The sequence below is a fragment of the Hippocampus zosterae genome, chromosome 9 (assembly GCF_025434085.1).
Source record: "Hippocampus zosterae strain Florida chromosome 9, ASM2543408v3, whole genome shotgun sequence".
NCBI lineage: Eukaryota > Metazoa > Chordata > Actinopteri > Syngnathiformes > Syngnathidae > Hippocampus > Hippocampus zosterae.
In genome coordinates this window covers 7,346,877-7,418,965 of record NC_067459.1, presented here as the reverse complement: position 1 = coordinate 7,418,965, position 72,089 = coordinate 7,346,877, and the positions used below count along the sequence as shown (strand labels likewise).

Genomic DNA, 72,089 nt, shown 5'->3' with positions numbered 1-72,089 from the left:
TATTTGTATATATATTTTGATTTGAAATCGGGGGGCATATCGTACCTGGGAGGGAGGGAGGGACTCACAGGAGTTTGAGAAAATGGGGGAGGTGGAGGAAGGACCTCATTAAAAAGAGCGATGTTTTGCCATTTCTGGGTCTGGTGGGGGCTCCGTGGCCAGTGTTCTCACTCGGCACTGCTCTTACCGTCTCGGCGCACGCAGTGACGCTAAGTGCGCACCATGCACACACGTTACATTTCTGTACTCATTCCTTCATTTCCACACTTTAATTCTATTGTATTCTGTTTGTTGTTTAACCGACAAACAGAATACCAAACGATTCCCACTTTCCTGACAGTTTCAATTGTTACAGTTTTAAAACATATACAGAAATGACACACATACACTTACAATCACCACTGACGCAGACGACTCTCACTGTGCTCCAAGGGATGCTCAGGGAGTTTGGGTGAATGCTCACACGCATGGAAAATTAGAGGGAACCATTGCCTGTGTCGATGTAGAAGTTTTACTGACACTCCTGAAAACAAAAAGTGGGTATTCTCGCAACTTCAGCTCTAAACTGGACATAAATTCGCCCCCGGCTCCACTCACTCCCCGTCCTGAAAAATGAAATCATATTTCACCATTTTTACAGGTGTGATAGGGCCTCCTGGTGTGGTTGTGAAAGGTTTCCCAGCAATCCTTGACCTGGAAGTCTTTTTTGTTGTTGTTTTAAAATGTCCTATTACCTGTTAAAATGGCCGAAAGCTGACCTCTGCCGTTGGATTCACCAAGACGCAGAAGCTGCAGTCCTCTCCAGGATCAAAATGATGCAGTTTGTCCATTTGTGATAACTTTTTCTCCACTGATAAATGTGCTTATTACTCATTGAGAAAACAAATCCATGTGAGCTGACGTACAACACCGCCACTTAAAGGTCACAGATTATCAACCTGTTTGTGCACAACTGAGTATTTAAAAACCTGGATAAAGGGATCATCCAGTCGAGATGACCTAGTTTTCACTCCAAAGTGCTATCTATGTATTTTATTCAGGACTTTGATCAAATTTAAAACACAACTAATTTAATAATTTTTTTTGAGCGAAATCACTAAATAACATTCACTTCCTCATCCGCAAAATCATTTACATATATCAAATTTATCTTTGTTCATTCGACATTGACAGTTACTTACAGAGGCAGACAGAACAAATGACTGAGCTTCTTATAGATGGCACAAAGTATATAATTGACACGTGCATCCACTTTTTGTTTAATTTTTATTTGGTTGAGTGCCATGTGATTTTGTTTAAATTAAAATTTTCTTGACTCAGTAAAGGTTAGGAATCACTAAGATGGATGGATGGATACATAGATATCTCATGAGATAAAGTTCAGGACAACATTGTTGATACAACATATCAAATGGGGAAAAAGAACACCAATTAAGTTTGGAAAGGTATCCTCACTCATATGACGCGCGTGCGCGCATACGCACACCATAATCGGAATATTAACGCTGATGACCATATGTGATGTTGCCATAAAATAGCACTTTTATTTGCCGTGACAAGTGTAGCTGTTTTTATTGATTTTAAATCGAAAATCTGTGGGTGATTTGTGAGACAAGGTGAGACTTACTTTGGTACAGTGGCCTAGCATTTTAGCTCCATCATAGCAGGACACTGCGGGATTGTGACAGCTCAACCTTTCCTTTTGAAATATTATTTAAGATAAATTGCAGTTCTTCGGTGAGTAAACAGTGAATACCAGTCACGCTTCCTTGTTTGCCGCGTGTGTGAAGGACACGACATGGACAGTTCCCCCCACCTTGCTGACTGAAAATATACATCCTTTTGCTTTCAGCAACTTTCCAAAAATAAAACTACTGTGTCACACTGTCCGTGTGGAAGATGTAATTCTGTAAATTCAGTTTTAATAAATATATCTGTGATCTGATTTCGTGTTTTTTTTCTGCAACAGTAATGGAATACAGTTCAATTATTATAATTTTTTTTTTGTATTCTGAATACATACATAATGGCGTACATGTATGCCGTTCCTCCCGAAGTCTGCTCCTAATACTCATATTTTACACCTGGCATCACGAGAGCAACATGTGTAATATCCAGAAAACACTAATCTGAACTAAAAGCATTATCAATGATAACCAAACTCCGGTAAGTGTAAACTCTGTGTGCGGGTTATCGAGTCGATCGTGGCAGCTTTTAACGGTCCGCAGCACAGACCCGAGTCAAGAGGCCTGTGTGAGTGAGATACAGAACGGTCCGACTAAACGCCACCACCTGCTCGTGGCGAGATTAAAAGACACACTGACCCACGATAGCATCTGATTCAATTTATTGCATGTCCGTGGGTGCGGTTCACACTCTACGAAAAGTCCAAAGTTGCGAAGAACACCTAGGGGTTGTATGGGCCGACCCCTCAACTTAAAAGGCAACATGTATTAGGGTTTCTGCATTTGCTTATCTAGAAATGCAGATGGGGAAATTCACAGGCAGCAAACTGCGCATGGGGTTCCGGCACACTGCAGGCAATTTTATTTGCTGTGTGACTGGGTGATAAAAAGAAATAAGAATATGCAGTGGCACCTTGACGTACAAGTTTCTAGGGTCTCCATTTCTCATGTTGCGAGTAAAAATAGGAGTCATGAGCGATCGATGGTGACACCAAACAACAAGTAGTCGTCGTAGAAGTACCAAAAGAGACCTCCGGCTGTTGTGTTTTTTGTTCTCCCAGCATTTTTTGGCGCAAACCAAAATCAGTATCGCAAATAATTAATGCATGAAATTAGGATGCACAAACTGTTTAATCCTTTTCATTCTGTTGATTTATGTTATAACTGTAGGTAGGTTTCTAAAGAATCATTCTGTTGAGTGCTATATTTTTATGAACATGTAAACACCAGTGAGCAGAAGAAAGTGTCTGCAGATACACATTCATGGAGGAAATGAATCGTTAAAATCTGAAAAATTAACATGTTAACGAGATTAGGCAGGGCAACTTATCAACTAATCTCCTGATAGGGCGTCCGAGAGGCGTGATTGATGGTGCGCCGCTTCTATGCGCCAGGAAAAATTCCTGATTGCTCGTTGCAATTATGTCTCGCCACAAAATAATACATATTAGTAGGTGTTCCATCTCCTCAAAGATGTGCTCATTTGCATCTGTTCACTGTAGAATAGAAGCATATCCTCACATCAAATATACTCCCCAATTACATCCGTTATTGCTAACCAGTGATTTGGCCAAACGGAATTTGATTGATTGACTGGCCCACACGTTCACCGCCATAGATTTTTGCATCAGACATATTAACGATCCATGCGTATAGATATAGTAAATATTTAAACGGGAGTCTGTGGAGCCAGCGCGTCCAACCGCTCAATGGAATGCAAAATATTACTGTCATGATTTGGTTTTGACCAACAGGTGGCACTGTTGCCACCCCCCCCCCCCCCCCCTGCAGCTTTAAAAGGACTCCCAGCCCGAACACTCGGTGTCAGGTCAATGTTGCTTTTGCTACTGTCATGTTTGTTTGTTGCTTCTTGCTACTGTCATGTGTGTTGCTGTTTGCTCTTGGCTTCTGTCATGTTTAGTTCATTGTTGTGTTTTAGCTTTAGTCATGGTTTTTGTTTGATACTTTGGACTTTGTTTTGGATTTAGTTTTCTTTGTTTTAAATACAATTCTTCAAATACACCCAGCTCCTCCCTCCTGCCTGCTTTTTGGGGTCCACCACCACCATGCAACGTGACAATTACATCTTGAAATGGGTTCCTATGTCCCCATAGCAAGTACTTAAACACCCAAAACTATCATTCATTCATTTCTTCCGAACCGCTTCATCCTCATTAGGGTCGCGGGGGGTGCTGGAGTTATCCCAGGTTTTCTTCGGGGAGTAGGCGGGGGACACCCCGAATTGGCTGCCAGCCAATCGCACGGCACACAGAGACAAACAACCAAGCACACCCGCACTCACACCTCGGGACAATTTAGAGTGTTCAATAAGCCTACCGTGCATGTTTTGAATGTGGGAGGAAACCGGAGCACCCGGAGAAAACCCACGCAGGCCCAGGGAGAACATGCAAACTCCACACAGGGAAGCCGTAGCTGGAATCGAACCCGGTACCTCTGCACTGTGAAGTCGACGTGCTAGCCATTGGACTACCGGGCCGCCTCAAAACTATCATAAAATAAAAAACTCACTTCATGAAAAGGAGCAATGAGTTATAAAGGATAGTTACATTATGGTATGTATCCAATGTAAGGAATACATTTTTTTTACTCGATTGCTCTTTCGTCTAGGCTTGTAACCAACCACCCTGTGTAACCGATGAAAACTCCCGCAGCCACCAAAGAGGCGTGACCTAATGAATTCTGAGGAATGCCTACAAGACCCGGGTGGTTTTGTAGGACATGAATTTCACAGAGATCCATCTGAAATTTATGTCAAAATTTTAAATGTGAAGCTGACTTAGTTATGGATCTGGGCTGGGTCTAGGCAGGAACAAAAGGGGCCTGAGCCCCCTCAAATAAATGTTGTGTGTCACCCCCAAACTAAATCCCCCAAAATATATTATATTTCACATAATTTTACTATCTCTTGCCTCTTTCCTGCGCTTCACTTCTTACTGTCTTTATGTCGGTATAAAATGTATCAAATATATCAAGTTGTTTCTCGTGTCATGTTTCTCGACTCCGCTCCATCTCCCCTTTTTACTCTGCTCAAAGTATTGGCCCACTGCCGGCTCACTGTGAGGGAAAGCTGTCTGCAGCGCGCGGAGACCCAACTTCCAATCACCCTTCGTTATGCAAATGAGCTAGTATCAGCTTTCTAATAGCCGTTTGCGGCAGTAAATTGTAAATGCGAAGTAAATGAGCTTTGTTCGTCACGGTTTGTGTAGGGACATTGTAGTTGTAAGCAAGCAATCTCATGTTTGGATATTCATTTTGTGTGAGACTTACTTTTAATTTGTTTTAAGTTTGTATGTAACATTTGTGTATTTAATTTATCTGCTTAATTGCAGTATGGCACACTCTCGTGTCTAATCCTGAAATTATCATTCTAATTTGAAAGTCTAACACTACTGTGGTTCTCTCTAATTCTCTCTAGTGATTAAAGCTAAAATTACTATTCTGATGCACTGGCGGGTTCCCAAAATATATGACAACAGTTTAAACTGTTGTCATATATTTTGAATAGGTCTAAATCAAGTAAGTATGGCTCTCCGTAGAAGTTAAACCTAAGTCAAAAAGGCCTAAATCAAGGTTCGTGAACTCTGGTGGTTGAATGTTTAGAATTACAAATATCCATGCCAATTATTAAGGCATTTATCAAGCCATTTGTCATGGAGTTCAATTCATTTAACCGTATACCTTTCATTACTTCATTAGACATGGCGGTTCTTTACTCTTGCCTCATGTCAGCGCTCCACTTGTCAATAGCTAATAACATAAATATAAGAGTGAACATTTTTTTCTGGAAAATCTTGATTTGTTCAGTAAACAACAACCAGAACCAAACAACAAAATGATTCTAATAGCCCAAAGCTGGAGCCTATTCTCCTAGAACAGGGTACGAGTGAAATTGACAGTTAGACATGGTCAAAGGCGCTGGAGCACAATGCCACTCAAGATTTGTGGCTGCCCACTCATACATGCCTGTCTACACCAGGCCTTGCTCAGGATAAGGAAGTTATACCCCGATCGTCCCCAGTGATGTGCGCGGCTTATCTAACTTGCTACTTCGTATGACAATGTCCATCCATCCATATTCTGATCCGCTTTATCCTCACAAGGGTCGCTGGGCTTGCTGGAGCCTATCCCAGCTATCTTCGGGCAGTAGGTGGGGGACAATTTTTCATGTTCAATTTGCCTGACATGCATGCTTTTGGAATGTGGGAGGAAACTGATAGATGCGCAAACCACTCGACCACCTGGCCGCCCTTATGAGTACGTGTATGTGCATATTGTATTTAATAAATACAACAAAAGGAATTTAATCAGGACTGTGCTCATGACAGATCGTACAGTATATTTAGATCTGTTCCATTAGTTGAAAAGCGAGTGATTTAAGCGTTGCCCTCGAAATGCTTGTCGCCGCAGCCAGGAGCGCGTCGCTTCAATGAATTTCACGACCGGCATATGTCAAATTAAAACAAATTAATCAAAATCTCACTCACCATCGCAACCATTATAATGGCTGCAGTTGTTGTAAGCAGCGCTTTCAGACCAATGCCCACCAGCTCGGGCGAGGAAAGGATGCAGTTCATTCAATCAAGACGTGCAATATGATGTCTCCCCTCCAAGAGGCGCTAGTTATTAGTACAGCCTCCTGAGCGAGTAAGAGTAAAGCTGCTTACATTTCTGGGAGAATACGCGTGAGGCTAGATTGAAAGGGACTATACTGTAAATACAGTGTAGCTCCAACCAGAGGGCGTACATTTGATGAAACACAATTAGGTTGATGGGAGAATCTGCACAGCTAAAAAAGAAAAGTGTGCAGCAGTGCACCTTTTCTGACCAAAGCACAAGAGAGAATATGACCCTTGATTATTAGATGCTGTAAGTATGGCAATGCAGCAGTCAAAGTCCAGGGTGGCTAGAAGGAAAATTGGAGGGAAAAAAGAAGAAAAGAGTGCATTTAAGGTGAAGGTATATTAATGAGATTTCATTAAAATTGATTTTGTCTTTTGTTGAAATCCATGTTTTATGTTAAATGGAAAACTTTAAAATGTGTGGTCCAGAGACAAATCAAAGCGTGTTCTTGCACATTTTTTTTTTCTTCTAACAGATTGGATCTTTCTTTTGAAGAGAAATGAAATCTCAGCTACAGTAGAAGCGGACTGAGAAAAGATCAAGATTGTCCCCAAGGGTGTGTGCGAAATAAAAAATAATCGGTATAGAGAAACCCAGCATGTGTATGTGGATGTGTGTGTATGCGTGTGTTAGAAGACTATTCATGCAAGTGTGGCCAACACTGGTACTTAAACGCCACGTTTGCTGTATTAATTTAATGTGACTCCTGCTTCCTGAGAATGCATTCACCCCGCCACTAAGTGAATTAGCATGGCTGATTGTGGGTGTAATTGCTCATTAGCATGACCCGGCAGTGCTGCAGTCCCTCGGGTGCATGGTGCGCAACCCTCACTAGGGGTTTGAAAGTCAGTCCGAGGATTGTAATGCCTCCTTTGCACCACAGTGATGTAACGCCAAATGTGGCAAAGGTAGTCACACACAGCTCTGTCTTTAACTTGAAGTTCAGATACATGTATACAAAAAATGCATTTTCTAATCCGCTTATCCTCACAAGGGTCACGGGGTGCGCTGGGGCCTATCCCAGCTGTCTTCGGCAGTAGGCGAAGTACACCCCGAACTGGTTGCCCGCCAATCGCAGGACACACACAGACAAACAATCATCCACACACACACTCACACGAGGGACAATTTAGAGTGTTCCATTAATCTGCCATGCATGTTTTTGAAATGTGGGAGGAAACCGGAGTACCCGGAGAAAACCCACCCAGGCAAAGGGATAACATGCAAACTCCACACGCCGACGCGAGGCTGACGCGCTAACGAGTCGACCACTGGGCTGCCCCTACATGATCCGAGTTGTGTATTTTTACTTTGCCTCCTCAAATAATAGATTTTAACAGGTTGTGGGTTACATTAATGGAAGAAGAAATTTTTGAAATGATTTATCTTGGTCTCATGTTTTTACATCGCAAAGCTCTGGTATTTCAACAGGGGTGTGCAGACTTCTTATATGTGTGCCCTGCGATTGGCAGGCAACCAGTTTAGGGTATACCCAGCCTTCTGCCCAAAGGCAGCTAAGATAGGCTCCAGCATGCCCGCAACCCTTGTGACTATAAGATCATTAGAAAATGAATGGCTGGATGAATGGATGGAACAAAGTACTGTATTTGTATTTGTTTACTTCCCACCATTGAGTAACACACTAAGAAATCAGCTCTCCACCACACACACATGGCGAGAAAAAGAAAAATATTTAATTTTCTGGCTCACAAGGTTAACGGTGTCGTTTGTCTTTTGATGATGTGGCCGGAAAATCAATTTTTCTTCGTGTTTGGCATCTCACACCATTTCTTCCCGCCATGCCTCAGAGACAACAACATAACGAGAGACACACAAACAACCCTCACGCACCTTGACCCCATGAACTGGGGGGGAAAAAAAAGGAAAAAAAGGCTCCATTGCCCTTAGCTATAAGCAGTGGAGCACATTTGTTTGTTTTTTTTAAATCAAAATCCAATACACTCACTTGGCAGGTTCTCCCAACATCTTGCCTCCTTTTTTCCCCCTCACTTCCAGCTGTGGATTTCACTTGAGGTTATTAACCTTTTGGCCTAGCGAGCTGAATCAGAGGTCCCTGAAGGCAACACTGGCCAGGAGAGGAAAAACAGGTGGATGGGCAAAGAGTGAAACAGCAACAGATTTTGAAAAAAACAAAGAAAACCAAACAAAAAACACAACCAGTGAATGCGTATAACAGAAAGGGATCAAACATTTTTTTTTTAAATCATACTCTCACACATGAGTGGCTGGATATGGATCTTGTAAGCCGGAGGATTCGACTCCATTTTTAATGCAGCAAAGTGGTTGTTACCAGAAGAAGTTGCCAAATAGAAATGACATCCAACACCGCAGTGCGCGCGTCTGTATGTGTGTGAGTGTGTGTGTGTCCTCAGGATGATAAAACATCGTTTTCATTTGAAGCTGCAGTCCGGTGATTGCAGCACAGTGAGGAAGGTGCGGCATCTCCATCTTTTCCTCCTCTTGCCATGATGTGAAGGACAAAAATCATAAACATTTCCTGACTGGTTGTTGTTCCTTGTCTAAGCATGAAATTTGTTGATCTGGACTGACGCACCCAAGGTTGTTGAAGTAGCAAAGTACTATATTGCCAATATAAAAGATCTTAAATTCACCATCTTCAAACTTTTGAGAATACTGTCTCATGCACCAGGTTATGATGCTTCACGCTGGGTATGGGGCTCTATTTCCGTAGACAGCGCACATGCACTCGGTGTAAAAATTGGCGCATCTTGATTCTCGTGTGGCCGTAAGCGTAGTTTACTATGTTTGGGAATTTGGCAGACAACGCTGTGCCATGCTAGGTGTTCCAGCGGGCGGCGGGTGTTTTCGTTTACATGCCCCCGGTGCACCTGACAATTTGGTGACTGAAATTAGACCAGAATTTCCACTAGCTTGGAACAGATCTAAGTTTTTGATCAGGAGGTGTAATGCGATTTTGGTGACAGATGGATTCCGCACGCCGCAGATATGAGTGGTGGGTGTCATCATGTTTCAGTCATAAATACAATGATCCCTCACTATTTCGCGGTTCGTTTACCACGGCTTCTATGCATCGCGGATTTTTTCAAACATAATCCTAAAAAAAAAAAAAGAATAATAATATATAGTTTTTTCCATATACAAGGAGTACAGTACTGCATATGTTGCTCTATGTGACTCACTGTTGTTTTGCAGCTTCTCGCGGACTGTTTGTGAACTTTTTGCAGACTTAAAAACATGTATATGTTTATTGGTTGCTACTTCACGTCTCAGGAGGGGGAAGCAGTGCACCACTAACAGTGTGTACAGTGGGGATGGGGCGCTGCTGACTTCGACTCGGGACGTTGTGAACCGGTGGGCAGAGTACTTCGAAGACCTCCTCAACTCCACCAACACGCCTTCCTTGGAGGAAGCAGAGCCCGAGGACTCTGAGGTGAGCTCTCCTATCTCTGTGGTTGAAGTCACCGATGTGGTTAAAAAGCTCCTCGGTGGCAAGGCCCCAGGGGTGGATGAGATCCGCCCGGAGTTCCTCAAGGCTCTGGATGTTGTGGGGCTGTCCTGGTTGACACGCCTCTGCAACATCGCGTGGTCAACAGGGAGAGTGCCTCTGGATTGGCAGACCGGGGTGGTAGTCCCTCTTTTTAAAAAGGGGGACTGGAGGGTGTGTTCCAACTACAGAGGGATCACACTCCTCAGCCTCCCTGGTAAGGTCTATTCAGGGGTGCTGGAGAGGAGGGTCCGTCAGGAAGTCGAGCCTCAGATTGAGGAGGAGCAGTGTGGTTTTCGTCCCGGCCGTGGAACAGTGGACCAGCTCTACACCCTTAGCAGGGTCCTTGAGGGTATGTGGGAATTCGCCCAACCAGTCTACATGTGTTTTGTGGACTTGGAGAAGGCGTTTGACCGTGTCCCTCGGGGAGTTCTGTGGGGGGTGCTTCGTGGGTATGGAGTACCGAACCCCCTGATACGGGCTGTTCGGTCACTATACCACCGATGTCAGAGTTTGGTTCGCATTGCCGGCAGTAAGTCGGAATCGTTTCCAGTGGGCGTAGGACTCCGCCAAGGCTGCCCTTTGTCGCCGATTCTGTTCATAACCTTTATGGACAGAATTTCTAGGCGCAGCCGAAGCGTTGAGGGAGTCCGTTTTGGGGGCCTCAGTATTACATCCCTGCTTTTTGCAGATGATGTGGTGCTGTTGGCTCCTTCAAACGGGGCTCTACAACTCTCACTGGAGCGTTTCGCAGCCGAGTGTGAAGCGGTTGGGATGAAAATCAGCACCTCCAAATCTGAAACCATGGTCCTCAGTCGGAAAAGGGTGGAGTGCCCCCTCCGGGTCGGGGGGGAGATCTTGCCCCAAGTGGAGGAGTTTAAGTATCTTGGGGTCTTGTTCACGAGTGAGGGCAGGAGGGAGCGAGAGATCGACAGGCGGATCGGTGCAGCGTCTGCTGTGATGCGGACGTTGTATCGGTCTGTCGTGGTGAAGAAGGAGCTGAGCCAAAGGGCGAAGCTCTCAATTTACCGGTCGATCTACGTCCCAACCCTCATCTATGGCCACGAGCTATGGGTCGTGACCGAAAGAACGAGATCCCGGATACAAGCGGCCGAAATGAGTTTTCTCCGCAGGGTGTCTGGGCTCTCCCTTAGAGATAAGGTGAGGAGCTCGGTCATCCGGGAGGGGCTCAGAGTCGAGCCGCTTCTCCTCCACATCGAGAGGAGCCAGATGAGGTGGCTCGGGCATCTGATTCGGATGCCTCCTGAGCGCCTCCCTGGTGAGGTGTTCCGGGCATGTCCCACCGGGAGGAGACCCCGAGGAAGACCCAGGACACGCTGGAGAGACTACGTCACCCAGCTGGCCTGGGAACGCCTCGGGATCCCCCGGGGAGAGCTGGAAGAAGTAGCTAGGGAGAGGGAAGTCTGGGCTTCCCTGCTAAAGCTGTTGCCCCCGCGACCCGGCCCCGGATAAGCGGTAGATGATGGATGGATGGATGGATGGACTTCGCGGATTTTCATTTATCGCGGGTGGTTTTGGTCCCCATTAACCGCGATAAACGAGTGATTACTGTATAACAAAAGCACGCAAATGCTCTGAATAACTGTTGAAATCAACTCCATCCATCCATTTTCTGATCCGCTTTATCCTCACAAAGGTTGCTGGGCGTGCTGCAGCCTTTCCCAGCTGTCTTCGGGCAGTAGGCGGTTGACACCCTGAACCAGTTGTCAGCCAATCGCAGGGCACCCAGAGCGGACCAATCCATCCGCGGTCACACTCACACCAAGGGACAATTTAGAGTGTTGAATCAGCCTGCCATGCATAATTTTGGAATGTGGGAGGAAAGTACCAGAGTACCCGGAGAATTCTGTACTCAAAACCCCTCTGCCTACTTGCTCGGATTCTTCACCCGGGATGTGCAACAGATTCCTTCAATTTTTCATTGATAAGGTCTCTACAGCTAGGACTCCGGTATCAAATACCGCATCTGACCCCTCTGTCCATGTTCAGCTGTACTTAATTCTTTTGATACTGTGTCGTTGGCGCTTTTGGAGGATGTAGTTCGCCAGACGAAGCCATCTGGCTTCCCTTCCCCCACGCTTCTTTCAGGAGGTTCTCCCGAGTGTTGGTGCATCGGTCTTTGATATCATCAACAGCAGCCTTTCTTCTGGTGTAGTTCCCCAACAGTTTAAACATGCTGCGGTCCAACCCTTGATCAAGAAACCTGGTCTTGATCCAGATGTGCTGTCAAGTTCCAGGCCCATTTCAAAACTGCCTTTCATTTCCAAAATTCTGGAAAAAGTGGTGCACATGCAGTTGAAACTTTTCTTGGATGAACATAACATCTTGGAGGTCTTCCAGTCAGGTTTCAAGACGATGCATAGCACGGAGTCAGCCCTGTTACGCGTTTCTAATGACATCCGCCTGGCAAATAACTCTGGAGACCACGTGTGTCTGTTCTTATTGGACTTAACTGCAGCATTTGATACAGTGGATCACAATATTCTGCTGACTCGTTTGCAGCACTTTGTGGGCATTGGCGGCAGTGCTCTTGAGTGGTTTAGGTCCTATCTAGCTGACAGGACCTTTTGTGTCAGCCTTGGCTGCTCTGAGTCACGCACTGCTCCCCTGTCATGTGGTGTTCCACAGGGCTCAGTTCTGGGGCCTCTGCTATTCTCGCTGTATCTTCTCCCATTGGGTTCCATCTTAAGGAAACATGGTATTCCCTTCCACTGCTATGCAGATGACTGCCAGATCTATGTCCCACTGAGCAAGAAAGACGCCGTCTCATTAAGGCCACACCTATCCTGTCTGGAAGAAATCAAAACCTGGATGGCACAAAATTTCTTGAAATTCAACGAAAAGAAGACAGAGGTGATATTGTTTGGTCCCAGTGGCCCTTGTACATTCCATCCTGTAGACTTGGGCCCCCTGTCTCCTTATCTGAAATCAACGGTCTCAAACTTGGGCCTTAAACTGGACAGTGATTTCAAACTCGATCGGCAAATTGGTGCCGTTGTTAAATCCAGCTTCTTTCACCTTAGACAGCTGGCCAAAATAAAACCTTTCCTCTCACATGAACACTTTGAGACAGCAATCCATGCCTTTGTCACATCCCGGCTCGATTACTGTAATGCCCTGTACTTTGGAGTCAGCCAGTCCTCCATTAAGCGCCTTCAGCTGGTCCAGAATGCCGCTGCTCGCCTCTTGACTGGTACTCGTAAGAGGGAGCATATAACTCCTACTCTGGCATCCCTTCATTGGCTCCCCATTCATTTTAGAGTTATTTTCAAGATCCTCCTCTTTGTTTTCAAATCTCTAAATAATCTCGCGCCACCTTACCTCTCTGAGCTCATCCGCCCCTACACACCTGCCCGGCGCCTCAGGTCTGTCGACCAGTCTTTGTTAGAAGTACCAAGAACTAAACTGAGGCTCAGAGGGGATCGAGCCTTTTCTGTTGCTGGTCCCTCTCTCTGGAATGACCTCCCACTGAACATTCGGCAAGCCTCCTCGCTGCCCATCTTTAAAGCCCTCCTCAAAATGCACTTGTATTCTTTGGCGTTCGACTCAGCAGGATTTTACTGCTTGGTGCTTTCTACCGCCTTTATTACCATTTTGTCTTACTGTTTATTGTGTATGTTAAATCGCTCCATGTACAGCACTTTGTATGCAGCAATGGCTGTTTGAAAGTGCTCTATAAATACTGTTGACTTGATTTGACTTGACTTGCATCACCGCTCATGCGCAAACAACAGCGCTAAGCGCTAAGCTAGTCAAATAATTAATTTTAAAGCAGGGGTGCCCAATATGTCGATCAGAATCCACCAAGAGCCAGCGAAGTGGTCCCACGTCGACCACAAGGGGTGGGAGGAGGAAATGGGTGGGGGAAAAAAAGATTTGTTTGTTTGTATCTTTAGCTTTCATTCATTTTCGGCCTGTTGCGACTGTTGCTCAACGTGGTGTGCGTGCATATGTGCGCTAGTGCACTGGTGGGCACCCCCTCTTCGTCTCTACTGGTTGGCCACCCCTGCTGTGCAGCTTTTTTTTTTCAAAGTGTAATTTGATGCAAGTTGAAGTCACCTCAACTGAAAAACCACCAATTCAACTCTGTGTGTGCGTGTGCGTGTGTGTGTGTGTGTTTATTTGAATTGGAACCCACCGGAGTCTCATTCTAAAATGCTGGCTTTGCACATTTAGCATGCCTCGGAATAAAAGCCAGCCATGATCCATCACTCCACAACAAAAGGCTCTTCATCGCCATTTAACCTTCACACTCAATTTCATGCATTTGTAAAAAGACAACTCGACTGTTTTCTTTTGACTCCCGTGAGCGCTTCTTGGGGAACAACAAAGGAGAGTTCCACATTAAATAAAAAATGAGCAAAGCAGGGAAGTTTCATTATTCATCTGGAGCTGGCAACTCACCCAGCTTCCCATAGGGAGCGCTATGAAATTTCAACTGGCGTGCTATGGTATGTGTTTCCTTTTAATGTCAACAATGTAGATTCCAACTTCCCTCAGGGGCGACAATGAAGAAACTTCGAAGCCCAATCGAATCCTACGATCGTGCATACAAAAACGCTCACCTTGGGGACAAGTTAACAAGCCTGGCGTCAATGTTAATGTTGCTGATTAGTTGAACAAGTGAGAAGAGAGTTACGTCGCTGGTGGTACTGCTCATTTTTGCTTCAGACGGTGAAAAATTAACAGCTTTGTTTCATATTTTAGAAAAGCAAGTGTCCATCTCAACTAAGGTTGCCATCCCTTTGGAATTCAATGTTACGTCCCGTAATGAACCAATACGGGACGTGGTTTGTCCCGTATTTTCCTAATTGTCCCATGCGTCACTCACACACAAACGTGAACACTAAATTGAACAATCATGAACAAAATAAAAGAGAGGAAATATGATGAAAATAAATATGGTATTTGGCGGGAGGTACGCAAGATGACGTGAGCATGCAGCCTACATTTGGTGTGTTCTCTTCTGCTCTGTGCATAATCATCTGTCTGTCTGCCTGCACACAGGCAGTCCAGCCCCTGTTTTGCACTTTTTCCCCATTCTTTTCATCTGAGTTCACACAAGTGTTTCATTTTATGATAGTTATATTTATCGTTGTAAAAGTGTCCATTGACAGGCTTTGTTGCAGCTGTTACAGCACTCTACGGTATATGCGCCTCTATACGTTATGCTCAAGTTCATCTGAGTTCAGTCTCTTCAGTTTTGAACATGTATACAAGTGTTTCATTTTTTTTCTTCCTCTTAAAGTAAAACTCTCCCCAGTTGTTACATTTAAAGCCCTTTATAGGCTATTTAATTGAACTATTGTCTTATTTCATTAAAAGTGTCCCCAGACAGGCTTTGTTTCATTTACTTCACTTTATACGTATACACTACTACTACAGTAGGCCAGGTCTATGAGCTCAAGTTAAGCCTATTCGTGTTTCATAATAGTTCAAAGTGTTAACGTACAAATCTTTGCTTAATTTACACCCTTTTTCATAGCCTGTAGGATAACTGAGGTTCAGACTACTTCAAGCAATGAAAAAAACCTCAACAAAAGTTTATTGCTCAAAAAGCACTTTCACTCGTTCATGTACCCTGTAACCTGATGACATGATAAGCTGTCCACTGAAGTAACCCGTGCCCCTGAAAGGGTTAAACTTGAAGCACGTCTAAATGCTTTCTTGATTTCTCCTTCCTTCCTGACAACCAAGTGACTCCAAGGCCCAGAGGCTTATATGAGATGTTAAATAATGTCAATTAAATCAAAGCATTTTGTTTTTTCAAAAAATAAAATACAATTTGTGAAGGAATTAGGATATTTTGTTTTTTCGAAGATCACTGTATTTGTGGGGAGGAGCTAAAGTAAGCGCACTGTTGTGTGAAAATGAATGAGAATGGCGGCGTGGGCACCCGCTCCTCTCATTGTCTTGTCTGTTTGAGAGGCAAGACATTTCATCTGTGCTGTATGTTGCACATACTGCACATTTGACAATAAAGTTGTACCTGACTTGACTTGATGTCATGGCTGGATCTGTATTTTCTTGCTTTGCCAAGTGTTTGCTTAAAAATTTAAGATAACCAGCAATGGGGGTCTTGTTAATGATCATCGATTACGAGTTGCAATGTTCTCTCCTTTTTTCAGGTCAAATGAATTGACATTACAGGTACATGCATATATAAAAAAACTGTGAAATGGATGTAGTTAAAAGTTAAATGTAACTGAACTGTACTTGAAAATGAATTTGAAATGTAAATCATGTACTGTTCTGGTTCTTAACCTTGTTAAAGATGCCAAACACATCCAGTTCATATGCACATTCACCAAACCCTTCATGAGTGAAAAATAAAAATGTGTTTTTATTTTTACAAATTCAGAACATTAAAAAAATCACATTTATTAAAAACAGAAAAAGTGAATACAATTACATGGCCTAAGCATATTTTTTTATAATTGTATGACTCCGTCGAACTCCTGAGACTGATTCATCGAACACCTGGGGTTCAATCGAACCCAGGTTAAGAACCAGTGCACTGGAGGGAGCCCACCTTGCTACTTTGAGAACCTATTTTACAGTTTTACATTGAAACTTGTTACCACCGCTATCTCAACCTGAGCACAATATTGTGTGGCCTCACTTAGCCTCAGGTGTGGAACGCTAATGGCTGGGAGTGAGGACTCAACCAGCACATGGGCTCAAGAAAAGAAAAAGCTTCGAGAGCTTGAGGAGGCGTCACGAGGAGAAACACTGGCGGGTGCTCTTGTTTTGTTTGACATGCTGCATAGCAAATGACGAGCTCTCCTCCAGCGGCAACGACATGACGAGAAGCCAAAGCCCAGCAGACGGTTAAGAAACATTGTGAGAAAACCCGCAGGGTGATTATCTGCTGACTCTCTTTGTGCAGCCTAGAGATGAAGATATATATATGTATATATATATTGCGCGTCGTCCCGCACGCGGTCTGTCCTTCCGTCTGTCCCTTTTCAAAACGTACCTACTTCACCGCGCCGCTGCGCGCCGCTCAGGCAGTGGCTCACTACGATCGTGCGGGCATCTTAGCGAAAAAATGTTGTCTACCCACAAGCATTGCAATGAAATTGTTAGTTATTTAGTAGAGCTAAACATCTCTTTATTTTCGCGATAAGCAATGAAGATGAACAAAAAGTTGAACCAAGCAACAACACTTTTGTGGGCCGAAGGCCCACTTTACCAGCCTTCCGCAGGAACTAGCTGATGAGCCGCCCGGAGGGCTGCGAACCACCACCTTACCAGCCTTCCGAAGGAACTAGCTGATGAGTCGCCCGGAGGGCGGCGAACCAGCTAGTATATATATATATATATATATATATATATATATATATTGTAAATTTCCCCATTGTGGGACAAATAAAGGATATCTTATCTTATATATATATATATTTATATATATATATATATACACACACATATATATATATACATACACACACACACACACACACACAGAGAAAAAAAATGTGATCATTTGCAAACAGAGGCAGTCGCCGCTGAGGTGCCTTTACAGCGACTTGTGGTAAGTGTGATGCCTTCAGCGGTTTTAAAATCCATAACACTGCTAACATCATGAATAATGCATGAGTTTAGAGGAAATCATTTCTGTTCCTAAGTCAATTACTCCCAACAATAACAACAGATGAAAGAGCTCGCATTGTGGAAGCATTGTCAGAATTAAGAGTACAGGGGATAATCACATTGCAATTATTGATCCAATCTGTATATACTGTATATTCTTATATAATCATAATCATGTTTCCACTTTGCATTTTTTATTAAAAAAAAAAAATCAAATAGATGGAAAATACCAAACGTTGCCTTACTTGCAAGGAACAACCTGTCTGGTTGTTTAGAGCAGACTCACGGAATGCTGCACATTCAAAGCCTGCTCACTAACATTGTAAACCTAATAACATAAATGCCGAAGTTATTTTTTATTTCTTTGGTAGAACAAGAAAAAAACCCAACAAATTCAACATCGAGAAGAGTCCAGTTGCTTTGATTCAGCCTTATTCTTGTTTGTTATTCTTGGGACTTGAAAGGCATTTAGAATTTTTTTTAGCTTTGGTAATGTTTTTATTGATATGGTGATAGTAATTATGCTGTAAGTCTGATGACCCATAATTGTTACTTGAAAGGGTGTACCAAGCCACAATTTGCTTTACCAAGTTGAAATGCAAGGAAAATACTCACAACTACTGCGTGTGTGTCTTCAAGACATTTTCAAAGAGTACATGAGTGATTCCTCAATTCTGGCTATTCCATTGAACAGGGGTGCCCAAACTTTTTGGACCGAAGATCGACTTTTTCAGAATCAGAATCAGAATCATCTTTATTGGCCAAGTATGTAGAACACACAAGGAATTTGTCTCCGGTATAACACGCTGCACTAGTATCATCGTAAACAACAAAATCATTGAACCATTTTAGAGTAACCACTAGTTTTGAAGTACCATTTTGTGGTGCAAGAAGAGTGACTTTCAGTGACTGTTTAAGGAGTTAATGGCTAGAGGGACGAAGCTGTTTAAGTGTCTACTGGATTTGGTGCGCATGGATCTGTAGCGTCTGCCTGAGGGGAGTGGCTGAAAAAGGTGGTGGGCAGGGTGCGGGGGATCCAGGAGGATTTTCCGTGCCCTTGTCTTGATTCTTGCAGTGTGCAAGTCCTCAAGAGTGGGTAGGGCGGTGCCAACGATTTTTTCTGCCGTCCTAACTGTCCGTTGAAGTCGGATTTTGTCCTTTTTTCTGGCGGCCCTAAACCAAACCGTGATGGAAGAACACAGGATTGATTCGATGACTGCAGTGTAGAACTGTCGTAGCACCTCCTGTGGCAGGCCATGCTTCCTCAGCAGCCTCAGGAAGTACATCCGCTGCCGGGCCCTTTTCAGGATGGAGATGGTGTTGACTTCCCACTTCATGTCCTGGGAGACTGTGATTCCCAGGAACTTGAAGGTCTCGACGGTTGACACAGGGCAGTTGGATAGTGTGAGGGGCAACTGAGGAGAAGAATGTTTCCTGAAGTCCACGATCATCTCTACAGTTTTGAGCGTGTTCAGCCCGAGGTTGTGGCGGCCGCACCAAAGCACCAAAGCTCCAGCTGCTCCACATGTTGGCGGTACGCAGACTCGTCGCCGTCTTTGATGAGACCGATGACCGTGGTGTCGTCTGCGAACTTGATGAGTTTGACAGCTGGATCTGTTGAGGTGCAATCGTTTGTGTAGAGAGAGAAGAGCAGTGGCGAGAGGACACATCCCTGTGGGGCACCAGTGCTGGTAGTGCGTATTGATGATGTTGTTGCTCCCAGTCTCACCTGTTGTGTCCGTCCCGTCAGGAAGCTGAGGATCCACTGGCAGATCGTAGGGGACACACCGAGGTGGAGTAGTTTGGGGGTGAGGAGTTCCGGGATGATGGTGTTGAACGCAGAGCTGAAATCCACAAACAGAATCCTTGCGTAGGTCCCTGTGCTGTCGAGGTGCTCGAGGATGTAGTGCAGACCTATGTTGACTGCGTCTTCCACAGACCTGTTTGCCCGGTAGGCAAACTGGAGAGGGTCCAGCAGGGGTCCAGTGACGTTCTTTAGGTGATTCAGCACAAGGCGTTCAAAGGACTTCATGACCACAGACGTCAGGGCGACAGGCCTGTAGTCGTTCAGTTCCGATGTTGCCGATTTCTTGGGAACTGGGATGATGGTAGACTGTTTGAAGCAGGATGGGACCTCACACAGCTCCAGGGATCTGTTGAAGATTTGTGTGAAGACCGGAGCCAGCTGGTCAGCGCAGACTTTCAGGCAGGAGGGGGACACTTTGTCGGGCCCCGGAGCTTTCTTGATCTTTTGCTGCTTGAAGAGCCGTCTCACGTCCTGTTCGTGGATCTGTAGTGGAGAAAAAGAGGGTGGGGGGCTAGGTAGAGTGGTTTCTGGTAGAGGTGGGTGTGTGTGGGAAATGGGGGTGTCCTTTTCAAATCGGCAGAAAAACATGTTTAGTTCATTAGCAAGACCCTTATTGTTCACTGTTTGGGGGGATGGCATTCTATAGTTAGTGATTGCTTTCAGGCCATTCCATACAGATGCAGAGTCGTTAGCAGAGAACTGGTTTTTCAGCCTCTCTGCATAGCTTCTCTTTGCGATGTTAATTTCCTTTGTCAATTGGTTTCGGGCATGTTTGTACAGTGCCCGATCTCCACTTCTAAATGCGGCCTCTTTCTCTTTCCTGAGTTGCCTGAGTTTGGGAGTAAACCATGGCTTGTTATTGTTGAAGGAGCAGAACGACTTCGTTGGTACACACATGTCCTCACAGAAACTGATGTATGATGTTACAGTGTCTGTGTATTCATCCAGTGTGCCCGTTGAAGTTTCAAAGACGCCCCAATCAGTGCAGTCTAAGCATTCTTGTAGAGCTAGCTTTGCTTCATCTGTCCATTTTTTCACAGTCTTAAAAACCGGTTTAACACATTTGAGTTTCTGTCTGTATGTAGGTATTAAGTGGATTAAATTGTGGTCAGAAAGACCCAATGCTGCGCGGGCGACCGATCGGTATGCATTTTTGATTGTTGTATAGCAGTGATCTAGAATGTTGCCTTCTCTGGTGAAACAGTCTATGTGCTGCTTATATCTGGGAAGTTCACGGTTAAGATGTGCTCTATTAAAATCGCCCAAAATGATCAGGGGTGACTCTGGGTATTTTAGTTCGATTTTGTTTACTTGTTCGGCAAGCGTTTGTATCGCCGTGTTAGCGTTAGCTTGTGGCGCAATGTAAACACCGACTAGTAAAAAGGAGGTGAACTCACGTGGCGAGTAGAATGGCTTTCAGTTTAAAGGCAGCGACTCCAGGTCTGGGCTGCAGTGTGCGTCGAGCTTCGTGACATCAGTGCACCATTCTGCGTTGATATAGAAGCAAATCCCACCACCTTTCGATTTCCCCGATAGCTCCTTGTCGCGGTCGGCTCGGAGAAGGCGGAAGCCGGGTAGATGTAGCGCGGGATCTGGATGGCGGTCACTGAGCCAGGTTTCAGTGAAGCAGAGCGCAGCAGAACGTGCAAATGTTTTGTTGGTCTTTGTGAGGAGAAGAAGTTAATCCATCTTGTTTGGCAGAGATCGTAGATTAGCAAGATGGATCGATGGGAGCGGGGTTCGAAATCCGCGCTGCCTGAGCTTGACGAGCACGCCGGCTCGCTTCCACCTCCTCCGGCGGCGTCTCCATGCTCCGTACAGCGCAGCCGCTCCGCTCGCGATTAGCTCCGAAAAACCTTGTGGATTTTCGTGTGCTGGTGAAAAAAGACCGAGCGTAGACTCCCCAATGCGCAGCAACTTTTCCCTCGTGTAAGTAAGCCGCTCAGGGTCGCCAAAAACAAACGAAAATGACAAAAACAGGGATAATACTAGGGAGCGTGTGACCGAGGCTGCCATACCTGTCGGCGCCTGATGACAGGTATGTTGATCAACCACCCTCCCGTGATTGACCCGTTGCCGCGCACATGGAGTAACAGCCTGACACAGAGGCATGCGACGCGCTTTTGCAGCCTGTTAACTATCGTAGATCACACTTAACATTTTAAAGTGCTTCCCTTGACCCTCCAGATTCCTATTCTTTGCCCGTGCCCTGGGTGAATTGTATACGAAACAAACTCTGAATGATAATAATGATAACAATAAACGATATAGTGCAACAGCTCTGATCACAGGCTGCAGTTGCAGACTGCTGAGTGCTCACAACTTCTAGTGACGCAGGACACACGCCACCATAGGTTCAAGATTTACCTGCTTTATTTAATTTTTTTAATATTTGTTGTGCAAATGAGACTGATAGGATGATTAGGGTGCAGTGCACATTAACACAAAAATATATATGTTACTAACATGCACAAAGACACAGAAATGGTAGGTTGGTTTTTGTCTCCTCCACTCCTCGCGATTGACTTGGGTCCACTCTGCGATCTACCAGTTGATCACAATCGACGTAATGGGCACCCCTGCCATAGAATCTCCTCGTCACTCAATCCTGTTGCTGCGATCCACGTTGAAATGCTCCTTAATATGGAAATGCAAGAATAGTGGCCAGATTGCGGTCAGAGTGTTGCAGAACAACAACCTAAGAACAATCAAGAGAAATGAGCTCCACCCAATGTGTCGAGCTCCGATAAACACAACCTCCCCCAATCAGTTATCCGATTTCTTATATTTCCGAGCAGGCATTTTCCAATCAGTTTTCTATTTGGGCTTTTTTCACAGAGATCTTTCAAACAAGCCCTCTAATACTGTAAAAAAAAGGTTAAGAGTAAAAGCAATGTGGCGAAGTAGTCAGGGCAAGCAGGTTATTCTTTTATGCTCTGTTCAAAGCACCTGCCAACGTTGAGATGTTGCGATCATGAGGTGCATTTTGTGTCTAAGAATTTTCAAAAGGAGCTACTACAGTGGACAGCTTATCATGTCATCAGGTGACAGGGTGCATGAAAGGGTTAAAGGTTGTTGTCACTTCTGATAAACCTGCTGCAATGGCAACAGTTTTTTCTTGTACAATCCCTCATTTCAAAAAACATTATTGAAATAAATATGCTTTTTGTAGAGGAGTAAAAATAAATCATCATTTAATTTTCTTTTCATGGCTGCTCACAGCTTTTGAGACACTGCTCAGTGCTCACTTTGCTATTAATGGTTGTGAGCTGAGCCTGCTTGGTGAAGAATAACCTCCTCTGGTGGCGCGACATAAATCTGATTCGATGGGAGTGTGGAAAAGTATCATTGGATAAAGTTTGAATGGATTCACTCTGTGTTCAATAAGCACTTTATAATGGAGGAGCGGAGGAAGGCAGACGCTGTAGAGTGTAGACGAATGAGTTTACCGCCATGTGCAAAGCCTCTGCACCAGATTAAGAACAAATGCAGCAGACTGGAAGTGCATTGCCAGATGCATCCTTCACCAAACTCCTGATCATAAACAATCCAAGATTCTATAGAGCAGGGGTAGGAAAACTTTTGTGCTGAAGTGCCGTTCATTTTTAACAGCAACAGACAGGCCAGCTCATTTGTAGATGAGGTGGGGGACAAAAGGCAATCGAAAAATAATTGTGGTTATTTTATGTTAATATATTAATGCATTCTCCTTTTCAATATAGATGTTGCATTCTTCTTAAATTTATCATATGTTAGCATTCTAGTTTTGATCATTACTTTCTTTTATATAATGAATTCAAATTAATTCAATGAGTATTTCATAAGTTTTACCAATATTGTATTGTGGTATTATTTTTAAAAAATGTCAAGATAAAACAGATAAATCAATTCAACGAACATTGGAGTACCCTTGATGACATAAACACCCTGTGGGTACATGCTGTCCATTCCGAGAACATTTTATTAATGAATGTTAGAGAAGAATGTGCCTCAAATATAAACAATTGACCTAAGTGGAAAATAGCACAATTCAATTGCATTGCTTGCATTCTCTGACTTTTCTGCTCGATTGTCTTGAGAATGCATTATCGTGTCCGGATTTGATCAACAATGACATGGAAGAAGATGAAGGAAAAACCCTCACACAAAAACAAGTCAAATGGTAACAGGTTAACAAGGGAAACACAAGTTTTGAAATTGGCACAATTATATATTGGAAAAAAATAATCATTCACCACAAAACTTTCTAAATGGGCTATAGTTTTGTCACATACTTTCTTGGGACATACTGCAGTCCTAAAACATAAATAAGTAAACTTGCCAAGAGAGGACTTTCGGTTCTTTTTTTTAAACTATGGCACAGTCTGCTGAAGCTATCTATGACAGCCACCATCCATTCGTAATGTCATACTGCAAGAGCCAGAATTTACCCCGTCGTTGACAGTTTGACCTCTGTGAACGTAATCGAGAATGGCTAAATCACAATGGACTAGAAGTCATTAACCTATGCCAATGCAGTATTAATTAAAGTAGTTACAAAACACAACAAAACACTTCACTGGTAAATTCTTAAATAAATAAATAAATAAATTGAATGAAAAACTTTAAACACTGAGTATGGCTTCTTGTGCCACATGACCATTCATAAACTGCTCTATGTAAGAACTGTAAATGGGTATGACACTTGTTACTGTTGGTGGAGAGTCGGCCTTTCTCTTCCTCCGTGTGTTCGTTAATTTCGGATGATGAGGATGTTGGTGATCCAAATACAGGCTGGAGACGATGAACAGTACATTTGAAGGTTTTATTTTTCTTTTCAGCAGTTTACGAATCGATTCGGGCTCCTGAGAGTTTCAGATTTCGTCAGGAAGCCCAGAAAAGATACACTCATGAGAATATATAGAGACAATATAATAATGAGAAGCGGGGAGTTACGCTTGGCATGTTGGGAAAGTGCAGACCTCTCCCAGTGTGCGTAAATCTTGAGATAAGAGTCCCTCCCCGGGGGAACTTGACGGCCTTCAGGGACTCTCCCCACCGAGGTTGGGGTCAAGGGGGACTAAAGATGATTGTAATCACAGTAAGCAGGAAATACCTTCAACAGCATTCTACATTCTTTGTGTCAAGTGTTTGAACAAAATCAACAAGACAGAGGGGTTAAAAAAACACAGTAAGGAATGAAGTATTTAATATTACCAAAGCTGGGAAATTTTGTCAGTCCGTCATTCCTCAATTGTCAGGGGTCTGGGGACCCATAGGTCATCTGATATTATTTCAAGACGAACCGAACTCTAATCGTCAGGCCCATCGTGCTGAGACGGGCCGAGGGTACACAGAGGAGGATGAAGACGGTCTTTGCGGATATCCTGGACAAGGCAACCCCTCCCAACAAGTGAACGAATGTTGAATAGTCCAAAGCCGACGCCAGCTACATCTCTGCCGCGAGGAGCATTAGCCAGGCCGGCTAACACGCTGTGGTCCGTGGAATGGCCGCAGCCCTGCCGCTGACCATGCGCTGCTGGCGGGAGGACGACCAAAAGGAGGCGATGCCCCCGGAGCCACCAGGGAGAAAGCCCCGACGAGATCTGCGGTGGATGCACCTCCGGGAAGGACGAGGAGCGATGCCCAGAAAGTGGTGGAGCGCAGGTGGGGAGCCCGACCACCGGAAGCGGAGCCCAATCAGCCCCGCCACCGAGCACTGCAGCAGCCCCTCCACGGGCAGACGGAGGAGCCACAGGACGGTCCACAGCAGCACGGCCCGGATGCAGGCCCCGCTGACCCCCACCACAGGGCGCAGAGGAGTGGAGAACACACGGGGCCCGGTCCGACATCCGAACAGGCAGGACGCCATGAAAGCACGACCGAGAACAACCGTGCGACGACCGATGGCCCAAAACCACAATGAATTGTGACAGGAGTGTAGGGTATTCTTATGATGAAAAATAAATTGCGGGTGAGCAGCGGCAGCCAGACGCGCCAGCGTTCACTCAACCCGGAAGTCTCACTCCAGCCAATACTCCAAACAGCGTGTGTCAACGTGATCTCTTTTACTGAGCTGTTTTTCCCATCACAGGTACATTCATGTTCACATTGTGAGCCCACAGAACAGTGAAATTTAAATAGGCTAATATTACTTCTGGTGGTAAGTGTGAAGGCCACCTAAGTCGTCATCGGGGAAGTAGGCCATATGGAGAATGGAGATCTGTAACTAACCGCTGACTGGATAATGGTAAATATGAGTCGGTCGGATCTGTAATGAGAGATATGAAGGAGGGAAACGGCAGATATTTTTAAAGGACAGGAACTAGGAGTGATTGGCTTGGAGAACAATGATTTGACACAAGCGGTAATTTTAGAAGTGCAAATGAAAGGGATATTGACAGCTCGGGACGGCCCATGTGACAGGAATTCCCAGCAGGAAAGAAACGAGGGGAAGATTGCCCCTGTCATGAGTAGAACAATTGGCTTTGACAAGCTGATTTATGAAGTGGGAGTTGGTTACCAAAATTGGTGCATGGAGTAGACCCAGAGAGTAAATGCCCACTCAGAGATTCTATTACAGTATGCCATAGAAGACATTTTTAGTCCCCCTTTACGAAATTTGTAATGAAAGATTAGGGGGGGGTTGTTCTCGGATTGAACATTTGGTTCTCACCATCTTATATTTTGTTCAAGGCCCTTTTCAAAGCCACGGGCCACTAGAGTTTCATCCTCATTTTTGTTTTTAGGTTTACTGCATCCCAGCTTCTCTCCTTTGAGCTACCGGAGTCTTTCACACGTGTTGAGGAAAGTTGTGCGAGGCTTGCATGATCTATTTCAGTCAGCCATCTTTTTTTTTCTGGAGATTGAAAACAAATATTTGGAATTACTTAATTTGAACATGTACATTGGTTGCACATGATTAAAACGTAATTACCCTTTTAAGATGTCATTTACCCGTGTTTTCCTCAAAAATAAACAATTGTGTTAAATACATTTTCATCATCATAAACTGAAAATCAAGTCCCAGTACTTTTTTAGGGCAGTGCTTTCCCTTGTAAAGGTCAATGGATGAGTTTCTGGCGTCTATCCCAGCTGACTTTAAGATAGATGAAAGGTACAGTATTTTCTGCACTATCAGGCACTTCGGATTACAAAGTGCACCTTCGATGAATGGCCTTTTTCAAAACTGTTCTCACATACGGGGCACACTGCATTATAAGGCGCAAAGAATAGAAGCTGCAATAGTAGCTGCGGTTGTGCTATGCATCCAATAGACGCAGCGAAGATAAAGGGAATACAATAAAATACAATACGATACAGCTTTATTTACCGTATTGGCCCGAATATAAGACAGTGAGTTTTGCATTGAAATGAGATAAAAAGTGGGGGTTGTCTTATATTCGGGGTCTAGACATTATACCCATTCATGACGGTAGATGGCGCCAGATATCATTGAACCGAATGCCTAATTTGACTCCCCAGGTCATAGTGAAGCCCTGTCAAGAAAAATAAAAATAAAAATAGCGGTAAGAAAGAAAAGAGAAGAAAATAATAGAAGAGATAACAGAAAATGGAGAAATGTAGCGAAAATCTGGAGAAAAGTGGGTCAAAGATCGGCCAGGTTAACCGGCAGATGAGGAGAAGTTGTAATGTAATTTACATTTCAAAAACCAGAAGCCATTCATTTACGCACTTTAGTTTACATATTTAAATGTTCAGATATTAAGATTTGAATGAGGCAAAATAACATGATTTTATCTCAAATATATTGTTATAATCAGATGTACTGTACTTATTTTCTGTATGAAAATGAATTTGGTGTTCAAAAATTCTTTTTTCAAACTTGAGTCTTGAAAAAGAGGGGGTCGTCTTATATCAGGACTGTCTTATATTCAGGCCAATACGGTATATCGAGCATTCACAACGGCTGCAGCTGGAACAAACCCATGAGAACTGACATGCAATAAAAAACACAGACATGAAATAATATAAATAATACAAATGACATTAAAAAACTATACATTAAAGACAAAGGTTATGAAGACAATTGATTCAACAAAAAGGCACACAAACCTCGTGGGCTCACATGCAGAAGTTCGCTAAATATCCTGACAAGTCTTGCTTGTCTCGTTCTTCCTTCATTTAGTCAGTAGTTAACTATGCTTTTTGTGTCATCTTCGTTTCATAAGGGCTGCACAGAGCTCACAGAGTAGCTGTATGTTTGAGTGTGTGTTGGCAAATGCACATGATAATTAGTGTCGAGCAGAACCCTTTTAGGTTACAAATGGTTCCTGCTTATAATCACCACTAGATCACATAGGAACACTAACAGGAAAACAACTCAGTGGGTCATATAAAGAGGCTGTGACACCATATGTAAGGTGCACTGGAATATAGGGTGCACTATCGACTTTTGGGAAAATAGAATACTTTTAGGTGTGCCTTACAGTATGGAAAATGCTTTACATCCAAAGCCATATCTAATGTAAAATGAATGCTTTGTTGCCATTTTCGGGCCAAGTAACTATGTTGAAGAGAGGGAGGAGCTTCATTTCATCAAGGTCTTGCCTTGTGTGAAAAAAATGCAAATGTTTTACTCTCATATGCAGTTTCGGGTTTGCCTTGTCAGTGCTGAGGAAGCAGACAACTGTGTCTCTGACAAATCTTTACAAACTGCTGCTACTGTATACAAAAAATAAGTTTGGGCAAAGTCCATTAAGTCAAGAAAATAAAAAAGGAAATGAGTGTAATAAATGAGTTTGTTACAGTCTCTGTTTTTCGTACTTTCAAACATGAGCAGACTTGTGGAAAGTTCTCTGGCCATTGTTGTCTCACGGAGGGGAAGGACCAGCTAATTTCTCTCATCTGGAACATCCTTTGTGAGCAGTGAGCACTGGCCTTTCATCACATGCAGGTGCACATGTCACCTGTGGTGTTGCATTCACGGACGCTGTTTATATTCAAGGTTGATTAACAGCGGGGTGTCATTTGCATTATTAGAGACTCAACACTAATGAGACTTCAGCTTTTGGGCCTTAATTGGATTGCTTCACCACAGTCCCTTATTGATATTTGCATGCCACAGTTCATCATGATAAGTAACGAGAAAATTATTAACTCGAGGTCTCTAATTTCAAGCTCCATCTGGGCTGCATGTATGTGTGGGGGTACTGTCCACCATAGGGGGGACGACAGTGCACAATGACAAAGGGGACGGGAATGAAATGTTTTTTTTTTTTTTTTTTTTTTTTGCCCAAAGCTACTCCCATTTTGCTGTTTTTAATGGTGATGGAGAATGCTGACTTGTATAGAATTAGCCAAAATCTAATCTCAATGAGGAGATTGTATCTTATATTTAAGCAAGAATGCTATTAACAGATGACGTACTCAGGGAATGTCTCAGACAATTGGGAACAGAGGATGAGGTGCTGGAAGAGGGACCATCATCACCTACACGGGATGTACCACCGGACCATAACTGAAGTGGCCGATCCCAAGAAGTCCTATGAGTGGCTAGAGAGGGCTGGCCTGAAGGACAGCACAGAGGCACTCATCCTGGCTGCTCAGGAGCAGGCCCTGAGCACCAGAGCCATTGAGACCCAGATATACCACACCAGACAAGATCCAAGGTTTAGGTTGTGCAAAGAGGCACCTGAGACGATCCAATACATAACTGCAGGGTGTAAGATGCTGGCAGGGTAAAGCTTACATGGAACGCCATAACCAGGTGGCTGGCATAGTCTACCGAAACATCTGTGCAGAGTATAGATTGGAAACCCAAAGGTAAAAACGGGAAACACCCCAAAGGTGGTGGAAAATGGGGGACAGACACCACCCGAGGGGTGAGACGAGGATTTTTTTTTTCTTTTTCACTTGCTCCCAAAAACATTCACACAATTGTTGAGAATTCTTTATGGATTGCCCACCCGTGGTTGTTTCACAGTTTAGGCTGATGATGATTACATTTTATGAGAGCACACACATTTGGAAAAAAAAAAGGTCTATGAAATAGCACGAGACATTTTTGCTTTATAATCAGATGTTGGTGACCAACCAGCTGTGAGAAAAGGTAATCAATGGGGGAGCCATTCTGGGTTATCACCAGCTTTCAAAAAATATTTAGATGCAATCTACCAGAACAAACAAAAAACCCTGAGGAGCCTTTTGCTGTCATGTTTAATGAAACTCCGGATGCTGATCGGACATGTGCACTCAATATCTTTTTTTCAATAAAGAATATACGGTAGACATTTGGAAATATTTATTGTTTATTCAAACATCTTTTAAAATTTGTAGTTTGCTTCATTGTAAACAAACATAGTTTGGAGTAAAGAAAAGACAACTTTAATTGCAACGTTTTTGAATATTGCCCAGAAAATCAAGCATTTTCGGCCTTAACAATCATAAAAAATTGTTTTATTTGAATAAGTTCACCAGTGAGCTACAAAAGAGACAATTGAACTCTTGCAAATCGATGAAGATAGTCTATCCGTCTTTGTCTGTGTTTCTCCTTGCTCGGCTTCCCAGCAAATCACAAAACCGCACGAGGCGATGAAGTTTCGTGAGAACATTTATCCTCATCCTGCAGTTCGTAGTATATGCTTGTCATTCTTGTCATTTGATATTTTTTTAAGCGCAATTTTGTTGCGATAGACTAGTAACCAGAAGTTAGCACGCCTCCGTATTTCCTGGCACAGCTCATAGAGCATTGTGTGGGACATGCCATCATCTACAACATAGGTGTCAAACTCAGGTCCTGAGGGCCGCTGTCCTGCATGTTTTCCAAGTCTCTCTGTTGCAACACACCTGATTCTAATGAACAGGTTCAATGTCAGGCTCCCGCAGAGCTTGCTTATGACCTGAGTTTGATACCCCTGATCTACAACACAGTCAATTAAAAATAAAATGGAGGAAACACATTTTAAGAGACATCATTGTCCTGTTAAGTGTGCAAATGACTACCAGGTTTCATTATTCTGCTCCAATATTCATGACAGAATGAGTCTGATTTTCAAAGTACGGTAATAGCTGACGTTTCTGTGATGTCCTATCTGATTCATCTGTGCTGATTTGACATTGGAAAATTGGTTCTTCAGTACATTGTAAAACGATTCCCGTTCTCACCTAGTTTCTCAAAATGTTAAATCAAGAACTCAAAAGCTTTTAAATATACATTACTTTGGTGAAAGGTCATTTGGTACCTGTTAGTACCTGTCATTTTCTTTTATGACTGCCGTGAATTACTGTCATTTTTTTTTTCTGTGTCCAAGGTAGAGCTCGTTCCCTGATTGTGCTTATATTGTATTTTTCAAATCCTGATTAAGGATGCAGGCCGGGAGGATGCATTCATGTCTCTGTCGCTACATTTGTACTTCTTATTAACTCATAATTTGTCCTTATCGAGATGACAACAATGCCTTTAAAGCAATCCGTTCCCCACTCTCAGACGGCCTTCCAATGTTATTGTCATTGAAATATGTCGCACTACAGAGGCACAAGCAATGACGAGTGACAAAACCACTTGTCTCATTAGCAGTGAAAGCAAACCTGCTGGTGGGGAACACCTTATAGAGCATTTTGCACACGCCGAGTGTCCTTTCAGGGTCGGAGCGAGGTGGCACTTTAGGCAGGAATTTAAGGAATATCATTACAACCTGATGATTAGTTGTGAAACTGTGCACTGTGTAATTATCGGCATATTGAAACAATTGCAGGCGCACATTTATGGAAGGGAGCGCATAACGACGGAGGACTTTGAGGACTGGTGCCTGCAGAATCACCTCCAGATCAACCCAGAGAAAACTAAGGAGTTGGTTGTGCATTTCTGTAGGAAACAGTCCTCACCTGCACCAATGAGCATCCAGGGTATGGACATAGAGAGGGTGACCTACAAGTACGTGGGTGTTCTTCTCAACAATAAACTAAGCTGGTCTACCAACACAGATGCCCAGATCAGGAAGGGACTGAGGTCTTTTGGGGCTCAGGGGCCACAACTTAAGACCTTTGACTCTATGGTGGCTTCAGCCATCCATCATGGCTTAATCTGCTGGTCAGGCAGCATCTCAGCCCGAGACAGAGAGAGACTGGAGCAACTGGTCAGGAGGGCCAGTTCTGTCCTGGGCTGCTCCCTGGACACTCTGGAGTACGTGGGCAACAGGAGGATACTGGCTAAGCAGCTATGATGGTCAGACCCTCTCACCCACTCCAGACCACCCTGAGAGCATTGGGCAGGTCCTTCAGCCAGAGACTAATCCACCCACGCTGCAAGGAGAGGTAGCGCTGCTCCTTCCTGCAGACTGCTGTCAGACAAATGAATAAATGCACCTGAAAACCTGGAATCTCCCCTACTGACCCATTGTAAATAGCACAGCCACCTTATGCAGCACATACACAGCTGCATATATGCTGATATCTTATATTTTGTATTTTTAGATTGCATTCTGAACTGTATATACATGTAGTTCATTATATATATATATAAAAAAAAATCCTCATCTCACCCCTCGGGTGGTGTCCGTCCCTCATTCAGCTCGGGTCCTCTACCAGAGGCCAGGAAGCTTGAGGGTTCTGCGCAGTATCCTTGCTGTTCCCAGCACTGCACATTTCTGGACTGAGATGTCCGATGTTGTTCCCGGGATCTGTTGCAACCACTCATCTAGTTTGGGGGTCACTGCCCCGAGAGCTCCCGACCACCACAGGCACGGCTGTCACCTTTACCTTCCAGGGTCTCTCCAGCTCCTCTCTGAGCCCTTGGTATTTCTCGAGTTTCTCATGTTCCTTCTTCCTGATGTTTCCATCACTTGGGACCGCTACATCCACTACAACGGCTTTTCTCTGACTATGGTAGACTATGCCAGCCACCTGGTTATGGCGTTTCATGTAGGCTTTCCCTGCCAGCATCTTACACCCTGCAGTTATGTGTTGGATTGTCTCAGGTGTCTCTTTGCACAACCTTGGGTCTTGTCTGGTGTGGTATATCTGGGCCTCAATGGCTCTGGTGCTCATGGGTCGCGCCTGAGCAGCCAGGATGAGTGCCTCTGTGCTGTCCTTCAGGCCAGCCCTCTCTAGCCTCTGATAGGACTTCTTGAGATCGGCCACTTCCCCCAAGCGGGATTCGAACCACCGTCTCCCGTATGCCAAACAGATACCTTACCAACTGAGCTATCCAGCCGCTATATATATATAGCTCAGTGTTCCAACATCCACAAACGGCAACTGCTGTCACAACTTGAGATTGATGAGGTACAACGCAGGTTCCATGGTGAAGGGCCCCAGGCTGCCAGATCAGAGGAGGAGGTCATACAAGAGATTGGGAGGCAAGCCCCAATGAATGCAGATGATGAGATTGGGTGGCCAGCCCCAATGAATGAAATGCTGAGCGAGGCAGCAACTGACCTGAAAGCTAAGATCATGGCGAGAATGAAAGCTGGGCAACCTAGAAACCGATTACAAAGGCTATGTGAAGTACCATCTGAAAGTCTCATAGAAAGTGTGAATGCAGCACTGAGGGCGATCCCTACCGTAACGATCACAGAAACCAATGAGCTGATATATGCTTCAGCATCAGTGATCCTGGAGACTCTGGGCTATAAGAGCAACCATGGAAACCATGAGATACGTTACCCACCATGGAAAAGACGGTTGGAAGCTAAGATCAAGGCGGCCCGGAAAGATGTGAGTCAATTGACGGAGGCCCAGAGAGGTGTGATGAAAAGGCCGATACCCGAGAGGTACATCCAGATGACCATACCTGAAGCACTCGAAACTGCCAAACAAAGGCTCCAAGCCTTGTCCAGTCGCCTAAAGCGGTACACGAAAGAGAATGAGGCCAGACGAATAAACAGGCTGTTCGCAACACAACCTGCGAAAGTGTACGCTCAGTGGCATGGTCCTAACAACAGAGCTGACCCACCAAGACTGGAAACTGAAAGGTACTGGAAAGGAATATGGGAGAAGGAGGTTGCACATAACAGCAGTGCACAATGGCTGGTGACCCTGAGAGAGGAGCACAGCAACCTCCCTGAACAGAACCCAGTTACCATAACAGTGGCAGACATACAGGAAAGAGTCTCAGATATGAAGAACTGGACAGCACCAGGCCCAGACATGGTCCACACCTACTGGCTAAAGAAACTCACAGCACTCCATGAGCGTCTAGCAGTACAAATGAACCAGCTGCTGCGGGATGGGACTCACCCAGAATGGGTAACCGAAGGGCGAACGATCCTGATCATGAAGGATCCCTCGAAGGGTGCAGCCCCATCCAACTATCGGCCAATAACCTGTCTCTCCACAACATGGAAGCTCATGTCAGGCATCATTGCGGCTAAGATAAGTGGACACATTGAACAATACATGAACGAAGCGCAGAAGGGCATTGGTAGAGATACCAGAGGAGCCAAACACCAGCTCCTGGTTGACAGAACAGTCGCACAAGACTGCAGGTCCCGACGTACCAACCTGTGCACAGCTTGGATTGATTACAAGAAAGCCTATGACTCGATGCCACATACATGGATCACTGAATGCTTGGAGTTGTATAAGGTGAACAGGACCCTAAGAGCTTTCGTTGCGAACTCGATGAGGATGTGGAAAACCACACTTGAAGCCAATGGCAAGCCACTTACCCAAGTGTCCATCAAATGTGGCATATACCAAGTTGATGCACTCTCCCCACTGCTGTTCTGCATAGGACTGAACCCACTAAGCCAAGTAATCACCAAGACGGGCTATGGATACCGCCTCAGAAATGGAGCTACGATCAGTCACCTCCTCTACATGGATGACATAAAGCTGTATGCTAAGAGCGAAAGGGACATAGATTCCCTGATCCACACAACCAGGATCTACAGCAGCGACATCGGGATGTCATTCGGGCTTGAGAAATGTAGTCGGATGGTGACTAAGAGACGAAAGGTAGTCCGCACTGAAGGGGTCTCACTCCCTGAAGGAACAATAGCAGACATTGAGGACAGCTACAAGTACCTTGGTATACCACAAGCCAATGGCAACCTCGAACTGGCAACAAGGAAAGCGGCTACGGCCAAATACCTCCAGCGAGTGAGGCAAGTCCTAAGAAGCCAGCTCAATGGAAAGAATAAGACCCGGGCAATAAACAGCTATGCCCTGCCAGTGATCAGATACCCTGCAGGAATAATAAGGTGGCCAAAGGAAGAGATTCAGACCACGGACGTTAAGACCCGAAAGCTCCTAACCATGCATGGAGGGTTCCATCCCAAATCCAGCACCCTGAGACTGTACGCAAGCCGAAAGGAAGGAGGCCGGGGACTAGTGAGTGTGAGAGCTACTGTCCAGGATGAAACATCCAAGCTCCATGAATACATCAAGGAGAAGGCTCCAACGGATGACGTACTCAGAGAATGTCTCAGACAATGGGGAACAGAAGATGAGGTGCTGGAAGAGGGACCATCATGGGAGGACAAGCCCCTACACGGGATGTACCACCGGACCATAACTGAAGTGGCTGATCTCAAGAAGTCCTATCAGTGGCTAGAGAGGGCTGGCCTGAAGGACAGCACAGAGGCACTCATCCTGGCTGCTCAGGAGCAGGCCTTGAGCACCAGAGCAATCGAGGCCCAGATATACCACACCAGACAAGACCCAAGGTGTAGGTTGTGCAAAGAGGCACCTGAGACGATCCAACACATAACTGCAGGGTGTAAGATGCTGGCAGGGAAAGCCTACATGGAACGCCATAACCAGGTGGCTGGCATAGTCTACCGAAACATCTGTGCGGAGTATGGACTGGAAACCCCAAGGTCAAAATGGGAAACACCTCCGAAGGTGGTGGAGAATGACAGAGCGAAGATCCTATGGGACTTCCAGATCCAGACTGACAAGATGGTAATGGCGAACCAACCAGATATCGTGATCATAGATAAAGGGCAGAGGAAAGCCGTTGTAGTGGATGTAGCGGTCCCAAGTGATGGAAACATCAGGAAGAAGGAACATGAGAAACTCGAGAAATACCAAGGGCTCAGAGAGGAGCTGGAGAGAGCCTGGAAGGTAAAGGTGACAGTCGTGCCTGTGGTGGTCGGCAGCACTCGGGGCAGTGACCCCCAAACTAGATGAGTGGTTGCAACAGATCCCGGGAACAACATCGGACATCTCAGTCCAGAAATGTGCAGTGCTGGGAACAGCAAGGATACTGCGCAGAACCCTCAAGCTTCCTGGCCTCTGGTAGAGGACCCGAGCTGAATGAGGGACGGACACCACCCGAGGGGTGAGATGAGGATTTTCTTTTTTTATAAAAGCGGAGATGGCCGAGATGCGATAACATGGCTCTGTTGGAATGCTACTACTCAAGCAACCCTAGTCAGAGGGGTTACATGCAGAGAATGTGGGCTAAATGGTTACTTCGAAACCCACAGTCACGGTTGACCACGAAACAACTAGGAAGAGATTCAGACCACGGACGTTAAGACCCGAAAGCTCCTAACCATGCATGGAGGGTTCCATCCCAAATCCAGCACCCTGAGACTGTACGCAAGCCGAAGGGAGGGAGGCCGGGGACTAGTGAGTGTGAGAGCCACTGTCCAGGATGAAACATCCAAGCTCCATTAATACATTAAGGAGAAGGCTCCAACGGATGACGTACTCAGAGAATGTCTCAGACGATGGGGAACAGAAGATGAGGCGCTGGAAGAGGGACCATCATGGGAGGACAAGCCCCTACACGGGATGTACCACCGGACCATAACTGAAGTGGCTGATCTCAAGAAGTCCTATCAGTGGCTAGAGAGGGCTGGCCTGAAGGACAGCACAGAGGCACTCATCCTGGCTGCTCAGGAGTAGGCCTTGAGCACCAGAGCCATCGAGGCCCAGATATACCACACCAGACAAGACCCAAGGTGTGTGTTGTACAAAGAGGCACCTGAGACGATCCAACACATAACTGCAGGGTGTAAGATGCTGGCAGGGAAAGTCTACATGGAACGCCATAACCAGGTGGCTGGCATAGTCTACCGAAACATCTGTGTGGAGTATGTACTGGAAACCCCAAGGTCAAAATGGGAAACACCTCCGAAGGTGGTGGAGAATGACAGAGCGAAGATCCTGTGGGATTTCCAGATCCAGACTGACAAGATGGTAATGGCGAACCAACCAGATATCATGATCCTAGATAAAGGGCAGAGGAAAGCCGTTGTAGTGGATGTAGCGGTCCCAAGTGATGGAAACATCAGGAAGAAGGAACATGAGAAACTCGAGAAACTCGAGAAATACCACGGGCTCAGAGAGGAGCTGGAGAGAGCCTGGAAGGTAAAGGTGACAGTCGTGCCTGTGGTGGTCGGCAGCACTCGGGGCAGTGACCCCCAAACTAGATGAGTGGTTGCAACAGATCCCGGGAACAACATCGGACATCTCAGTCCAGAAATGTGCAGTGCTGGGAACAGCAAGGATACTGCGCAGAACCCTCAAGCTTCCTGGCCTCTGGTAGAGGACCCGAGCTGAATGAGGGACGGACACCACCCGGACACCACCCGAGGGGGGGTGAGACGAGGATTTTTTTTTTATATTAAAATTACAATTTTTGATGTCATCTGCCTGTCTGTAAACAATAGGACGAAATGCAGGTAGGAGATGCATCTCGAGTCATCCAGCCTTTGCCACCAGCAACAGGACTGCGCAGACACCACCCACACGCATGCACTTGAAGTTATGAATGTTCTCTGGTTACAAAGTTGTCAGTATGTGCTATGTTTGACAAACCGAGATATTATCTAAATGTTCCTACATTTAATGCAGATTCTCTTTGACTTTATGTGTTACGGAGCAGTCACAGCAAGCTAATTTCTATTCTGTTTAAATTTACAAGAAAAGACAAATAAATGATTCACCACAAAATGTTGACGTTCAATGAAATCCAATGCCTGTACAATTACTCCAGTGACTTAATTTTTCAGATTCAATGGAATGTCAGGACTGCATGAGAAAAATAGTTTCAGTAGTGTACTGTGAAGTTAGTTGATTTACACTCAATAACCATATTCCCTCTTTACAGTATCTACTTACGACTGAGATAAAGTGCTGCTACTGAAACTTAAAATGGCCGTAACTTCGAGTTGCCAGTAAGTTACTGTAAAAAACACGTGAACATTTCTAGCAGTGTTCTTTTGAGCCTGGGGATGGGAGATGTGACCACACTACAGTGCTCCCTCATTATTGCTATCATGAGTCCCCGAAGCTTTCCGCGGTGGTCCCCAGGCTGCCGACTGGGTCCTGTGTGAATCTTATTAAACCCCTGCATCCCCCTTCTGCTTCATATTCATAGTGTAAAAAAATACAACTGGGATCGGGAATGGAATTTGCGTCTGTGTGCCGTTGTTTTCCTACAAATCTTGCAGTTTCCCCACCAAATGCATGCCAGCCCCTAAGGCGGGATTTGATTTAATGGATGGATGGATAACATGACAGCAACGGGGCCTCGCAAACACAGGAATGCGTCCAATTTAAATGAGCTTTCAGTCCTGCACTTGTCTACGTAGGGTCACACTGTTGATACCTGGGTGTCATGTATGACATGAGGAGGCGATATTGGCAACTGTCGAATTCTACGTTTCCTTGGACCTTCACAATGTGGGTGGGAATACTCCCAGAGCAATGTTTGACACCTCACTGAATTGCATTACCATAAAGCAGTGTGCGGGACAAAAAAGGCAGGCTTATGCAGCTTGAAATACATAAAAGGGGACATAGTCAGCTGAGCCTTGAATGTGGTCCAAGCCCAACTGCACTGAATGTGTTTATATGAATCAGCATGGTCACTAGCAATCAGTGCATGTTCTCACCTTAATTTTTCAAAGAGTAGCCCTGAGGCTGGATTTACACTTTAGGGTCAAATACCCTCTTCTGACATAATGCCTGTTTATTTGGGCTACACCAGTGGTAGGCAATGCTGGTTGTTTGAGAGCCATCTTCTATCTATTTTAGATCCCTCCCTACTGCAACACACCTGATTCAATTACTCATGATCGTTTCAGGCCTCGACAGCGCTTGCTGATGACTTGATGATTGGAATCAGGTGGTGTTTTTTGTGGTCTTTTTTTTTGTCAGATGCTTCAAAGTGCAATAAGTAACATTGCAATAAAGTTTAGCATGCCTGGATTACTACTTTCATCGTTCATTTCGTTAAACTGCCTTCAAAGGTATGAAAGGTATTCACATAGGCCTAGCTCTTTTTTGTACCCCAACATCCAAACAAAAGGCCTACATTCTTCATTTTCAGTCATTTCCACTCACGGCAAGTAAATGTAAAATAAAGTCTGGAGGTTACTCCATTCGGAGCTGTGGTGGAGCTCTCCTTGCGTGATTCCTGGCTCATCGCTGCATGAATGTTACTTCCTACTGCTGGGCCTCATTTTAAGCCAGGGGTCCCCAAACTTTTTCCTCTGAGGGCCGCATAACTTTTCCCTTCTCTGATGGGGGGCCGGTGTCAGTTTGTAACATCAACGATCGTAGGGGAGCTTAAAAATGTATTGTTTCCCAGAAAGCCACACATAACCAAATAACCCTTTCCAGGTTCTTTACAGGACATGCTCCGGCCTCAGGCTCACTCTTTTGACTCCTTTATAACCCCTGGCAAGGTTGACATCGACGGCAAAAACACGACCGCAAATGACAGCCCCGAGATTACCACAAACAAGACCTGAAATCTCCCATACTGCACTCGCTCTTGCATACTGCACCATGGTGTCTTTAAAGGTCATTCAGCATCCAACAATGAACTCGAAGTGAATTCAACAAGAGAATACACAACCATTCACACTGAGATTTGCACAATTACATGTACAAATCTAACACTAGATCTGGAGCGTTTTATTTTCACATCAATGGAGCAAGCCGGGATTTTAATGTACCATATTTTCTCAAAAGATGTCAGTGTGCCTTATAATCCAACACACCTTTTATGATATATATATATACACAACTAGTCCCGCTCACAATCACATCTCAGGACAATTTAGAGCAATCGATCAACTTACCATGAATGTTGTGGGAATGTGAGAAGAAAACCCACGGAGGCATGGGGAGAACAGGCAAACTCCACGCAACAAGGCTGGGACCAGATTCGAACCCAGGACCTCTGCACTGTGACGCAAACATGCTAGCCAGTCGCCAACCATGCCAGCCAAGTATTTTTTATTATAGCTTAAAATTAGCTATCAAAAAGTAGGTTAACCTGTTCAATAAGCCATTCGCATCAATATGCATTCTTATAAATAAAGTCTATGCAAGTATGTGACAAAATTTGCAGAAGTGCACCAAACCTTTGCACCCATAAAGTGCTAATGGGATTTAGATCTGGGCTCTGGTAAATATAAATCTAAATTGTGTACCATGTAGATTCCACCTGGGAAGAAACATGTTTCATTCGTGAAGAATGAATAAAGGCTCCTGAAATTGTAATTCTTATAATGCCGACATTAAAGTCACCTCAGACCAAAAGGCTCGTCCTCTCTGGGGCAATTGTTTGAAATCGTCATGAGCGAGGAAAGGTTGCTCGTAAAAATTGTGCATCCGACTTTGTTCCTGTGCCCTGCAGCGCATCAGCCAGGCATTCACTCGCTTATGTTGCATCAGTAATCTCTCCGCCGCTCTTTGTGCCCGACTGGCCTTGGCTTTAAGGAGGCATCAAAGCAGTGAGAGGCCTCTTTCTTTCTCTCGTTCTTTCTTGCTCTTTCTCTCCCACAGTCAGGTACTGGCGGCGCCTTCAAAGAAAGGGAAAAAAAAAGTAGGCAGACTGGCATTTTTTTCACCCCAAAAAGAAGCGCAATCGTCTGCATCTTGCTGTGCACCTCATTAAAGGCACACCATGATGTCCTTTTTTTTAACTACGGCAACTGTGGCGATAAATGAACTTGCACTTTCCCGTTCTTTTTTAAAGTAGTTTCAATTTATTTTTTAATCGGGATTCATTTGGGCAAGTGTTAGTTGAAGCACTCATTAATGATTGCTGTCATGCACTTGGTCATGATGATAGGATTTGAGACGATGCGTCAACAGACCTGACCCCAGACCTCAGTCTTTAGGAGAGCACATAAAATCAATATTTGAATTGAATTGAATTTAATAAAACTTTATTGTCAAATGTGGTGTACGTATGTGTAACATACAGCACAGATGAAATGTCTTCCCTCTCAACAACAATATGAGGTAGGTGTGGGTGTAGGGTAGGGAGTATTATTACCCGACAGACAACTGCATGTGAGCATGCATGCATGTTTCAAATGCAACAGCAGAAACACACATACACACTTTGAACCAACTTTGCGGCATGATAAGCTGTTGCACATTAGATTCCCATCCATCAAACAAAACTTGTTTTTTTCTTTCCATTGTTATTGTCCCAATGACAATAATCCAACACTAGCATTTCTTAACAGGGACATAGAAACTGAATGGTTCCCAACAATGCACAGTGTTTGACTTTCCTTGCTCTGCTCCAGGATTTCCTTATTCAATTCACTTCTATCTTTATACAACATGGGTACAGTATTGTGGGCTGTGGGTGTTTGGGTTTATAAGTGTTTTTGTAGTTTTCCTAAAGAAATAAATAAACAAAGCCAATAAATGAGTGTACACCACATACATTAGCACACTCTCATTAAACAAAGTGCGGTTAAGCTAGCAACGTCTAAAGAGCATTTCCGGTATGTGCACTTATTGTGACAATTCAGATTGGTGCCACTTCCAGTCGTCAACGAAGCAACGTGACAACTTATCACTACATAGTATGTGGGAACATGGAAAAGGTTGACTAAAATACTCAATAAATAAGAATGACATGACTTACTGGTCATCAATGCAAATTGCTCAACAAAATCAGAACCTGGCACACGCTAGGCCCTAAATTATTCTGTCTCCTCAAGCCACATGTGACACCATGTAACGTGCATGTGAAAGTCACGTGAACTTGCTATTCACACAAGAATGTTGTATAAAGTATGGCAATTCGTAACCAGAGTAAAGGGCCAACATTCCATGACTGTAGCTTTTTCTATAATCAAAATTTTAAAAAATGTAAAACTTTTTTGTGACCCAAGCCACAAGTGGGGTGCCACAAACAACTACCGGTAATTGGGCGGGCAAGGCCTCCTTTGGTCGACCTGTTATGACGGGTTTGTGCATCAAGTGTGCGTGACACTTTTTTATTTTTCATTTGATTGACTCAAAACCAGCGAACACAGCTTTTCTTGAGCATCTGCACTGCAAATCTGCTGGTGTTAATTAAACACCGAAGGCGTTCATTTTAACACTCGGCAACGTGTCTGTATTAAAATAATACAGCACATCTTTGTTTATACAGCACGTTTTATAACATCCATAAACCTGAATGTAAAGTCAGTTACATTCAGAATGTAACTGTGCTTTACAGAAGATTTAACACCTCTCTCTTCATCTATCGATCGATTGGTAGATATATCTATAAAGATATACAGTATCTTTATACACAAATTTTCCACAGAGCCCTGACATTATTTCAGGACCTGCAGCAGAATGTGTAATTATTCTTAGAAAGATATATTTAATCATGTCAGCTGAGATTCCTGTGGCAAATTGCTCGGCCTCACAGGCGTTTTAGCCAGGTGGCTTTATCCTCTCTTCAATCTCACCTTTTGTTTTTGCCCCCTCCCCCACCTCCCAACCTGTCCCATCCCCGCAGCCCCCACCACCAAGAAAATAAATGAAACGACGCAGACATCTGCAGAGGCAAGCGGAGCCCCCTCAACCAGAGGAGGCCTACGGACCTGGTTGGTCTCTCCGCAGTACGTTGTCATGGCAGTGCAGAGCGGAATGGACAACACGGTAGCACATCGCTGCCATGGAATGACAATTGGCAAGGGTGAGTGAGGCCGGGAATGCGGGAACCGGAAAAAAACCAATGTTGCTCTTATGTGTTGTGTAAAAAATACAGGTAATGGAAGCTTGAGCCTGATCCCACTCCTGTGGACACGTAAGCAATAGTGGTGCATAGGCCATATAGCTGCTTAATGTTTTTTGCTGAAATCGGTCACCAAAATTGCAAATTGTCGTTGCCTATTATAATGTTATAGGATTATTTTCATTGAATTGTGATTTAAAAACTAGCAATCCATCAATTTGCTGTGTACAGTGGTGCCTTGAGATATGAGTTTAATTTGTACCATTACCACACTTGTAATTCAGACCATTCAGTTCCCAATTGAACTAAATGCAAATACCAATAAAAGAAAAAGTGAAAAACCAAAGGTGCTTGCAAAAGGCAAGGAAAATATCGACGAAAATAGCTTGTCCAAAAAGGACAAGAAAACCAATTTATAATGAATACAAACCGTGAATAACTTACCAAAACCAAAATTACTACTACTAGAAAACAGAGAGCAAATATCCACAAATGGTGAAAAAAATGGAGCAGGATCATGAACGTCTAGAAAATGGCACAAAAACAGTGGTTTGAGCAAGGCGAATTATCGGAACTTAAATAGTCCTTAAATAGGGGCTTGAATGTGATGCATGACATGTGCGCAGCTGAAGGGAAACGCCCACCGCTCAGCTGGACCTCAAAACAACAACAGACAGATCATGACAGCTCTGTCCTCCAGCTCAATCGACCCGCTTCGCTCAAAAGTTTTGTGGGTGTTGTATAGTTCAACCTTCTTACGTGGCTTTATTTGCTCAAAGGCTGCAAGTTTAGCGGGATGAAGGATCAACCCCCGGGGAAGACGGGTGAGATCTTAATGAGTTGCGGAACTTCCTCCGCCGACGCTGCATCCTCTGATGTAGTGTCGAGGCCAGCTTCGGAGGGACTTAAGTGTAATCCAGAGATGGAGGAAGATTTGCAGGTAGACAGGCCAGAATTCTGATTTGATGACTTTGTTTTTCCAGACAGACTGAGATGTTGGCTGCCTGCCTCTACTTGGTGATGGATGAGTCGAGTCACTGAAAACGCAGAGATGCTCAACGGTTTTACACAGTCTCTTGCCCAAAGCTGTGCGAAACAATTTAAAGCTTTCAATTTTCACCGGAAGGGAAAACTATATACAAGCAGCAATGTGACAGGATTTTCCCAAAATGAAAAGCTGTCTGGTTGGAAATGCAACTTCAAGATGCGTACATCCAATGCGATAATTTTGAAAATCGGAAGTGATCTGGAGAATTTTTTTTCTTTTTGTGTTATATTGCCGATTGAAAGTCAAGTCAAAAAGCAAAGCACCTTCAAATTAGAATTATTAGTTATTATTTCTCAACATATTGCTACAAAACATGCTTAATTGAATTGGCACATTGACCCCCCAAAATTTATATATACCTGTATATACAGTATGTATATGTATACAGTATATACATACAGGTGTATATAAAATATTTTTAAAAGATGGACTGGATTTATTTTGGCGGCACAGTACTTGACTGGTTCCTGCATTCACCTCACAGTGTGGAGGTAGAGGGTTCAATTCCTGCTTCAGCCTTCCTGGTTGGAGTTTGCCTGTTCTCACCGTGCTTGCGTGGGTTTTCTCCGGGTACTCTGGTTTCCTCCCACATTCCAAAAAGCTTGTCTTTGGTAACCACACTTTGCTGACAACATCTTGAGAAAGAGTCATTATGAATGGTCTAAACATTTTATTTGCGTTCGTGGGATATGAACCAAGCAGCGAATGCCACTGCTTTTTATCCATCTCATCTGAAAACAGGTCATCCATGAGGGTCGTTACCTGAGCCCTTCGGCACTGTGATCTCATTTTACATTGGGCTGGACATTTCAGGAGTGACAGCGCATTGTTATTTTCTGGATTCAAAAGTGGATTGTGTGCTCTGTTGGTGGAAGAGTCAAACAAACATGACTGCGTTAGAGGAATCAAATAGATGACTTGCATAATTAAAGAGAACCTGAATGTTGTGTTTTGTATTACTCACCCTAAGGACACAGACATTATGCTCATTCAATTGCACACCAGTGCATGGGGTCGTCCAACAAGTCACACATGCTTCCGAAATCACTCATTTCACTCTTCAACCACAAGCTGAAACTCAGTAGAACATGACATTTTGGAGATTACCAATTGCTATAGGTTTCAAGGAATAGACTGAAACCGAACACAATGTCGGTACTCATAAAGGCAACATTTTCCATCAACTTTCACATTATTGTCAGGATGTCCACGCTAAGATAGGATAATCCATCCTTTAGTTTTGTGAGCTACTCCGAGACTCCCTTCTTCGATTGGCTGACACATTACACATATCAAGTCAAGGCAAGTACAACTTTATTGTCAAATGTCCTGTATGTGCAACATACAGCACAGATGAAATTTCTTCCATCTCAAGACAACATGCAACAAGAGGAGCCGCTGCGGGTGCCCCCACCGCCATCAAAAGAACAGTTAACATATAATGACAAAATAATACAAGACAACACATAAGACACAGACAATCATGCAATCTGAACCACTTTGCTGCATACAGTTTGTTGTTTGCGGCAGTTATAGATGAAAGAGGAGTGAATCAAAGCGTCCTTTTCACCAGTGAAATTTTTCACCATCAACATATGTCCTATGAGATCATACGGGCCGATAAATCCAAGAGGTGCTTCAAGTGGGCTCCCGAAAATTACTGTGATGCTTCAAAATGTGTCACAAAAATTCGACATGAGTAACACAAATGAAATATTATTCATGACAAGATAGGTGTAGGCAGTAGGACACTTGAGTCAGTGATTGCTTTCTTGTGAATTTACGTGATGAGGATTTCAGAGATGTTTGTTCGCCCTGACCCCCCCCCCCCCCCCACCAAAATGGATTAAGAAAATTCCACCAAAACGGCGGCTACACTAATGTTGATAATCAGAGTAATCACCAAAAAAATAAAAATAAAAAACCACCCCCAAAAATGAATCACAAAACAGTCATTTGCTTATGTCAAGGCTTACGTTTGGTTGGTTACTTTGTCTGTCCAGTAATGAGTGAGTGGCTTGCTTGGTTGGTTCAGTATTTAGTAGGTTGGTTGGTTAGCTGGCTAGTTCAGTCATTGGTTAGTTAGGGACGGAATTATCTTAAACGGTATTTACTTGTTTGGTTATTAGTCAGGACAGTTGCCACTGAGTTGGTCTGTTTGTTAAGCCGTTAGTTGTTTTGTTGGTTGCGTACTGACTCTGTCCACTGTTTTCTTCGCTGGATAGTTAGTTTGTTGTTTCAGTAATGGGTGAGCTGGCTGGTTGCTAAATTTGTTTGGTTTTCAGTTGGTTGGTTCTTCTGTTTGATCGTTAGTTGCCTTCTGGGTTGGTTAGTTTGTCTGATCTTTATAGAGTTTGTTCTTGAGTCAACTGTTAATTCAGTTATTTACTTGGATCACTCATTTGGCTACTAATTATGAGTTTGGTTGGTATTTTAGTCATTGTAGGTTGGTTGGTTAGTTACTCCAGTCTTTAGTTGGTTGAATTTGTCACCAGCTTTGGTTGAAATCAAAATTGGTCGGCCGCATTAGCGTTTTACTTTATCTTGAGAAAAATGCCTTTAGTTGTTCAGAGCAGAGGTGTTTTATGGCTTCACTTTTAGCCATCAAAATGTGCTAAATGTTTACTTTTTCCATTCTCACAAAAGGTGTTACAGTCACATCACCGCCATCATTCCCTTTAATAAACCATGAACTCTCGGGGATTATTCATAGCACCAAGGTGTTAATGGAGGAAGAGTAGGTGATGGCACACTGAGGGATGCTGCACACATTGGTCCTGCCAGGGTGAATAAAGTGCACCAGATCACAGTTGGGTCCGGTCGAGTGTGTAATCAGTCGGAGGTGCGGCCTGTCTATCAAACGGCTGCCAGCCCGTCGATGCTGCTGAACGCGCCCAGATCAGTGGCCATCATGTGACAACCTCTAAATGAGGAGTTTAAATTAGTTCCACGGGTGGCGGAGCATTTCCTATGAGCTCTACCTACACACACACACACACACACACACACACACACACACACACACACACACACACACACACACACACACACACACACACAAAGCTCCATTTCCATCACCACCTCTCATTTCCCGGCTCGGACTCCCACCGCATACGTGACTGCATGATCGCAAACCATTAATGGCTCTTTTTTCACACGATATTCCAACCTGTCTGTCACATTTGCCTTCTTGTCCCCCCATGGACACTGAACATGTCTATATGGCGTCAAAAAATGTTTTGTTTTAATGTTGAAATAACCTCAAAATGGCTTATATTCAAAGTTGAAGCTTGAAAGTAAGCAAACAAGGCAGATCACACATTCAACCAACCAAACATCCAACAAATGGACAAATCAACCAACTAAGAACCAATTAATCAACAAACCAACTAATTATCAAACAAATGAACGCACCAATCCAAAAACAGACTAGATTAACAACGACTGTCTGAACAGATTAACCGGCCATGTCACTAATGACCAAACAAACTAACGAAGCTGACGATGTAACCAACAAATCAACTTATGGCTGAACAAGCTAAACAATTATTTTCTTCACTCACTCACTCTGTTTCTGACACTACCTCATGCTCTACTTCCCACAAAAAAGTATTTGAGGCAAATAGTACATTATGGAAGCGGCCCGGTGATCCAGTGGTTATCGCGTTGACCTCACGGTGCAGAGGTCGTGGGTTCGATCCCAGGTCCGGCCTTCTTGTGTGGAGTTTGCATGTTCTCTGCGTGGGTTTTCTCCAGGTACAATGATCCCTCTGTACTTTGTGGGTTCAGTGCATCACAGATTTTTTCATGCATAAAAAAATATATATATCTATATATATATTGCACGTCGTCCCGCACGCGGTCTGTCCTTCCGTCTGTCCCTTTTCAAAAGGTACCTACTTCACCGCGCCGCTGCGCGCTGCCACTGCGCGCTGCCACTGCGCGCTGCCACTGCGCCGCTCAGGCTCACTACGATCGCGCGGGCATCTTAGCGAAAAAATGTTGTCAACCCACAAGCATTGCAATGAAATTGTTAGTTATTTAGTAGAGCTAAACATCTCTTTATTTTCGCTATAAGCAATGAAGATGAACAAAAAGTTGAACCAAGCAACAACACTTTTGTGGGCCGAAGGCCCACCTTACCAGCCTTCCGCAGGAACTAGTTGATGAGCCGCCCTCCGGGCGGCGAACCAGCTAATATATAATATATATATATATATATATATATATATATTACGATAAACGAGTGATTACTGCACTGCGGTTTCCTCCCACATTCCAAACACATGCATGGCAGGCTGATTGAACATTCTAATTTGTCCCTAGTTGTGAGCGTGAATGGTTGTTCGTCTGTGTGTGCCCTGCAATTGGCTGGCAACCGGTTCAGGGTGTCCCCCGCCTACTGCCCAAAGACAGCAGGGATAGACTCCAGCACCCCCCGTGCCCGGTGTGAAGATAAAGCAGATTGGAAAATAGATGGATGGAAAATGGTACATTATGGATCCTGAAGGATTGTTATATTCATGCTAAAGTGCACAGTGCATGTATTCGACAAATGCAAACTCTTCACAAAGTTTTGTGAAAATTAGTCATGATTTCAGTCATGTTAACAAAGACCAGTAAGTTATAAAAAAAAAGTACCGGTAATCCTCTAATATCATGATCACATTTCTGTAGAAATTCATGTAACATACAATGATTAAGACAAATGTTGCAGTGACTCCAAATAAAGAGGTGTATGTTAACAACAATCACAAACTATTAACAGACACAAAATGTTCCTAGACCAGCATTTGTGTTTCTTTTCTATTTGTTACTACTGGGTACTGACCACCTTTCTAAAACCAACCAATGACCACCAATGTACAGACAAACTACTTACAACCAACCATGATTCTTAAAGTTTGTCCACATACCAGTATATATATTTTTTTTCATTCATTCATCTTCCGAGCCGCTTGATCCTCACTAGGGTCGCGGGGGGTGCTGGAGCCTATCCCAGCTGTCTTCGGGCAGTAGGCGGGCGACACCCTGAGCCGGATGCCAGCCAATCGCAGGGCACACAGAAACGAACAACCATTCGCACTCACACTCACACCTAGGGACAATTTAGAGTGTTCAATCAGCCTGCCACGCATGATTTTGGAATGTGGGAGGAAACCGGAGCACTCGGAGAAAACCCACGCAGGCCCGGGGAGAACATGCAAACTCCACACAGGGAGGCCGGAGCTGGAATCGAACCCGGTACCTCTGCACTGTGAAGCCGACGTGCTAACCACTGGACTACCGGGCCGCCCACACACACATATATATATATATATATATATATATATATATATATATATATATATAATTTATTATTTTTTTTGTTTGTTTCGAGGCTGCTTATGCATCGTCAAATTAACAGATCACAGTCTTAACAAACTGAAGAATGGATGGATGGATGGATGGATAGTAAAAACATGTCTGCCAAGTAGAAGTGATTGGCGACATTCCAACTTAAAACTCCGCTCAACCATAGCACAATTGCAGTTTGAGACACTTGGATTGACTTATTCGCAGATTACATTTTTTTCCCATATTTTTTGATTTTTTTCACATTTTTTCCCCCGCATGCTACTCGCGGGCTGCCAGTTTCCCCATCCCTGACTTTTAATATGAAAGGAGAGTTGATATTGAACCACAACCCAAAATGAATGATGATGTAAGTGAATATCACATCACACATCCATTTCTCTTGAGTTTTATTACCCAGACTCCCCTTATTGTTTTTATGTTTTCCATTTTGCAGCGCAATTGTTGGCCTTCTTTTAACAACCTCTTAAAGGAGAGTAACTTTTCATCAGCAACTGCAAAGTGAGTAAAGCACAAACAAGATCGACATTCTGCTACTGTGGGTGAGCAGGAGGACTCAGCGGTGAAATTGCGGGCCATCTTCCCAAGAAGAACTCTGCGTCTTTATGTTACGCATCAGCATGCCGATCGTCACAATGGCCGCCGCCTCACCATTAATACTATTCAGATTTCTTTAAAATCTTACATCATGTGATCTCCATAATCTAGGATTACATCAAACAGAAAAAGCAAAAAGAGGCAATCAATCTTCTTTAAAGGATTTAATCCCTTATGAAATAGACTGGATTATTTTCTTGGGTTCAGTTTTATGACTGAGATTTAATTCCCTTGGAGTTTCAGTGGTAGCTCTTTGTGTTTGCCTCACTCCTGCTCGCTCTCTCCCGCTTCCCACAAGGGGATTCTTGATTTATAGATATCATTTGACCTGTTAAGGCAACAGTCTGCCAAAAGTCCAAGATTAATTGCCAATGTCTGGGCTGACAGCGGTTCCGGCTGCTAATTTTACATGATCTATGGGGCTAATACCTGTTCTCCATCCAGGCCTGTGCCTCCTGTCAGAGGTTTGGCGAGAAACTAACCGTACGTCAAACCATCAAGCAATTATTACAGCAAGTTTTGGCACTTGGTTTGAAAACCTAGAAAGCAGCTTTCTGAGTCGATAGTGCAGATGCCTTCCAAGAATGACTTTGTAACCTAATATAACGATTTGTCTCCCAGAGATGCAAAGGTTTCGATACCTGCACATTCTTCACAGTGTCACTATCCAGTCAGGTGGTCGAAGGTCACACAATTGTGTATCAGTATCTCCAACAGGGGAAAGAGTAATGAGTCAAAAGGTTGGGAAAAACAAACCATCCCTCCCTTTGCCATCGTGCTTATCCTATTCAGGGTCACGGGTGAGCGTGAAATCTTATCCCAGCTGATTCTGGGAGAAAGGTGGACGATACGCTGGATTGGTCTTCAGTCATTCACAGGGTGAGTGGGAATTGATCTGATGCTACCTCAACCAATACCTGGCCGATGTGAAGGTGATGTGAAGAAAAAAAAAACGTGTAAACCCTCGACTGTTGTCAATGTTAATGTCTCTTCCTGGGTCAGTGCATCAAGTCCTAAAATTTGAGAAAAAATACTTGAAACTTGGGACAGATACCGGTTTCTCGGGTGACTTTGTCAAACTGGGTCAGTTTATGTTAAATAATATTCAAAACTAATTGGGTTCGGTCATTGACAAGGACAGATAATTCCTCAAGGTTAAGAATTGTGAGGGTTCAGGGACCAAGATGAACTTTTAAACTTGTCTCTCTTCGACTCTCAGATCAGAGGTCATCCAAAAGAAGAGATCTAATTTTGGCATTACCAATGCGAAAGACATCCCGCATAGTTCTGCATCAAACTGACACATCGTTGTCACAAAACTACCTGTAAACACTGAAACAGTTATTGTATCAAATCTGCCCAAATAAAAGACCAAGTGTAACTGACAATCGTGCATTCTTTGAAGAAGTGAGATTCATTTTGTTCCACAGTGAGGTGATTAGCACCCATGCTCGCCAATACATCAATTGGTACCTTCAATCATCTTTGCACTGCAGCGTCGCAAAGAATCAACATTTTGTTTGCGACATTATTAGGAACAAATGGGTCACAGAGTTTTCTGCTGTAGATGAGTTTTGCTTCCACATGAAAAGAAAACTTTCTGACCTTAGGCGGAAGTTGTTCAAATGTGTGTGGGCAGGCTGATGGAAGTAAATCATGCAGTATTCATTCATACCTGTTGTGAAAATATAACTGACCATCAAACCTCTGTCCGTTTCGCTAAATAATGCCATTTTATTTAACCCTTTCATGCACCAATAAAAACAACAACTAACCTGGTAACATGATAAACTGTCCACTGGAGTAACCACTGTCGCTGAAAGTTTTAATACAATTCTTTCCAAAATAAATCAGAACTGAGGTATGGACAAATGCATATATGCCTATTAATTTGGAGTCTGAAACAAAGGGCAAATATATTTTTCTGCACATTTTCCTAACTCCTCCCTAGAGCCACCTCCTGTATACCGGGATCAGACCGTCAAGGTCCCTACTTTCCATTGCCGCCCAACTCACTACGCAACTGAACCTCTATGCCTCCCTCACAGATAGTCAGGCCATGACAATGAGGACGATGTTACCTTTTCGGGCTGTGCCTGGCCAGGCTCGATGGGTGCAGCCCCACCTCCACAGCCGGGTCCAGAAGTGGGGCCTGTTGACCCGCATCCGGGTAAGGGAAAATGTCTTCAGAAATATGTAATCATTATCAGGGTCTTTTGAGATATGCTTTGTCAGGTCCCTCACCGAGGACCAGTTTGCCATGTGCTACCCTGCATAAAGGCCAAGACAACTGAGTTCCTATGATAATTGGGACACACAAACCAATGACTGTACCATAAATTAGGCATCTTCTCGTCTCAATCTATAACCTGCCAATCTTGCCGTGCTCGTCCAACTGTACTTTAAATATCAGTCCCATGTACAAATGCATCACCAACAGCACCAAATCTGTGTTAATCCCTGTCTGAAAATAGTAAATACTCTATTTACTGATTAAGAGACATTTTCTCTATAGTGCAGCACCATCTGTTTCAATTCATCTGTACATTGTTAGACACATGCAGTAATTACAAGAGGATTACGACACTGCGCAGGGTACTGTAAATTAATTAACTCTGATTTTGATTAAAATGTTGCCAAAAAAACAACTGGGACATGGATGAACTCTTCACTGCGTTTGCACTGACAATTCTTGGTATTCCAGACACGGTGCACATAGAGATAAAGTATTCCCAACATTGTTTTATGACAGCTGCATGTGGAAACACTGAAGCTTGAAACCCCGTGGGCGTGTTTTTAAAAGAACATTATGACTAAAAGCTGTCATGCTGCCATGTCCAATTCATAGAGGGAGCCGCACAAGTCCCCGATAACATTCCGGTGATTCATCACATACGGAAACACATGCACAGTACATACTAAGTACATGCGCACGATTCAAACGTGCTGCACAGGAAGTTGAGTGCTCAAATTTAGATTTTCGAAATCTATTTTCATTGCGTTCCAGGGTCCACCAGGTGCGGAAATGCAAATAATAGATGTAAAAGCCTCGGTCACACGCTCCCTAGTATTATCCCTGTTTTTGTCATTTGCGTTTGTTTTTGGCGACCCTGAGCGGCTTACTTACACGAGGGTAAAGTTGCTGCGCATTGGGGAGTCTACGCTCGGTCTTTTTTCACCAGCACACGAAAATCCACAAGGTTTTTCGGAGTTAATCGCGAGCGGAGCAGCTGCGCTGTACGGAGCATGGAAACGCCGCCGGAGGAGGGGGAAGCGAACCGGCGTGCTCGTCAAGCTCCGGCAGCGCGGATTTCGCACCCCGCTCCCATCGATCCATCTTGCTAATCTACGATCTCTGCCAAACAAGATGGATGAACTTCTTCTCCTCACAAAGACCAACAAAACATTTGCACGTTCTGCTGCGCTCTGCTTGACTGAAACCTGGCTCAGTGACCGCCATCAAGTTCCCGCGCTACATCTACCCGGCTTCCGCCGTCTCCGAGCCGACCGCGACACAGAGCTATCAGGGAAATCGAAAGGTGGGATTTGCTTCTATATCAACGAAGAATGGTGCACTGATGTCACGAAGCTCGACGCACGATGCAGCCCAGACCTGGAGTCGCTGCCTTTAAACTGAAAGCCATTCTACTCGCCACGTGAGTTCACCTCCTTTTTACTAGTCGGTGTTTACATTGCGCCACAAGCTAACGCTAACACGGCGATACAAACGCTAGCCGAACAAGTAAACAAACTCGAACTAAAATACCCAGAGTCACCCCTGATCATTTTGGGCGATTTTAATAGAGCACATCTTAACCGTGAACTTCCCAGATATAAGCAGCACATCGACTGTTTCAGCAGAGAAGGCAACATTCTAGACCACTGCTATCCAACAATCAAAAATGCATACCGATCGGTCGCCCGTGCAGCATTGGGTCTTTCTGACCACAATTTAATCCACTTAATACCTACATACAGACAGAAACTCAAATGTGTTAAACCGGTTGTTAAGATTGTGAAAAAATGGACAGATGAAGCAAAGCTAGCTCTACAAGAATGCTTAGACTGCACTGATTGGGGCGTCTTTGAAACTTCGACGGGCACAATGGATGAATACACAGACACTGTAACATCATACATCAGTTTCTGTGAGGACATGTGTGTACCAACAATGTCCTTCCACTCCTTCAACAATAACAAGCCATGGTTTACTCCCAAACTCAGGCAACTCAGGAAAGAGAAAGAGGCCACATTTAGAAGTGGAGATTGGGCACTGTACAAACATGCCCGAAACCAATTGACAAAGGAAATTAACATCGCTAAGAGAAGCTATGCAGAGAGGCTGAAAAACCAGTTCTCTGCTAACGACTCTGCATCTGTATGGAATGGCCTGAAAGCAATCACTAACTATAGAATGCCATCCCCCCCAAACAGTGAACAATAAGGGTCTTGCTAATGAACTAAACATGTTTTTCTGCCGATTTGAAAAGGACACCCCCATTTCCCACACACACCCACCTCTACCAGAAACCACTCTACCTACCCCCCCCCCCCACCCTCTTTTTCTCCACTACAGATCCACGAACAGGACGTGAGATGGCTCTTCAAGCAGCAAAAGATCAAGAAAGCTCCGGGGCCCGACAAAGTGTCCCCCTCCTGCCTGAAAGTCTGCGCTGACCAGCTGGCTCCGGTCTTCACACAAATCTTCAACAGATCCCTGGAGCTGTGTGAGGTCCCATCCTGCTTCAAACAGTCTACCATCATCCCAGTTCCCAAGAAATCGGCAACATCGGAACTGAACGACTATAGGCCTGTCGCCCTGACGTCTGTGGTCATGAAGTCCTTTGAACGCCTTGTGCTGAACCACCTAAAGAACGTCACTGGACCCCTGCTGGACCCTCTCCAGTTTGCCTACCGGGCAAACAGGTCTGTGGAAGACACAGTCAACATAGGTCTGCACTACATCCTCAAGCACCTCGACAGCACAGGGACCTACGCAAGGATTCTGTTTGTGGATTTCAGCTCTGCGTTCAACACCATCATCCCGGAACTTCTCACCCCCAAACTACTCCACCTCGGTGTGTCCCCTACGATCTGCCAGTGGATCCTCAGCTTCCTGACGGGACGGACACAACAGGTGAGACTGGGAGTAACAACATCATCAATACGCACCACCAGCACTGGAGCCCCACAGGGATGTGTCCTCTCGCCACTGCTCTTCTCTCTCTACACAAACGATTGCACCTCAACAGATCCAGCTGTCAAACTCATCAAGTTCGCAGACGACACCACGGTCATCGGTCTCATCAAAGACGGCGACGAGTCTGCGTACCGCCAACAAGTGGAGCAGCTGGAGCTCTGGTGCGGCCGACACAACCTCGGGCTGACCACACTCAAGACTGTAGAGATGATCGTGGACTTCAGGAAACATTCTTCTCCTCAGTTGCCCCTCACACTATCCAACTGCCCTGTGTCAACCGTCGAGACCTTCAAGTTCCTGGGAATCACAGTCTCCCAGGACATGAAGTGGGAAGTCAACACCATCTCCATCCTGAAAAGGGCCCGGCAGCGGATGTACTTCCTGAGGCTGCTGAGGAAGCATGGCCTGCCACAGGAGGTGCTACGACAGTTCTACACGGCAGTCATTGAATCAATCCTGTGTTCTTCCATCACGGTTTGGTTTGGGGCCGCCACAAAAAAGGACAAAATCCGACTTCAACGGACAGTTAGGACGGCAGAAAAAATCGTTGGCACCGCCCTACCCACTCTTGAGGACTTGCACACTGCAATAATCAAGACAAGGGCACGGAAAATCCTCAGGGATCCCCCGCACCCTGCCCACCATCATTTTCAGCCACTCCCCTCAGGCAGACGCTACAGATCCATGTGCACCAAATCCAGTAGACACTTAAACAGCTTCTTCCCTCTAGCCATTAACTCCTTAAACAGTCACTGACATAGTCACTCTTCTTGCACCACAAAATGGTACTACAAAACTACTGGTATACTCTAAAATGGTTCAATGATTTTGTTGTTTACGATGATACTAGTGCAGCGTGTTATACCGGAGACGAATTCCTTGTGTGTTCTACATACTTGGCCAATAAAGATGATTCTGATTCTGATTCTGAAAAAAAATGGATGTCAGGAAAAGTAGTGACTGTCATTACCTCTCGCTATTGTTCAGACACAGTGAGTTAACTGCTGAGCACACTTTTGCAAACCACAAATGGAACATCAACCAAGGTCGTTGAAGTGATCAAGGTCAGATGAATTACATGTGAGGAGTTTTGATATGTTGGTAAATAAAGAATAAAAGTCCTTCCATTATGCCCTGCGATTGGCTGGCAACCGATTCAGGGTGTCCCCCGCCTACTGCCCGAAGACAGCTGGGATAGGCTCCAGCACCCCCCGCGACCCTAGTGAGGATCAAGCGGCTCGGAAGATGAATGAATGAATGAATGAATGAGTCCTTCCATTAGTCTTTCTATCTAAAAGTTACCAAAAAAAACTTTTCACTGTTTCCTCATTCACTTACCGATGATGCAATACCAGGATCAACTGGGGTTCAGTCACCTTGCCCAAGGACGGGTGATCATGGTCACAGGGGCTCAGGATTGAACCCTTAACCTTTGGATTGGGGGGACAACCATTATACCACCTGAGCCATGCTAAGTGACAATGAAGTTGACCAACTTTTGCTAAGTTCTTGTCATTTGCTGCATTTCACGAGTGACTTGAAATTTTGTTTCAAACTCCAGTATCAGCTATTTAGATGCTCCAACCCCAACCCATATCTGTTGCTAAACAAAACAACACCACCTACTGAGGCTGACTGTCTGTCATAAGAGCACTCGGGTGCCAAAGGATAGCACATCCTGAGTCATACCCCTAAATGTCTGTCTTTTTTTTTGTGCATTCATGACTCTCAAAGAATGAACCAAATTGATTCCTGTTGGGAACCTCCTCTGACCACTCTGCCCTCACTGCTCATCAACATGTTTACAGTATTTACTTATTGTATCTCCTTTTTTGGTCACATAGTTGTCTCACGCATAAAGTCTCACTCACCCTTCCAGTTATCTCAGTATTGGGACCGGCAGTAGCAGATTATTATTATTTTTGGGTGGGGTGGGGAGAGAAATTCTGTGTGTGAGAGAGTGCGTGAGAGAGAGAGAGAGATAGAGATGTTTCTTGCAATGAAGGATTTTGGGTGTTTGTCTGGATGTACCTCACAATCGCTGCAGCAGCTGCTGATGCTCTTGTAAGGCACAGTCTTCTCTCAATCTGAGGTGTCACTACCCAGCTGCTTCAGAAAAGCCCCCCTTCCATGTTTTGATGACATATTGGCAGATTTGCTTGGCATCTATTGTCAAAATGCAACCGAGTACTCATTGACAGTGATGTTCAGGATCATGAGCACGTCTTTGAAGAACAAGCAGATTTGGTCAAACGTAAATTCATTCATTCATTTTCCTATCCACTTTATCCTCACAAGGGTCGCGGGGGGTGCTGGAGCCCATCCCACCCATCTTCGGGCAGTAGGCGGCGGACACCCTGAACTGGTTGCCAGCCAATCGCAGGGCACACAGAGACGAACAACCATCCACGCTCACCCTCACAACTCGGGACAATTTAGAGTGTTCAATCAGCCTGCCTTGCAAGTATTTGGAACGTGGGAGGAAACCGCAGTACCCAGAGAAAACCCATGCGGGCCTGTGGAGAACATGCAAACTCCACACAGGGAGGCCAGAGCTGGAATTCAACCCGTACCTCTGCACTGTGAAGTTGACGTGCTAACCACGAGACCACCGGGCCACCCTCAAACTTACATGTATCACGTGTACATAAAAATAAAATATCAGGGCAACATAAACAATGTTTCCAATTTCACCACCATTTTTTCAGCTCAAATACTGTCAAAAGGCTCTTCAACTTTTCATCATGATATCTTTGTTCCTCCTCATATATCAGGTGCTCACAGTATTTTGACCACCTTCAGCAACTAAACTTGTTTTGGGCGTGTTTATTTGCTTCAAGATAATAGGTCTACAAAATAGTGAATAATTTTCCAAATTAATTTGTGATAGCTTCTTAGGAGAAGAGCTTGAAATCTATCTTACATTTTTTATTTAGATTGGCCATTTTGTTTTTTTTGGCAGGTGGGATTGTTTCTTTATCACCTTTCCCTCTAGGCCCAATTCTAATACCAATTTCCTGGTACACTGTAATAGCCGCTGCCCCTGAAAGAGTTAAAGTGCTCTGTAAATATAGCTGAGTTGAGTCAGGAGGTCGGCGTGTGTCTTGGTGCTGTAGCGTCATATGCCCCTTATGTGTGAGCCTCCCCCTAAAGTTTACGGAGAATTGGTTCCCTTAAAATGGCAAATCAAAGGTGAAGGGACAAGACGAGAGGTAAGGGGAGGTTTTGGGAATGAGCCTTACTGCAGGTTTAAAACAGGTTCCCAATGTGTGGTATGAAAGATGATCTTACATTCTGCTGATGTTGCGTCTAAATGAGTACCGTTGCAGATTGACGGGTGGCCGCTACGCAATGTTATGTGCGTCCATGTTAACAGTATGTTCTGAGCAGCACCGACATTTGTTCTGTTTTGTCCTGTCGGCTTGTAATTCTTGTCGGTTTGATACATATAACCTTAAAAGTGCTTTTTATTTTGTTTTAAACTCCAGTCGTTGATTAAATACACATCGCCCTTGGCCATTGTTCATGAAAATAGTCCCTATGTTAGCAACAAGAAGCTAAGGTAATGTTTTCCTGCGAGTCTTTCCAGTGAATTCAATTCCAGGACACTGGTCACTACCGTGGACAGCTATTTAAAAGTTGCTTTCTGCTTTTTGAAATAATCTTAAAACAAACAAAAATCCTCCAATATCCTGATATACCTGTAGGTTATATGAATTTGTGCATGAAAGGGTTAATTGTTCCATGTGAGGAAACTCTTTAATATATGTTCAAATTGGAGGGAAACTTGGATCCTTTTATACCGACAGCCTATGGTGAATGTCAGTATGACTGAAGGCTGACGATGCGAGGGAAGATGAAGAGCCTGGCTAAATATCTCTGTGATGGATACAGATTCCCATGCCAAATCCAGATTGAGCCTCGCCAGCCGGAGATGCCTTTGATATGTGAACAAGGCTAATCCATGCGGTGCTGGCTGCTGCCACGTCTTCATCCTCCCAACCATTGCCCTTTCATTAACCTTTGACTCACTCCGACACAGTGTTGGGAGAGACCATAATTGTAGTGGCTCATTTGATCCCGCCAAAGTGTTTCTCACAGCTTGCTTACCGGAATCGAGGAGCAACAACATTACCTTGGTTTGTAACAGTAACACATTTGTATGCATGGATTCTTGCGGAGGTACTGAAAATGTGTGGAGTCGGTGTTCAGTAAAGATTTGCATCCAGATTTGGATTTAGATGTTATTGCAAATTTGGATGCTGATTAAGACGTGAGTGCCGATGTGGATGCGGATGTGGTAAAATTTGAATCTATGTTTTGATCTGATCTTGATCTATGTTTGACGTTTCCAATGTGGTCACATGTACAACTAAGGATATGTATACAGAAGTAAAAAGAGTTTGAATCCTGCTGTGGATGTTGCTGTAGCTACTCAGTTGGATTTCATTGTGGGATCAGATTTTGATTTCAGATATGGAGACGGAGACAGACTGCGATTGGATGGTAAAACAATGAAACGACAACACAATGAACTCTTCAGAATATTTGGAAAGAACACAATTAGTCACAGTATTTTGGTCAGTTTCCCCACAGTAAAATTTCATTTCAAAATGCAAAGGCACCAAATCAACTAGTACCAAGTCTAATATTGTGATGGCAGGATAAGGCATTTGCATAATCCACGACCTCATTTCAAAGACTTCTATTTCCTAGGCAGTAAGAGGATAAAATAGATGTTTTTTACATTTTTTTCCAAGCGTGGATCTGTTGGGACAGTAGGGCCCAAAACCCAAACTCTATTCAGTTCATAGATGAATTGGGAGCAGTATGGAGAAGAAGAGGAGGTAGGAGAGGCTGAATAGTAAATTTCCATCATTAAAATTGAAGTGTTTTTAATTGTTTGTCATGCTCTGTGCTCGTGTGAGAATACACTTCTACTCAACAGCTAGTAAGCACAGTGGACGTGAATAATCAGCTTCTCGCCTTTCAACGAGAACACCGTCGTCATTGAGCACTGGGCCCTGAAATGACCATTTTGTTGTGTAATTATCTACGATGCCCCAGAGTGAAACATCCTGGCTAGGCGCCTGTGTAGCCAACAACTTAATTAAAGCTGCACCTCACTGTGCCTTGGGAATGATCCATGCTCATAATATTGACTCTACAATGAAACATGTTATTTAAATGAAGGCTATTCATATGATTTGGACTTCCATTACGTGTAACAAATCTTCACCCGAATGTATTTCTTCTTTTAAGCATGACCAGTGTTGACCGGTTTATGATATTTGGAAGAAGTGTATATTCATATGTAGATGCAAACATGGAATCAACTTGAATAAAAATGTGTTTGCAGATCTACCGATGGGTATGGATTTAGATTTGTATTCGGTTGTGAATACAAACGCTGATTCCATTGGGAATTTATATCCAGGTTCAGCTGTGGATTCAAACGTCAATACAGATGTGGATTTGAATAATGTTGATCGGTTTTGAATACAGATGTAGAAGTGGAATCAAATTGAAATGACGTGATTGATTCAGATGTGGCATGAATGCGGAAATAGATTTGAATGAGACATTTGGACTGCACGACTGTCCGTGTTTTATGTTATGTGTTGTGTTTATTATTTTACTTTATGCTAACTGTTTTGTAAAGCGCTTTGTTACAGCTGCCGCTGTTGTGAAAGCGCTATATAAATCAGCATGTATTGTATTGTATTGTATTGTATTTGGATTCAAATGTGGATGTACAATGAACAGTAGGTACATGAATGTATTCAGATGTGGAAACACATGTAAATACCAATGTGGATTCAAAATGAATCCAAATGTGAATGCACCCAATTCAGTTTTGAATGTGGATCGAGATGTGAATTCTGATGTGGAATTGAATGACAACGTAGATGAAATTAGGTCTGTTTGGTTGTGTATTCATTGGTTCATGTTGAAATAGAGTAGATACATATGTCAATGGTTTCATGGTGTCATATGGTTTTAAATGCCAACACCGATGTGAAAGAGCATGCGGATTTAGTTGTCAATACGGATTTGCTTGCGTACTGTTTGTGGATGACCATGTGGAATCGGATTTGGATTCAAACATACGGTAGATACAGATGTGAATGAAAATGTTTATTTAGTTGTGAATATGGATATATATATAGATGTCAATTCAGATATTAATCTGATCTGATTGGAAAAATGTGCATACCAATGTATAGTCAAACACGGATACAGACGTGAATGAAAAAGTGGATTTAGTTGTGAATGGATACCGATGTGAATCCAGAGGGATTTGGTATTGAATGCACATGTGAATCCAGATGTGAATTACAGCTGGATTTGAAGACCAGATAGATTCGAGTATGAATGTGAAATGTGATGATGATGTAGTTGAGTGTAGAGAAGTGAAGTTCAAAGCCTACATTGAGGCACAGCTTACATGTTCACTGTCTAAGATGCAGTCAGATATTTAAGGAGTAGCTGTGAGAACCGAGTGAGGGAGATGTGCAAACACATCATCCTGTCTACCTCACCTGCGACCGCTCATGCCACCAGCTTGTTGTAAACACCTGTGATCGTCCATCACTGCTCTAGGCTTCAGTCCACCTCAGAGAGATTTGGCCCTGTATTTCAAATCAAAATACCAACACTTAATTTTTAACATCTGGCACTACCAGATAAAAAAAAAAAGCTTCACAGTTTGTCCATGACATCCATGTAAAACCAACAATTAAAATACCACATTAATTAACCTTCACAGTTCTATGAAAAGAACATACAAACAGCTAGTTAGTCGGTCGTGCTTCATAAACAGAAAATATCCTTGCAGTCACAGGTGATCAATGCGAATGGTTAATTCGGCGGCTGCTTTTTAATGAGACAGTCTGGTCTTTTGATGCACTATGTGGCGGGTTGTGGCAGTCTGTGTTTTGTTAATAATGTGAGACAGATGACAACAGAGAATGAAGGCAAACATGGATGGGGCAAATAAATTAGGAATCAATATAATGCATGAGATTCGCAAAAAAATGTGTTTATATATATATATATATATATATATATATATATATATATATATATATATATATATATATATATATATATATAGCGCTCAGTTGGTAAGGCATCGGTTTGGCATACAGGAGACGGTGGTTCGAATCCCGCTTGGGGCAAAAAATGAGCACATAACACCATCCAGTGTGGGTCCTTGGGCAAGATCCTTCACACTAATGCCTACCTCATAAAATGATGAGAGACAATGAAACGAATGACATGCTGGCTCAGACGTCGCCCGGCCAAACAAGGTCTGCGTCAGGTGCTGGGGAACCAGAGCACCTTGATGAAAAATGGGCTACTGGAACAAAGCGGAGATGGGCGAGATGCGATAACATGGCTCTGTTGGAATGCTACTACTCAAGCAACCCTAGTCAGAGGGGTTACATGCAGAGAATGTGGGCTAAATGGTTACTTCGAAACCCACAGTCACGGTTGGCCACGAAACAACTAGTAGCTCAGTGTTCCAACATCCACGAACGGCAACTGCTGTCACAACTTGAGATTGATGAGGTACAACGCAGGTTCCATGGTGAAGGGCCCCAGGCTGCCAGATCAGAGGAGGAGGTCATACAAGAGATTGGGAGGCAAGCCCCAAAGAATGCAGATGATGAGATTGGGTGGCCAGCCCCAATGAATGAAATGCAGAGCGAGGCAGCAACTGACCTGAAAGCTAAGATCATGGCAAGAATGAAAGCTGGGCAACCTAGAAACCTAGCAACCTAGAAACCGATTACAACGGCTAAGTACCATCTGAAAGTCTCATAGAAAGTATGAATGCAGCACTGAGGGCGATCCCTACCGTAACGATCACAGACACCAATGAGCTGATATACGCTTCAGCATCAGTGATCCTGGAGACTCTGGGCTATAAGAGCAACCATGGAAGCCATGAGATACGTTACCCACCATGGAAGAGACGGTTGGAGGCTAAGATCAAGGCGGCCCGGAAAGATGTGAGTCAATTGACGGAGGCCCAGAGAGGTGTGATGAAACGGCCGATACCCGAGAGGTACATCCAGATGACCATACCTGAAGCACTCGAAACTGCCAAACAAAGGCTCCAAGCCTTGTCCAGTCGCCTAAAGCGGTACACGAAAGAGAATGAGGCCAGACGAATAAACAGGCTGTTCGCAACACAACCTGCAAAAGTGTACGCTCAGTGGCAGGGTCCTAACAACAGAGCTGACCCAACAAGACGGGAAACTGAAAGTTAGTGGAAAGGCATATGGGAGAAGGAGGTTGCACATAACAGCAGTGCACAATGGCTGGTGACCCTGAGAGAGGAGCACAGCAACCTCCCTGAACAGAACCCAGTTACCATAACAGTGGCAGACATACAGGAAAGAGTCTCAGATATGAAGAACTGGACAGCACCAGGCCCGGACATGGTCCACACCTACTACCTAAAGAAACTCACAGCACTTCATGAGCGCCTAGCAGCACAAATGAACCAGCTGCTGAGGGATGGTACTCACCCAGGATGGCTAACCAAAGGGCGAACGATCCTGATCATGAAGGATCCCTCGAAGGGTGCAGCCCTATCCAACTATCGGCCAATAACCTGTCTCTCCACAACATGGAAGCTCATGTCAGGCATCATTGCGGCTAAGATAAGTGGACACATGGATCAATACATGAACGAAGCGCAGAAGGGCATTGGTCAAGATACCAGAGGAGCCAAACATCAGCTCCTGGTTGACAGAACAGTCGCACAAGACTGCAGGTCCCGACGTACCAACCTGTGCACAGCTTGGATTGATTACAAGAAAGCCTATGACTCGATGCCACATACATGGATCACTGAATGCTTGGAGTTGTATCAGGTGAACAGGACCCTAAGAGCCTTCGTTGCGAACTCGATGAGGAAGTGGAAAACCACACTTGAAGCCAATGGCCAAGCCACTTACCCAAGTGTCGATCAAATGTGGCATATACCAAGGTGATGCACTCTCCCCACTGCTGTTCTGCATAGGACTGAACCCCCTAAGCCAAGTAATCACCAAGACAGGCTATGGATACCGCCTCAGAAATGCATCATCTGTGCGGAGTATGGACTGGAAACCCCAAGGTCAAAATGGGAAACACCTCCGAAGGTGGTGGAGAATGACAGAGCGAAGATCCTGTGGGACTTCCAGATCCAGACTGACAAGATGGTAATGGCGAACCAACCAGATATTGTGATCATAGATAAAGGGCAGAGGAAAGCCGTTGTAGTGGATGTAGCGGTCCCAAGTGATGGAAACATCAGGAAGAAGGAACATGAGAAACTCGAGAAATACCAAGGGCTCAGAGAGGAACTGGAGAGAGCCTGGAAGGTAAAGGTGACAGTCGTGCCTGTGGTGGTCGGAGCACTCGGGGCAGTGACCCCCAAACTAGATGAGTGGTTGCAACAGATCCCGGGAACAACATCGGACATCTCAGTCCAGAAATGTGCAGTGCTGGGAACAGCAAGGATACTGCGCAGAACCCTCAAGCTTCCTGGCCTCTGGTATAGGACCCGAGCTGAATCCTTATATATATAAGGATTTTCTCTCTCTCTATATATAAATATATACAGTATATATATATATATGAAATCCTCATATATATATATATATATATATATATATATATATATATATATATATATATATATATATATATATATATATATATATATACACACACACACACAGAATCATCTGGACCCATTTGTAGACTATACATGGACTTTAAAACGATTGCATAGAAATCCAAACATTCTCTAGTGTTGCAGTCACTTGACGAAATTGAGTCAATTCAACACACCATTTTTTTTCAGTGTACACTCAGGGCCGAACATTGGCATCGAACAGCCTTGACTCTCTGGGGAGAGCTGTATTTTTAAGACCACCTTTTGACGTCCACAACCACCGCAATAGCAGCCGCCTCCTCTGTGCTCTTCCCAGTCATCTCTGCTTCACTGGGGCACATGATGGGAGCGCTTCCAGCAGTGTCCCAGGGTAACCAATCTTTGAGAGATGACAGGCCGCAAGTTCCATTTTTATTATGATTTATTCCAGTCAGACATTTTTCTGTAATGGAAATTCATCGGGAACCATCCTGACCATCTGCAAGCACCACAAGACGTGCACACCGACCCCAATTGTCCAAATGAAAGTACACATTTTTTTAATGCAAATATTTGCCAGGCTGGATGATGTCCATATTCTATATTGCACTTGTTTACCGTTTTGGACTTTTCTTTTTCATTACATGGTGCTTGTACATCAACTGCCACGTTGGTTGGCAATTTCTTGGCTATTGTTTTGGCTTTATAAACTCTGCCGTTTTGGTTTAAAAAATAAACAAATTTCAAAACAACCTTATTGGAAAACACAAAAATCAAATCATGTCAACTCAAGTTGTTGGATCGCAGTGTACATACTGTATAGACAAGAAAATAATGCACAACCATGCATACCTGCAGTAAACCCACACAAGCATAGGGATTTTTTTACTCAAAAGTGTATATATATATCTTCTTCTGAACCGCTTTATCCTCACTCAGGTCGCGGGGGGTACTGTAGCCTATCCCAGCTGTCTTTGGGCAGTAGGCGGGGGGACACCCTGAATCGGTTGCCAGCCAATCGCAGGGCACACAGAGACGAACAACCATGCACGCCCACACTCACACCTAAGGATAATTTAGAGTGATCAATCAGCCTGCCATGCATGTGTTTTGGAATGTGGGAGGAAACTGGAGTTCCCGGAGAAAACCCACGCAGGCCTGGGGACAACCGGGCCGCCTTGTATATATATACAGCAGGGGTGCCCAAACTTTTTGGATCGAAGATCTACTTTTCGATCAACTAAACTCCTGGGATCTACTCTTACCGGTGCACGCATGCGCATGCGCACACAAACACTCACGCACACACACACACACACACACACATGCCATGATGAGAAACAGCCTGAAACGGAGGTATGCGACGCCCTTTTGCAGCCTGTTAACTATCGTAGCTCACATGTACCGTTTTTAAAGTGCTTCCCTGGGCCCTCCTAGATTCCTATTCTTTGCTCGTGCCCTCGGTGAATTGTACACTAAGCAAACTCTGAATTAGAATCATGACGATAAAAGATAGAGCGCAACAGCTCTGATCACAAGCTGCAATTGCAAACTGTTGAGCGCTAACAACGTCCTGTGACGTTCCCAGCACTGCACATTTCTGGACTGAGATGTCTGATGTTGTTCCCGGGATCTGTTGCAACCACTCATCTAGTTTGGGGGTCACTGCCCCGAGTGCTCCGACCACCACCGGCAAGACTGTCACCTTTACTTTCCAGGCTCTCTCCAGCTCCGCTCCAAGCCCTTGGTATTTCTCGAGTTTCTCATGTTCCTTCTTTCTGATGTTTCCATCACTTGGGACCGCTACATCCACTACAACAGCTTTCCTCTGCCCTTTATCTATGATCACGATATTTGGTTGGTTCGCCATTACCATCTCGTCACACCTTAATTGCCGGTTGCTGAACATAAACCGGTCCGTGGGGCAAAAAAGGTTGGGGAACCTGGTTTAGACAATTAAGGATTGAGAGACCTGCTTTTGTTCTGATGAGTCTCTCTCTCTCTCTCTCTCTCTCTCTCTCTCTCTCTCTCTCTCTCTCTCTCTCTCTCTCTCTCACTCTCTCAGCAACACACATACACTCACCTGCGCGCCCATGCGTGCATGCACACACACGTGCCCCACATGGACCTTACGCGCTTGAGCAGAGTGCGCACACACTGGCCCGCATAGTAAACAACACTTCGACACAGATTTTTGCAGGCTTAAAAAAAAAAAATATATATATATATATATATATATATATATATATATATATATTTTTTTTTACGATTGTTTGAAAAAATCTGCGATGCACCGAAGCCGCGATAAACGAACCGCGAAATAGCGAGGGATCACTGTACTTCATACTTTGATGTTACGTCACTCAAAATGTTCATATTGCTTGGTTTTGATAGTTTGAATGTCAAGCTTATACAGTCGTGAAGGCTTCAAGAGTTCAATTTGACATTTCATCTTTTACATCCAGTGTGTGTGTGTGTGCGTGTGTGTGTGTGTGTGTGTGTGTGTGTGCGCGTGTGTGTGTGTGTGTTTTAGTGTGTCGGAAGTGCTCCACATATAAAGTATGAATGCATTTATTTGGAAGTTGAAGTTGTTTCAGACTGTATATTTGGTTCACTTATTTTGCAGGAGCCTTATGTGTGGAGGTGAAATAAATTTTTACTTTCCCCCATATTTTCTATATGGAGTGAATCTATTCAAGCAGTTTTCCACAATGAAGAGTTACGAGGCAGACAAGCCCGCACAGTAACGTACAGTGTAATTCATGTTGGATCAAACTAAAGCAGAAGGATGTAGGAAAATGTGATGACTTTAAACGGAGCCACTCTGTCATGAAGACAGCTGTGCCATCCCTACACCTCACTGCCATTGTGGTGCACTATCAAAATAGTATGCGTGTGTGAGGTTGTAAGGCTCATGAAATCCCTCCATCCATTTTCGAATCTGCTTTTCCTCATGAGGGTCGTGGGCATGCTACAGCCAATGCCAGATGACTTTGAGCAGTAGGTGGGGGACACCCTGAACCTGTTGCCAGCCAATCGCAGGGCACGAATAGAGACAAACAACCATTCACACGAGGGACAATTTAGATTATTCTATTAGCCTGCCATGTATGCTTTTGGAATGTGGGTGGAAACCTGATTACCCGGAGAAAACCCATGCAGGCGCGGGGAGAGCATGCCAACTCCACACCAACCACCATGTTGCCTAGCTAATGAAATGATGTTGTTTTATTTTTATTTATTTTCTGAACCATATTTTAAACCAGATTTTTCCTCAGCATGACTGCCATTTTTGGGAACTTTGGTCATGTTGCTACATCAAGCTAGCAAACGTTAAGGCAAAATTATGTGCAGGATAAATACATGACATTCAACTGTATTTGTTTTACGTTAATATTGCAGTCAACTTCAATTGGGAGTAACAGTATACAGTTTAAAGTTAGCAGTTGGTAAGTTTTTTATTTTTTTTGTTTTTTATTCTTCGATTTGTCCCAAACTGCTGCAACCATCACAAGCTAACTCGATATTTTTTGTTGTGTCCTGAAAAGCATGTAAGACTTTCAAGTCAAAGTATCACTGTAATTGTCAAGTTGTTTGTGTATATTGGCTGACAAATTCACTCACTGTCTATAGACTATATAGAGCAGTGGTCACCAACATGGTGCCCGCGGGCACCAGGTAGCCCGTGAAGACCACTTGAGTAGCCCGCCAGTGCCTGGACATTGTGATTTGCTAGTAGAAATTATGATTTAAAAATGCAAACATTGGCAGTACTGTGAGACATTTCGAAACACGATCAAAGTCTGACAATTTAAATCATCAAGTATTAAAAATAACACATCCTCATATTATTGAAGGTATTTTGGACAAATATGTTATTTCAGACGTGTATCAATTTGGTAGCCCTTCACACAATCGGTACACATGAAGTTGCTCTCACCCTCAAAAATGTTGGTGACACCTGATATAGAGTGTGTACCTGCGGTCAAATGAATGTGGTGTCAATCACAAGTGGATGTTATTCTGAGAAAGAGGCTCAGCTCAGCGTACGCTGTCATGTTCTCGGCTGCAGCGTCAATCATCGACGATGTCGGCCGAGCTCACTGTGCTCACATGCTGAAGGGTTCACCCTCATTTGTGCTCCACTGCAAATTACATAATAAACACTAGACGGCAGGATTAACTTAAAGCCACTGTGAATCATCATTTGCCTTTTTTTTCTCAATATACAGTATTATGACTTTTTCCCTCTATAAAATTAAGACTTTGTTCTAAAAAAGTTAAGACTTTTTTTCCTGATAATATTATTACATTATAGCGGTAAAATTAAGTGTTGTTTTCCCCCAATGCCTTGTTCAAAAGAATATCAATTATAAATCCTCAATATGTCTGAGAGGCATTTAAGCTCTCACCTGCAAACCAAATGACACGTTTTCTGCAGCACTCACACGCGTCTGACTCGTTCTGTGGGAGCTTAAGCCCTTTTTAAGTGGCAGTTGGATATTAAAAGCAAATCAAAATATGAATAAAACATTAGTATTTGGAGAACATATAGATACAAAGGCTGTATGTTATGTAAATATGCGAAACAAATATCATTTATATATATATATTTAAATATATCCTGGCTAAGACTGGGGGAAGCAAGGGTGGATGGTGCTCCGAGAATGGAACTCTCATTAGTTTGATATCAAATAAAAGCTTCTTTCCGGAGGGAATGGCGGCGACGTTGCCGAGCTGTGGCAAGGGAGACAGACGGGAGGGCACGTTTTGTCTTTGAAGTGGATCCGGTTTACAAGGGAACATTTTGGCCTATTTCGGGCAGCTCTTAAAGGGCACCATGAAGGAAAGGCGAAGCCAATCTTGACATTAAGTTGTTGTTGGTCACCTTTGTATTTTCTATGTATACAGTGGTGTCATTTCAATATGTTACATGACCACTGTCATAACCACAAACCACTTCTCAAAGCATGTTTCTCCACTGAAATGAATGGAAATGCCATTAAACGATTCCAGCCTTCTCCCAAAAAATAACATAAAAAATACCAGAAGTGTATTTTCAATATCAAAAAAATGTTCTCTATTATACTGCACTTTAGAACAAACATACTGTACAACAATCACATGAGTGAATTTAATGTAAATTTAAAAAAAAAACAGTTCTTGGCACGTTTATGCTGCTACTTCTATTGTGCACACCTTGGCTACATGGGAGCAGTAAATATAAGCATGAGAAACATTGGGCCCAAGTGCTCTAATATTAGCTGTTCTTCATTGGGGATAAATAATAGCCACCTGAGAGTGTTGTTATTTGTCTACATGTGTTGCTTCACTGCCTGTTTTCACATATGAGTTTTTTGAAAGGGTTATAACCCAGCAACACTGATGCTATTTGTGTACTATAGCATTTCTCATAATGTATTCACATTAGGCTAGCTCACCTAAAAGCAGTTATGTGGTTGTTTGAAATTATAAAAAATAAATTATAATTTTCTTTGGGGTTTTTTATTCTGTTTCTTTTTGTTTGACACATCTTGAAAGGGGTTCCTTTTTTCTTTCTCCATAATTTTAGTCTTTGGATGTTTTTCCCATATGTCCCCATAATGTAAAATACTCAATAGCATGAATATTATCAGAATCAGAATCAGAATCATCTTTATTGGCCAAGTATGTAGAACACACAAGGAATTTGTCTCCGGTATAACACGCTGCACTAGTATCATCGTAAACAACAAAATCATTGAACCGTTTTAGAGTAACCAGTAGTTTTGTAGTACCATTTTGTAGTACAAGAAGAGTGACTACGTCAGTGACTGTTTAAGGAGTTAATGGTTAGAGGGAAGAAGCTGTTTAAGTGTCTACTGGATTTGGTGCGCATGGATCGGTAGCGTCTGCCTGAGGGGAGTGGCTGGAAAAGGTGGTGGGCAGGGTGCGGGGGATCCAGGAGGATTTTCCGCGCCCTTGTCTTGATTCTTGCAGTGTGCAAGTCCTCAAGAGTGGGTAGGGCGGTGCCAACGATTTTCTCCGCCGTCCTAACTGTCCGTTGAAGTCGGATTTTGTCCTTTTTTTGTGGCGGCCCGTGACGGAAGAACACAGGATTGATTCGATGACTGCCGTGTAGAACTGTCGTAGCACCTCCTGTGGCAGGCCATGCTTCCTCAGCAGCCTCAGGAAGTACATCCGCTGCCGGGCCCTTTTCAGGATGGAGATGGTGTTGACTTCCCACTTCATGTCCTGGGAGACTGTGATTCCCAGGAACTTGAAGGTCTCGAGGGTTGACACAGGGCAGTTGGATAGTGTGAGGGGCAACAGTGGAGAAGAATGTTTCCTGAAGTCCACGATCATCTCTACAGTCTTGAGCGTGTTCAGCCCGAGGTTGTGTCGGCTGCACCAGAGCTCCAGCTGCTTCACTTGTTGGCCGTACGCAGACTCGTCACCGTCATTGATGAGACCGATGACCGTGGTGTCGTCTGCGAACTTTATGAGTTTGACAGCTGGATCTGTTGAGGTGCAATCGTTTGTGTAGAGAGAGAAGAGCAGTGGAGAGAGGACACATCCCTGTGGGGCTCCAGTGCTGGTGGTGCGTATTGATGATGTTGTTGCTCCCAGTCTCACCTGTTGTGTCCGTCCCGTCAGGAAGCTGAGGATCCACTGGCAGATCGTAGGGGACACACCGAGGTGGAGAAGTTTGGGGGTGAGGAGTTCCGGTATGATGGTGTTGAACGCAGAGCTGAAATCCACAAACAGAATCCTTGCGTAGGTCCCTGTGCTGTAGAGGTGCTCGAGGATGTAGTGCAGACCTATGTTGACTGCGTCTTCCACAGACCTGTTTGCCCGGCAGGCAAACTGGAGAGGGTCCATCAGGGGTCCAGTGACGTTCTTTAGGTGGTTCAGCACAAGGCGTTCAAAGGACTTCATGACCACAGACGTCAGGGCGACAGGCCTATAGTCATTCAGTTCTGATGTTGCCGATTTCTTGAGAACTGGGATGATGGTAGACTGTTTGAAGCAGGATGGGCCCTCACACAGCTCCAGGGAACTGTTGAAGATTTGTGTGAAGACCGGAGCCAGCTGGTCAGCGCAGACTTTCAGGCAGAAGGGGGACACTTTGTCGGGCCCCGGAGCTTTCTTGATCTTTTGCTGCTTGAAGAGCCGTCTCACGTCCTGTTCGTGGATCTGTAGTGGAGAAAAAGAGGGTGGAGGGGTAGGTAGAGTGGTTTCTGGTAGAGGTGGGTGTATGTGGGAAATGGGGGTGTCCTTTTCAAATCGGCAGAAACATGTTTAGTTCATTAGCAAGACCCTTATTGTTCACTGTTTGGGGGGGATGGCATTCTATAGTTAGTGATTGCTTTCAGGCCATTCCATACAGATGCAGAGTCGTTAGCAGAGAACTGGTTTTTCAGGCTCTCTGCATAGCTTCTCTTGCCGATGTTAATTTCCTTTGTCAATTGGTTTCGGGCATGTTTGTACAGTGCCCGATGTCCACTTCTAAATGCGGCCTCTTTCTCTTTCCTGAGTTGCCTGAGTTTGGGAGTAAACCATGGCTTGTTATTGTTGAAGGAGCGGAAGGACATTGTTGGTACACACATGTCCTCACAGAAACTGATGTATGATGTTACAGTGTCAGTGTATTCATCCATTGTGCCCGTCGAAGTTTCAAAGACGCCCCAATCAGTGCAGTCTAAGCATTCTTGTAGAGCTAGCTTTGCTTCATCTGTCCATTTTTTCACAATCTTAACAACCGGTTTAACACATTTGAGTTTCTGTCTGTATGTAGGTATTAAGTGGATTAAATTGTGGTTAGAAAGACCCAATGCTGCACGGGCGACCGATCGGTATGCATTTTTGATTGTTGGATAGCAGTGGTCTAGAATGTTGCCTTCTCTGGTGAAACAGTCGATGTGCTGCTTATATCTGGGAAGTTCACGGTTAAGATGTGCATTGTGCTCTATTAAAATCGCCCAAAATGATCAGGGGTGACTCTGGGTATTTTAGTTCGAGTTTGTTTACTTGTTCGGCTAGCGTTTGAATCGCCGTGTTAGCGTTAGCTTGTGGCGCAATGTAAACACCGACTAGTAAAAAGGAGGTGAACTCACGTGGCGAGTAGAATGG

General features: G+C 44.1%; 1 protein-coding gene across 1 annotated transcript; it reads left to right on the top strand.

The window, feature by feature from the left end:
- Window positions 1–34,435: 34,435 nt before the first annotated feature.
- On the top strand, window positions 34,436–63,909 carry LOC127607991 (uncharacterized). The gene is made up of 2 exons (XM_052076789.1): window positions 34,436–35,251; window positions 63,709–63,909. Exons 1-2 carry the CDS (start codon window positions 34,436–34,438, stop codon window positions 63,907–63,909), a joined length of 1,017 nt encoding a protein of 338 aa, XP_051932749.1.
- Window positions 63,910–72,089: the final 8,180 nt, after the last annotated feature.

Excerpts from the sequence above, each read along its gene's own strand:
- LOC127607991 (XM_052076789.1), top strand. The coding sequence starts at position 34,436 with ATGCATGGAGGGTTCCATCCCAAATCCAGCACCCTGAGACTGTACGCA. Across the intron at positions 35,252-63,708 it reads AGAGAGCCTGGAAGGTAAAG|GTGACAGTCGTGCCTGTGGT; the intron begins GTGACAGTCGTG and ends TGGAAGGTAAAG.